Below are 72089 nucleotides of genomic sequence, written 5' to 3'. Positions count from 1 at the left end.
GGTGTTGCTCGTGCACTTGCAAAAGAAGCTTCTTGTAGTTTGCAGGATTCAGTTTGGTTAGAAAAGGTACCAAGGATTATTGCTAATGTTCTCCTTAGGGTCTTAGGGAACAATTGTGTCCCTAGATCCTCTCCTTTTGGGGGGTCAATTTTTCTTCTATTAATGAAATGACGTTTTTGTTGAAAAAAAAAAAAAAAAAAAAAAAGTTATATATCATATTTTTATTTTATAATTATTCTGTTGATGTATCAGTCCCTATTAACTTTTGAATTTTTTTAAAAACAAGAATTGATCTAAAAATTAGTTTACATTGTAAGTAAGTTGTGGAATAGAATATATTTCATAACATTAATGTGTGTGTGTGTGTATATATATATATATATATATATATATATATACACTTTTGATTTTTTTTAAAAACAAGAATTTATCTAAAAATTAGTTTGCATTGTCACATCCGCATTGTAAGTAAGCAGTGGAATAAAATATATTTCATAACATTAATGTGTATATATATATATATTTTAAAACAAGAATTAATCTAAAAATTAGTTTGCACTGCCACATTCCCATTGTAAGAGTAAGTTGTGAAATAAAATATATTTCATAACATTACTATATATATTAATTCAAGTCATTTACCCTCTCCCTCTTGATTAGGTGTAGCATAAAGTTGACCAACAATTGCAGGCGTGGCAGTAAGCAAATCATACATTTCAAACAAAGACACGTACGGCCTTTTTGATATGTAACGATATGAATTTTTTTTTTTTTTAAATTGACGTTAATTTTAAAATTATTATAGTGATTATTAAATTTTGATCCAATAATAATTTTTAAACCTTATCAACTTAAACCAAAAAAAAAAAATCTTTAAAATTGTTATTTGTACAATGTAGAAAAATTCATAACTCTCGTCAAGCTACAGTCGACATCCACTTATGCAAAGGGATAACTTTCTCGGTGCAAGTTGTTTGCAAGTGGGAGAGAGGAGATGAGTTTGAATAAATAAATAATAATAATAAAAAGTATTTGTTTTTATTTATTTTTTATTTTTTATAGATACTTGAAAAGAAATTACAAGAACGTAATTGACTAAGGCTGGACAACCCAAACACAAATAAAAGCCGAAGACCGTAAGTACGCAGGGTAATATTTCAGAAGATGCAGGCCTAATAATTCTTGGCATGGATGCCTTGAACCAAACCACCAATAAAGGGGTTTTAAAGTGGTGTATAAAATCCAGAGGATCCAAACACCAGTTGCGGTACCACACGAGTCACAGGGGATACACAGAAGATTATTAAAACAAAAAGCCCAGAAAAACAAGAAAAAACAAATAACATAATAGTGCAACAGCGGCAGGAAGGCGATTTGTTGATGGCGTGTGAACACCATGCGCCGATGAAAGGCGCTAGAAACTCCACAGGAGGTCGCTGGCAGCTGGTGGAGGCAGAAAATGCCGAAAGGCACCAGTTAGCAGCAGCCACGCGTCGGTGCGTAAAACATATGCACCCGCAAGTTAGATCTACTCGCAGGCGCATGGTGGTTGGTTTGGCATATGGCGCGCGGCATATCGAAGCGAAGAAAGCCTGGATCACGGTGGTATGGCACGTGAGAAGGTGGAGCTTCCGAAAGTGGATAGGTCTGACTTTGAAAAAAAAACAAATCTAAGAGCTGCAATTAGACCAGAGGTGGAGGAGAAGCCAGTAAACTCGTTGAACCAAGATAAGTCGCCTAGGGCGAAGGATAGGGCCTCCGAAGAAGCAATTGAGGCCTCAGAAGAGGTTAGAAAGGGCAAGGGAAGGAGAAGGAGGAGGAGGAAAAAAAGGGAGAAAGGGGGAGGGGGAGAAGGCAGTGAAAATCACTACCTCCCCCTCATCAGCCGGGCGTTTTAGGGAGGGGAATTTCAGGAGAGAGAACGGAGAGTATTCGCGAAAGGCTTTTTTTTTTAGTATTTTCCTTTATTGAATAAAGTTGTTCTAACATTAAAAAGTATTTGTTTGATTTACTTGTATTGAATCTATTGATCAGCCCCTAAGTTGTCAAGGTGGGGGGTCAGACGATTGACGGCTGTGTGGGGGTGGGGTGCATGGATTGGCTGAATAGACGTTAGACAAGAAAGGAATAATTATTAAGAGAGAGGGAAATGGGAAGGGCTTTGATTGATTTGGGTTGAAATTGAAGGCCCAATTAAACCACAACGAAACCAAACTATATGACATTTTTTTTTCCCTCTCTAAAAACTAGTTGACAGTGATACAAACCAACTATCTAAAATATATTTGTTCACACTTTTTTATATACATTTTGTACATACACTAAATAAATATTTAGTGTGAGATATATATTGATATACATGTGGGACCCATCCTATATGTATAAATTCTATACCTAATATAAATGTATGTAGAAAATATATACAAATAATACACCTCAACCAACTAACATGTATTTTATTCTAAACCTGCTTGTGTGTGCGGTTGACTTATCTGGTTGTATAAAACATTTAAAATTAACTGGTATCTACTAACCTTAAACTGTCAAATTTTTATTTTTTGTCACGAAAGCAATTACTCGAAAGTTTATCCAAATCTAGACGACAATTTTTTAAACACTAGTCCAGATTATGCTTAAGTTCCTTTAATTTTTTTTAATCACTTTAATGCCACAAAACGCTGTTTAATTAATTCTCTTTGTTATTTTTTCTCTCTCAAAGGAAAATTAAAGAAGACGACGAACATAATTTTAAGGATACGAAGACTCTTTGCATTGGAAGTTGGAACCAGGCCAAAAAAACAGGCGGTTTTCTTAAGAATACGATTCTCTCCATTTTATTTAAAATAGGGAATAATCATTTCATAATAAAGATTTTGGTCATATTTTATTTTGTGGCATCTGAAGGTCTATCAGCGTTTTTTTTTTTTTTTTTTGGGAGAAGTAAATAGTAAGAGAGAGAGAGAGAGAGAGAGAGATACCTTCAGCAGGATCTGTGACAGCGTTGGTTCCATTTTGAGCTTGAGCAAGCTCAGGCAGGCCAAAGATGCAGGCAGCATAAAGAGCAAAGACTAAAACTGGTGATGATCTTGATTCCACCATGTACCAGATTGATCGATGGAGCGCCATCCACCAGACTGACGGCTTACTACCCGACTCCATGCATTTCCTGAATATAGAAATCCTGCCTTTTCCTCATTCACTGGGTTGTCTATGATTTTATTATGGAAAATGATAGATTTACAATATCACCACAACAACTGCACAACACCCCCTCACATGGGGTGGGGCCCAGTGTGTGGGGTCCACCCCTATATGAGGGGGTGTTGTGCAGTTGTTGTGATGATGTTGTGTAAGAATCAAATCTCTTTTATTATATATTAGAGTAATGTTTCTTACACAACTTTTGTACAACTTTTAAATAACTCTAACAACTTTCTTTTAAAATCAGCCATTGAATATTTAGGACCCACATGTTGAAAAACAAATCCAATGGTTAATCATAACAAAAAGTAGTTAGAGTTGTGCAAAGTTGTGAGAGAGTTGTGTAAGAAACATTACTCTATATATTATAATATCAGTCACAACATCGAAGCCATGCCCCACCCACGTGCCTCTGTTCATAGACTTGCAAGTTGCAATCGCATTTCGGGTCAACCAATTAAAGCTCGTGGAATCTTCAAGCTCGGTTGGCCCCCGTACAGTGACATTACTGACATATGGCTTCCGCGTCACCAAATGGTAGATTAGTAGGAGAAATGGTTTTTGCATATCACTTGTATATTTTTTGTACATCACTTTTTTAAATGAGAAATTATCCCTACACTCATTTCTCACAACAACCCCACAACAAGCTGATGTGGCTGATAATATTTTATTATTTTTTTTGTTTTGTTTTGTTTTCTTTTTGTAAAAAAATAATAAAATATCACCAGCCACGTCAGCTTGTTGTGAATTGTTGTGAGAAATGAGTGTAGGGATCATTTCTCTTTTTAAATTAACCATTTGATCTGTAGGACTCACATGTGAATCCGTGTAGGTCTTACAAATTCAATGGTTGATTTAAAAAAGTGATGTACAAAAGATGTACAAGTGATGTGCATATAACATATCTTGATTACTAGATTCCATTTCTGACTTAGAGGATTACAACTGCCTTTTAACGTACGCAACAACTTGAGTTTCTATTTCTTATGGGAAATGTTAAAAAGACTACAGCTGCACTATTTGGGCACTTACCCTCTTTACAAGAGGGTGGGCCAGTGTGTGGGCTCCACCCTCATATGAGGGGGTGAGTGTACATGTCGTGTATACGTAGTTTAACAATCACCCCATTTCTTATACTATTCACTGCAATTATATTTTTTTTATTGGTTTTTATTTTTTTACAATTAAAAAATAAAATTGTTTTTTTCTTCTCTATTTAAATACATTCTAGAATAGCTTCTCTTATTTTTTCTTATATCAATTAAATATTTTTTCTTTACAAATATAAGTTTGTACATACCCTTGTATTGTTTACGAAATTTCAACACAATTCTTAATAGAAGGTAAAAAGATGAGAGATGAGAAAGGAAATAAAAATATTTTATATTAAAATATTGGATAGGAAAGCTCTTTTGGTTCCTTACACATTAGGTAGAAATGTAACATTCTCAATGTTTAAGGAACCGATGAGGTATCTGCTGTTGGTGATTTTTGTGATTTATTTTTTTTGTTAATTTTCCCTATATGTATGTGTTACGTGAATGCGTAACGGATCTAGTAACCCGACTTTCGGTAAGGATATATAGGAGCAGAATCATGCTTCTTGTTCTTACTTATTTTGCTAATTTGGGAAAACTAGGTTAAGAAATTAGAGGATCTTAGGACTCTTTGTTAAACACGAAGTTTAGGTTAATTCTTTTGATGATCTTTATTGATGACTTATTCTCTTTAAATAAATAATATGACCTTGTAGGATTGAACCACAGCTTAGAACACTCATTTCATGACTCAAAATAACGTGGATAAACATCCACTCAAACCTATCTATTAGAAAGCATTAACATAGGACTCAAACTAATCTAATAGAAAGCAATAATATAACTCTGCAGATAATAATAGCATAAGACTGCATATATCTTAATATTTTTAGAGAAAGACTCCTAACTACATATAATGAAATAGACCTAGACTCACTACACTTATCCATCACAGGTCCATATTTTCAATCACACGTCCATATTATAACAGTAGGGAAGGGAAGGGGCTTTTGGGAATGCTATTAGTCTGTTTCGTTTCTTTGAGAGCCAAACTAGATCTAAGAATATAACGGTTCTCTTAATTTTTATGATTTTATCTATCTTAATAGGTTTTTGCTCTCAAAAGTTGCATTTTAAGCGACTTTCACTCTTATGGGTTTCTTTTTAAGCTTTAGTCTATTTTGGTTGGGTTATTGAGTTGTGAACTTGTTTTTGTTTTATCCTTCTCTATATCTTGTTTAAATATTTATATATATATATATATATTGAGAGATGAATATATGATATATTACCATCCAAAGACATAACTCATGATCACATTTACGCATGTGATAATTTTTACCTGTACTTTTTTTTGTTAGAAAGAAAACCTTAAAGCTAGTCACATAGATAAAGTGAACAAAAATTGTGAGACAAAAGATCATATCTCATATATATATATATATATAGATTAATCAATACTTACATTTACATACATGCCTTCTTTGCAATTCCATGCCCGAAAAATTATTAATAGTTATGCTCTTGCTGCTATAAAAATATATGCAGAGTATTCTATAAAAGTATAATTTGTTGGATGGCATGATCTAGCTAGGTTTAATGCGACAGAAGTAAGATAATTAAACGCACTACTTGCCATTTGCCAAACCCGTTTAATGCGACAGAAAGCACATGTGATCGTAAAGTTCTCCATGTGACCTGATCTAGCAGGTTGGCGTGACGCAAAGCATCCCCTAATTTTATATATATATAGATATATATATATATATAAAATTATAATTATTTATAACAATAAAAATCAGTTGCGATTATTCGATTATTAACCGGTTTTTTGAACTGCAATAACCGATAACCGCAACCGAGTACCTAGTTATCCGGTTATCTAGTTGCGGTTATTTTCAATTTTTCAATTTTTTTGATTAACGGTTGTTGACAGTTATTAGCGATTATCGATTATTTTCAATTAATAATTGCCCTGCTTATACACTCCTACATTACTCTTATAATATATATTTTTTTTTTTGATCGACTACTCTTATAAATCTATTAAGGGCAAGTTGGAGGAAAACTTTTTAAGAATTGATGAGGTACAGCGTGCTGAAATACACGCACCAAAACCAAAACTGAGTGCGGATCGAAATGGCACTTTCAATGAATGATGGATATATACCACATTAAAACAAAGATGGACAAGTTCAATCGTCTCGACCGAAGACCTCTTCAACGGCTGATCGATCTTTTGATTTCATAATTTTCATAATCAACCTGAACGTACGTCTGTGTGCGTCTACTTTCTCTCATATCATAATCAATGGCGGTTGAGAATTAATTGAGCGTTTCTTCAAGGATCCGGCTACTATGCGGTGCGGTACTTTTTTCTACGGCTGAGATTTAAATGAAAAAATAAGGTGGCTACTCCGTTAGTTAACGTATTTTTAATTTTTTTTTTTTTTTTTTTTTATTTCTTCTTAGAATGCTCACGGCTCGTCACTTCATGAATGCCTCCTCTTTTTCTTCTCTCTCCTTTTATTTTCTCTTCCTGCTTCTTCTCTTCTCTTCCTCCTCTTCTCTTCTCTTCTGTTCCATAAACGTATGAGTTTCTCTTCTTTTTTTTTTTCTTTTTTTTTTAATTTTTTGTTCACCCCTCCTCCTTTTTCTTCTCTCTCCTTTTATTTTCTTTCCCTGCTTCTTCTCTTCTCTTCCTCTACTTTTCTCTTCTCTTCTTTTGGGTTTCACATACAGAGAGAGCGAGAGTGATACAAAAACAGAGAGAGAGAGAGCGGAAGAGCGAGAGAAAATAGAGAGAGAGAGTGACCGGTTGAGGCAAAATGGGTTTCTTCAAGGTAGATCCTTTTCCTCTCTAGCTCTTTAGTCTTGAATTTCTTGAGTTGATTGAAGATGAAATTTGGGTATTTTGGTTTTTGATCGATTAGGCTGGTTTTGTTCTTTGTTCGAACTCCACACCGAATGGGTGGGTATTGGAGTTTCAGTTTGGGTTTCATTGAGGATGCTTAGATTCTGGTTGATGAGTTTGATTTGGGTTGTTATTGTGGTGGATTTTCTGGGCTGGATGAAACATTTTAAGAAAAAGAAAAAGAAAGAAACTAAAAAGAGAAGAAAAGAAACTCGTATGTTTCTGGAACGTAAGTGAAGAAGAGAAGAGAGAAGAAGGGAAAGAAAATAAAATGAGAGAGAAGAAAAAGGAGGAAGTGTGAACATTCTAAAGAAAAAGAAAAATAAAACTAAAGTAAGATTAACTAACGGAAAAGTCACGATAGTTTTTATGTGAATCCCAGCCGTGGAAAAAAGTACCGCAGACATGCGGTACTTTTTTCTACCGCATAGTAGCCGGATCCTTTCTTCAAAACTTTTCTAAAACTCATTTTCTCACACTTATGGACGTTGAAAACGCTTCATAAATGTTCATTACTCAAACTGCTAAATATTTAATTATTCACTCTATACAAAGTGAAAGGGTGCCCATACGTACAGTCCAGCAGTAACGTTTTACCTTAATAGTATTATAATAATAAAAATGCACTAAATGGCATGTAAAGAGCATCTCTAGCAAAGCTAGATAAAATGGTTAACTAAAAAATGCAATTCTTTACCATGACTACTACTTTTTCAATATACGGCATATGGATATATTGTCTATTCTCTTTTCTACTTTCTTTAAATATTAAATTTAAATTGTTTTTATGATATTCTTATCGACACTCATATTTTCAAAAAAAATTATTTTCTAATGATCTTATTATTATTATTATTATTATTTTTTTGGATGAATAAAGATCTTATTTTTCCAACCGTTATATTTTTAACAATCATTTTATTTTTTCAATCATCATATTTTTCCAGCTGTCATATTATATATATGAGTTTGAAAAGGAATAATGTGACACAACTAGCTCACTCACTTACTAGGTGTGTGCAAGCGGTTATGGTTAGCAGTTATTGGGTAAAACCGTTAGCCGCAACTACTTAAGGCAGTTATTAAATTTTAACAACTATAACCACCTTCGCCTAGGTGGTTAGCAGTTATTTTTATAACCGCTTGTTAGCGATTATTATGTTTATAACCGGCGGTTTGGAAACTGCTTTTTAATTTAGGCTTTGGGTCGATTTTTGGGCAGGTTTTATTTTTTATTTTTAAAAAAATAATAATAATTTTTTATAATCTTTTGGTACAAAATTAACAAATCTAAATACAAATCCAAAATGTCTATTAAAAAAAAATACAAATCCAAATAACCAAATACAAACAAATCCAAAACCAAAACATTATAAATCTAAATAACCAAATACAAACAAATTTTTAATATATATATATATAGTGGTTATTTATAGCTGCTTTTGAAAGCGGTTATGCGGTTAACGGTTATATGCGGTTAACGGTTATAAGTGGTTAGCGGTTGCGGAGTAGTTATAACCGCCCCATTTGTACACCTCTACCACTTACCACATTGTAAGCTTGCTGATGTGGTCTTTTGTTTAATTATCAAAATATATCAATAATAAAAAATTACCACTCGCAATAGGACGATTTCTTGTAGGATAGAGTTATATTGAGGGTGTCGAACCTCAATGACTGCGTAGGAATTGCTATCAAGTTTTTCAAAATTAAATATAACTTAATTAAAAGAAATTTTATTTTATTTTATTTATAATTAAGTTAAATGCATAAAACTAAAGATATAAAAATAAAGATTTTAGTGATGAGAGAAAGAATAGGGAATTGATTTCACCACTCACCGCATAACAATGGCCAATCATAAATTAAAAAGGAAAATTCATACTATGCATGATATAGGGCTCGTCTCACTCGAGTAGTCAAGAAATTACCTCTAAAGAATAAGTATAATCCATCTTCGGTTAGCATAGACTGTCCACCTAACCACTAAGATGCGATACGACCCATCTTCCCTAGGTATGAATTAGCTACGTCTTTAATAGGAAACACACAATCAATGGAATAGTATAGCCCATCTTTAGTTGGTACGAATTGTTTATCTAAATTACACTAAACTAGGGTATAGTACAATCCGTCTTCCCTAAGCATGCCTTATTTAACCCTCTTGATCATATATCAATTAAAACCGTTGTATAACAATCATTCACATAATCACAGAAAATATAAAGGATTGAGTTCAATCAATATAAAAGATTTTCTAAGACAAGATAAGAAATTCATAATGATTGAATATAAATATTAAAATCAATTCTCACAGTTATACAACCATCATTCATATAGTAAATTACAAACTAAAATACAATTAAACTATTGTTACTTGGAAAAGGTTACATCAACACTCTATTAGGAATTTAGCCTCTCATCGTGGTGCTGGGATGACCTCTTGCCATGTTCTTCTCCTCAACTTCAACTTCTCAAGCCTCCAATAAGAATTTTCTGTCTAAAGCTAAATTCACATTCTCTTGAAGTTTAGAGGTCTATTTATAAATATTAGGAGAGGCCTAAAAGTCCTAGGAATCTAAAAAAAATCGAAACTTAGTCTCTTAGTCCAATTAGGAGATTAAAAATTCAATCCAAGTAGGATAAGGATTCTAAATTCGTCCAAATTTGCTGTCTTTTATTGCGGGGCAATTTTGGCACAGTAAACGTCTAAATTAGGAAAAATCTATTTTTGATATATTTGTTGAATTTGTTATTAGCTTTCTAACCCGACCAATTTCATTGCAATCCAAGATCTAAGCAGAAAGTTATGATCAAAACACTGATACATGCACATAATCCAAATTTGAATCCAATCCGATTTTGACTCTTATTGGAGAAATTCCGATTTAATCATTCCCTTGATTTAATTAAACTTAATCACATCATATAAGTCTTCTATTATGATTGGTTAAGCTTACCAATATCTTCTAGGTCTTCTCAAAGTGTGCTTTAAGCCCAAAATCAATGAAAATAATTGCATCTTTATTTACAAACTGAAAACAATAAAACAACACAAAATCAAATTAATAACAATGCTAAAAAATTAACATATGCAAGTTAAGGGGCTTGCATGTGCAACATTCGATGCTTATCACACCCCAAAACTTACATATTGCTAGCCCCTTAGCAATACAAAATAAGAAATAAAATTGAAAAACAACGATAAATCCTTCTTTCGTGGGATGTATGATTGCATTTAGCGAATGCAACAAGCCTTTTAAACCCTTAGGACTCTCAAAAAAACTTGTTGTGCAAATATCTACCTAAATAAATAGATAAATATTTATACGTTTTACTCGCAAGTGCACAATATCAAAACAATAGTATAGTAGGCAAATACGAGATCATTCCCACGAGAATTAATAAATTATGCTTAAAAAGATTTCCTAAATAATTAAGATGAGTGAAAATATTCAAAAGATCTAATAAGAGAAGAGACAAAATATTAAGGAAATATAATAGGAGATAAGATAGGGCTTTGATATCCACCGTTAATCATACTCAATTAAGATTCCTAATGCCTATGCTACAATCATAACTTGATACTTAATGTTTACCAACCACAAGGGCATGGTATCTACTTCTAAAGCCATTGATTTCCTAAGCCACGAGTTATGCATGATATCTACTCTAACTCTTTTCTTCCTTTAAGGATTTAGCATGATATCTACTAAGTTGTTCTTCAAGAAAGTATAAATCTATGGAAATCGGTAAACACACTCAGGTTGTAACATGGTATCTATTCCAGTTGTCTTCATGTTGATTAATCCAAGAACCTGTGATGTGGTTTTTTTGTTACTTTATTATGCCTAGGACTCGATCATCCAAATTGACATAAATAACAAATCCATACCACATGCATATGATGATCAAGCATAAATATGAGAGGAATTAAAGAAAATAGAAGATAATCAAGTTAAACATCAATATATGAATTGTAGCAAAGACGCCAATTGAAAACCATAAGGAGACATAATTAGAGCTTCAATCGAGTCCTAACTAAAGTATTAGTTACAACTAATATAGACTAAAATTATATACATACAGAAAATAAATAAATCAAAATCAAAATCCTTCTTGAAGTAGCCTCCAATTTTTCTCCAAAGCTTGTGTGTTTTGTGTTTTGTGTTTTCTCTTCAAAGGTTAAAGGCCTATTTATAGGGATTAGAAAAGCTCTAGAAGCACTAGGAATCCTAGAAATATTGTAAATAGGTCTCATAGTCCAAATAGAATAAGTACAAGTCTTTTCCTTTTCTGAAATTCCAATCAAAGCAGGAAAATGATTCCAAATTCGTACAGATTTACGATCCTTTATTATGGGACAATTTTGGCATAGTAAACGTCCGAATTATGAAAAATCTATTTTTGACATATTTGTTCCATTTTTTATTATCTTTCCAACGCCACCAATTTCGTCACAATCCCATACTTCAGCCGAAATTTATGATTAAATTACAGAGACTTGCTCATTTTGGATTCTTTTCAAAAATAACGAATTTTTGCCGACTTCTCTTTTCTTAAATTCAAAATTAATTTGAAGTTGAATTTTTCCAAAAGTGAGTTTGCCGACTTCATTATAATCTTGGAATTTGATGAATTTTCTTCCAAAACCTGTAAAATACAAGAAAACACAAAAATAATACAAAACATAAAACTATAAAAAAAAAAAAAAAAAAAACTAAGAGCTTAACATATGTAATTAAGGGGCATGAATGTGTAACATTCAGCGCTTATCACACCCCCAAACTTACATATTGCTAGTCTCTTAGCAATACAAAACTGAAAATAAAAGGAAAACTAAAACAATAACTGCTCTACCCCCTCTGTTGCGGGAAACATGATTACATTTAGCGTATGCAATAAGCCTTTTAAACCCCTAAGACTCCCTAGTGGACAAGTGAAGTCTCGTGAGGGTTTGCTAGGAATGATACCCACAGACATTATGCGAAAATTCATGTTTATTCAAAAGAGTTAAGTGTTACCAAAATTATGATCCTCATTCATTAGCAAATTTAGAAAAATAAACTCCATCTTCAAAATAAAATAGAATTCCAAAGTCTGACCACTTACAAACGACTAGCTAAGGCATCACATGACTTGATTCTTCTTTTCTCCTTTATATTTTGTTTTTAGTCACCTAAAACTTCTCATTTTTCTTTTAATGTGGGTCACTTACTTGAATTTTTAACTTTTCTTCTTGTTTTCTATCATACTGATTCTACCCTTTACCATATATACTTAGCATTGTCTTTTAGTTTGACTATTCTTCACTCTAGTTATTCTCTCTTTTATTGTTTAATCTTTCTTTTCTATTATTTTCTCTTTTATATTTTATTTGGACCTAAAAATATCAGGTATATTTTCTTTTCATAGCTACCATTTACAAGCCTATAGGATAAAATAAAACACTTTTATTTTATTTTATCTTACCACACTAAATAAAATTATTTTTATTTAATCCTAATAAACCCATTAAATATTTTCTTGGACAATACATCTTGCCCAACTCCAAGAAAGTCAGGCACTCTATTTGAAAAATTGAATTGACTTCTAAAAATAAAGTGTGTGCATAAGTGTCAACAAAAATTAAAGCACAGCGGAAAGTAAATGACACATAGATTTTTGTTGAGGAAGTGGAAACTCAGTTAAGAGAAAAACCACTCCGAGGCAGCCAAACCCAGGAATTCTACTATTCAGAAGACATAGCTAGATACAAGACAGTAACACTCACATGTACCGATGCAGTGGTCGTACCTTGATCTCTGACGTGTAACCCAACACGAACGCTTCCCAACCAGGTTCACCTACCTGAAGGGGTCTTCAATGGAACTCCTTACCTTAGAGCCGACCTCTAAGATAGACTTCGGTTTACAGCACAGCACACTTGTAAAACGGCTTCAGAGGAAATATCACGTCTCTGAGCAAGTGAGGAATTCACACCGAATTCTTGCAGTTCACAGTGCCCAGGGGCCTCTATTTATAGGCTGGGGGCTCAAATGAGCGTCAGGAAAAATATACCTAGGCACCGTCCGGACGGTGGACATGGGCTGTCCGGACGGACAACTGTGCAAACAGATTTTTTGAAATTCCCACGGAGAAATCTTTCCTGTTTAAGGACATCGTCCGGACGGTCGCACGTCCGCTGCAAGTAATTTCATTATAAGGCTCTCGAGCATTCGAACCATGGGCGATGAGCGTCCGGACGGCTATTCTTCAACACGCAATTTCCATATCAGTAATGCGCACGTTCGGACCATGATAGGCAGTCGTCCGGACGGTTGAAGTCAAATCGGCAATTTCCTTCTTTGATGCACCCGTGTCCGGACCACAGCTGTCAGACGTCCGGACGGGATGACACGTCGTCCGGACGGATGGATCAGTGGAAAGATAGGCGTCCGGACGGGATGGCTCGATCGTCCGGACGGCTTACAGGGAACTTGAATTTCTTCTGACTTGCAGACTCTGAAATAGTGGAATCTCTGTTTACAGCATCTTTACACTTAAGTGATTTTGTCCAAACACAGAATGAGGCCAAAATACTAACAAACTCCCCCTTTGGCCATTCTGAGACAAAAATCACTTGACCAATTTGGAAATACATTCTCGGTCGAAAAATAAAAATTACTCCCCCTTTTTGTCTCAAAGGGACAAAGGGTAAAACAGAGTAATAAAAACTAACTGTCATAAAAATTACTCCCCCTAACGGTCTCAGAAGGACCCGAGAAATAGAGTAATATATATCCAAAAAGTTTTAACAAAGCAGAAATTGTCTCAAAATAACAAAAGATAACAATAAAAGAACTATAAACATAAGAGGGCATCAAACATCCTCAGGCATGGGTAAAATCCCATCTGCAACATCCTCATCATCACTGCTGCTAGGATGATGATACTTCAGGCACTCCTGAAGGTCCAGCTGGTTCTGCTCCACGCGCCTGTCGATGGAGTGCACCGCTAACTGCATGGAACTCGTAGACTGCTGCATGGAGGACATAGACACCTGCAAGCTGCTCATCCCTCCCTGAAGTGCAGCAAGAGCCTCCATAATCTGAGCATAATTGACCTTTGGCTCAGAAGGTGGCACAGTATGTGAGGATGAAGCCATATCTGGAAAACCGACTAGCATAGCAGCAGGTGGAGGCTCCTCATCATCGGAGTCATCTCTCCGCAGCTGCGCATTAGATTTCATCAATGTCTGCTTGCTGATGGGCTGCTGAATTTTCATCTTCAGTTCACCATTGACATTGATGCCCGACTGAAGAATAGTCTGAGTAAGGAGGCAACCAAATGGAAGACCAGCAATGTCACGCCCCCGTTTTGGGATATAAGGGGAAACGCGAACTTGAGTGCTAAAAACAAACATTTTAAATGGAAGCGTGCATTTACAACATATAAATTTAAATCTCCTACTTTATTATACCTTTCTATTAATAATTCTTTACAAAACCTTGAATTCTCCAAGAGAAACATATTATACAAAATAAAGATTTGGTCGGTCCGCAATGATCTATTGCTCTTTACGAGATCTACGCCAATACCAAGAAATGACGTCATCTTATTGGGTCATCTGGAAAGGGTTGAGGGAAAAAAGGGTGAGTTCGACAACTCAGTAAGGAAAATACAACACCAGGGGAATAAAACATGTTATAAACCTTTATGCCATAATCTTTAGTCATGCATAATGACAGATTTATTCTACTCACTGATAAGAATTAATTACACATATGATGAATTGCATACTATATATTGTTGTACAACCTGAACCAAGTGTATGATTGATTTTAATTTATTTTGGATGATTTGAGTATTTTTGGATATATTGAAACTATGATGATGTCTAGAAGTATGAATAAGATATGTGATCTTTGAGTGATTATAAGTTGGAGATTATAGTTATGCAAATTGTTTAAGAAATGACATACTAGACTGTTTATGATTTATAAGAAAGCATGTGTTAAAGCATGATTCGTGATATGAAATGTATTGTTTTAAGGTAGGGGGCATAATCATATGAACAATTAACAGAATTTATGAACAAGTGAATGAGGAATATGAATAATGGCATATGAAATTATTAATGATCTAATAAATTCTTTTTATCTGTTTTCTCTTTAATCCTTTCTCTGTGGTTTATCCCTTTATAGACTCTACACCGCCAGTTCTCGTGAGCGGCGCACGTTGGCTTTGTCCAAAGAACCTATAGACTCAGCCTGTCGTCACAGAGAAGAGTCGCCGAGTTGGGGATCTTCCCTAGGTGAAGGCCAACTCCAGCCTGTAGCACACACCGTAATTTGGTATGCTTGCCATGCTACCCTATATGGTACCGATCTTAACTGTAGTAATGCCTCAGGGTTAAACAATTACTGCACATGAACATTTTCTGTAATACTGTAGGCTCTGCTATAACTGTACACTTTATTTTAAAACTGTAAGAGCCGCTTTAATAACTGTAGTCATGTGCAGATTTTTTAAGACGTTTGATTCTCTTTTCTTTCAAAACTGTATTCATGTATATATCATAAGCTTTGGAATGCTCTATATTCATAACTTTCAAATGCTCTTTTTCATCATTGTAAGTATGCATAATTCACAACTTTGAAACGCTTTTGATCATATCTGCAATTATGCATAAATCATAACTGTAAAATGCTCTTAATCATATTTGTGAGTATGCATAATTCATAATTTTGAAATGCTCTTAGTCTTAACCATAATTATGCATAAATCATAATTTTAAAAAATGCTCTTAATCATAACTGTGATTTATGCACAAAATTCTTGAACAATAACATATGAGTAATAAAGCTTGGCATTAAAAATCACATAAGCAAACGCTTTGTAAAATTCCCCAACACTTTTTCAAAAGATTTGTAATAAAATCTTGTTGGGGGTTTTTCGTTGTTGTATCCCCTTACCTAGACTTTCCATTAGCGTCAGGGTTGAGCTTTTACCTAAATAAAACACAAGGATGAATTTAGCGGAGCGTTCTGAAATTTCAGTTCTAAGACTTAAATTAAAATATCCTACATATATAATCTACATAATATGTGACTATAAATCTCCAAGTTGTATTGCACATGAATATAAAATCTCTAACCAAATTTACTGTATACCTAAATTCATAAATCAACCTCATTACTCCAATAGACCAAATCCTTAACCTTTAGAAATTTTAACATGAACTCAGCCAACACCCATAGCCAAAGAATCAACTAAAACTATTTTACCCACCAACTCACCAAATTCCTCAAACAACATCAAATCCATAATATACCCAATCCAAAACCCTCACTCCAAAATTATTCCAGAATCCTTATAAACACTAAAATCATAATAATCCTTTACAATAAAATATGTCAACAAAACCACTACTAGTAAATCATCCACAATTTTAACCCACAATTAACAATCTAAAATACCCAAAATCATCCAATTCACTGCCAAAACAGGAGATCCAACATCTCTATGCATAATCGAGTCTCAAACACAAAACACACAGCCGGACAAGAACCCCAAAACATCCAATATCAAAATACTTAACAACAATTTCATAACCACTATACACAAATTCAACTCATATTAAATGATCTCAAAACACTCAAACGTATACGGCCGAGTGAAATCCCAAAACATTTGATCACAAGAATTTACCCTTTGAGAGTTTCTGTTTAGGCCAAGGGAAAACCACCGGAAAATCACCATGGAATCGCCGGAATCGGTTTTGGAAGTCGTCGGAAAACCAGACTTTAAGCCGTTCGGGTCTCGGGTCAATGGGTCTCACGAGTTTTCTCTCTCGGTCACAGGTTGCACCAGTTTGATGGGTCTTCCGGGTTTTGCGCACACACGGGTCATGGCTCCCCGGAAACCGCTCCCTGCCTAGCCGGATTTCGGTTATGGCCACCGCCCACGGAGGATCGGGTTCCCTGGGTTCCAGGTCGACTCCATCTCTAGCTCCCTCTCCCGATCTCTGACTCTCCCTCTCTCAAACTCTCTCTCTCCGATCTCTCTTCTCTCTCTGTCTCTCGCTCACTCTCTGTTTCTCCCTCTCCGTGCGTCACAGGCCTAAGAAGAGAAAAGTGATGGAGAAGAAAATAAAGAGAAAAGAGAAGGAGAGAAGAAATAATAAAAAAAACACTTGCACGGCAAGTTATTAAAATATATATATATATATATATATATATATATATATATATATATATATATATATATATATATATATATAAACACTTGCACGGCAAGTTATTAAAATATATATATATACAACTTGATGCTTAAGTAAACTTAACTTGCAAGATAACTCTTTTATTATTATTATTATTATTATTAGGCTAATTAATAATTTTTTTTTTTAAAAAAATTGGGGTATTACAAGCAGTGCTCTCATCACGGGCCTCTATCATAACCCCCAAAATGTGCTTGCATAGGCAGAAAGACAAGCGGAGGTGGATCGCGTAGACAAACTGGGCCAGCTTCAGGATCAGATCACTGCGCCGGGCAACAGGCCAAATGTTCTGCTGAATGATCTTGGCCAACATGCAGTGGGTGGATGACAGGGCACCAATCCTGACCGTAGTAGAGCTCTCCTCACCATGGGGAACGGTACGGAAGAATTCCCTGAGATCATCCAGGGATGGAGGAAGCACCACCTCATTGTACGGGCTGGCCGAGATCTCGAGCACTAGGACTCGGATGATGTGGCTGATGACCTGAGGATCAACAGTGATGAGATGGCCTGGGACTGAGGACTGAAGCACCACTCCATGATCATCATTCTGAACCACCTCCAGATTGGCGTAGAACAGCTTGACTAATCTGGTATATACCTGACAAGCACAGCTGTGGAGATATCCCCAGTTGTACGTCTGGATGATGCCAAGTATGTTGTCCAGCGGTGGCACCATGAGATCAGCCCAAAGAACGTTCCGCTTAGCAATGACGAAGCGGTCCATAATTTTGGCCTGAATTGCAGCCCTATCTTCCACGAGCCTCTGATGGACCTTGAGGGGTGGACTGCTGGCAGACATGATTTTGCAAAAGATCCAACAAGAATTTTCCAAAAAAAATATTCCAAAAATATTCTTGTTAGGATAGAAAAAGTTTGGCAGAATAACAGCTATTTAAAGGACTATAGCAAAAATAAAAGCAGATAATAATATAAAATAGTCCAAAAAGCATCATCACAAATAATCCCTATATGACAGATCTTAAGCCCCTTACAAATATTCACAAGAAAACCAACATTCTAACAATTAAAAAATTGCAGAGAAAACGGTCAAAAACATACCTGGAATGTGAAATAATGAGCAAAAGGACAAGAAGGAGCAACAAAAAGATCAAAAAGCTCACAGACTTTACTCTAAAGCAGCGAAAAAGAGGGATTGTGTGGGGTAAGGTGGAGTGAATGCGGCGATCTGGGCAATATATAGCCGCTGTGGGGTTCCCGTCCGGACGTTCGCTACCTCGGAAAGGAGCAAACAGGTCGCGCGCGTCCGGACGATATAAAGAAGCCGTCCGGACGATGAAGCCAGCGCGTGTCCGGACGTACGACACAGATCGTCCGAACAACAAGACTCCAGCTCGGTCCGGACTCCAAACATGTACCGTCCGAAGGACAGAACCCTACCCGTCCGGACACCAAGAGAGACCGTCCGAACGCTCCACATTGAAACACCAAAAAAACTGAAAAAAATTTACAGAGATCAAATTTTCTCAAGTCAGTGTCAGAATACGCATGCATAATCAACTGATAACACAATCAGAGAGCATCTCAAAAATAAGCAGAGATAAAAAAGGAAGTTGAGATTTCAATTTGCACAAATAATTTTTCTTGATCATATAAAATTCAAATAGGCAACTCAACTCAAGCAATGCGTGTGTGTGTGGAGACTCCTTTCCCACAAGGTATGACTTTCCAAGACATGACACAGAGCAACTAGATTTTCTAGATACGAGAGAAAATCAGGGACAAATTAGCCAAAAGTCAAACCTTATAACTTGCTAGGGCCTAGACACCCTCATCTGATACACTCCCCCTAAGATACAGCATATATAATTTTTTACTTGCTCATAGAGGGCAAGGTAAGTTTAAGCATATAAGCAGTGATTAAACAAATTTAAAGTACATAACTTTTTATGAATTACTGCTCTAATCTTATGGTACTGTGAACTGTAGGGAGTGCCAGAGTTTATAGATGCTAGGTTCAACTAGCCTGTGGTCAATTTGGCTATCTTATCAAGGACTTCTTCTCTTATCCAAAATTTCCAAAAAAAAAAAAGAGTCAGAGAAGGAAAGATGTACCTTTAGGGGAGCCCGAGATAGTGCACTTTTTCATTGCATGAGGAAAGAAACTATCCTACTTTTTGCATAAACAGGAAAAACACTTGGCTAGTATAGTCAAAACTCTCAATTATATCTAAGCGTATTTAATCAATGCAAACCGAATTGAGATATCAGGCAAGAATGCATGCAATATCTAATAAGCCAAGAGAAATAAAATCCTGCAAATTTTCCCAAATTTTTTTTTTTTTTTTATTATTATTAAAAAAAAAACAAGCAATATGGAAAAGACATCATATGCTAAGGCACGATCAAACCTGTGTACGCTCAATGATGCCATTACAGAAAAACAGTCGCTCGACCTGCTTTTTCTATCTTCCCCAAAAATAATACCTGCAAAGTTCTCTCAAGAGAAACAGGGAGCACAACAACCTGGTTCCTAGATTGCATAACAAGCACATGAATACAACAACAGAAAGTGCCAGCAATCAAACCTGATGCCGTAAGATTAGGAACCAAATCCTAGGCATGAACACCCGAACCTGCTAGGTGTGTCGGTTCCCCCTCTTGGGGTAACTGTCCTTCTCAGCCCAAGTCTGCCTTCCAGTGGGTGGTTGCTGATAAGACTGCATCATCCACTCCATCATGTTTTGCATCCAAACAGGAGGCTCACCGGTGTATTGTTCTTGAGGCCTTCTCAATTTCCTGGGTTTGCTCTTGTAAGTGCCACTCTGATTGGCTGGTACAAACCGCTGTTGAAGCCGCTGACGCTGAGGAGCATGAAACCAAGGGGCTCGGAACTGATGTCTTGGTGCTTGTCCCCATGGTGCTTGATAGGATGCCTGATGCCAAGGAGTCTGATGCTGAGCTGCGGGTACAATGCCATACTGAGCTTGTCTAAGCACTTCTTTCTTGGCTTTGGCCTTTTGTGCTTTCAAGAGGGAGCACTGAGGCTGTATATGTCCACTGAGACCGCAGTGATGGCAAATAGGAGGTCTTCTGATGGAATGAGGCTGCTGAGTGCCTGGAACATCATCATTGACCTTTTCCTTCTGTTTATCTTCAATAACTGGAGGAAGCTCTGGGACTGTAGGAGGCACAAACACAGTCTTTGAGGAAGATGGAACATCAGAAGAGGAAGCTACATACCCGAGACCAGTCTTGTCATGTGGGCTCTTCTGGATCGATAGCATACGAGTCAACTTTTCATCAGTGACTCTCTTTAGTTGGAGTTGTGTCTCAAGTAGCTTTTCCTCGAGCTCCTGTATCTTGAGCAGCAATGAACTCTTCTCAGTATGCAGACTGTTCAGATCATTAACGTACTGCTTTCGGCCTTCCCTCAGCTTCTCAAACTCTTAGTAGAGTGTCTTGTAGGCCTCCTTGAGCTCTACCTCATTCTCACTATGCTCTGAGTAGTATTAGTCTTTTTCTTCAATATATGGGGCCGCAAAGACCTGAAATTTGTCAGACTCTGGAGCATCTTCTTCGGATTCATCACTGAGAGTCACATTGTAAGCCTTCCCCTTTCCCTTTTTGAGATTTCCACAATTCGCCCGGATATGCCCAAAGCCTGAGCATTCAAAACATCAGGGACCTCTGGGATCTCTCTTCTCCTCTTCCTTTGGTTCAGCTTCTCTGAGAGGTTTCTTCATTTTGTGGTTGGACCGATTCACCTATTGTTGGCTAGATTTTGAAAGCTAAGAATTATTGATGATTTTAGGTGTTTGTGTGAAATGCTGATTTGGTTTAGACATACTTGAATGGATATTAGTTTTACTAGTTGTTGGATATATATTTTATGTGGTCCATAGGGAGTGGCCGAATGGGTTGGAGGAGTTTTATGGTGCTTTTTGGACTGAATTGTTAATTGAGGATTAACATATTTAATAAATGTTTTGCTAGCTGATTGGAACTGAGTTGACTGATTAAGTTGATAAGTTATATTGGAAGCTTAGTGGTTTTTGAAGACGGGATATTAGGATGATTGTGAATTTATTGAGTTTTGGATCGTGCTCTACGTTTTGAGTATATTTCTATTATAATTGAAATAGCCAAATACATGTATTTTGGAAATTATCATATGTACCTCGATTATAACCCATGTTGCTTATTTGTGGTTTTGACAGATTATGTTTGGTTGTTAATAAATTGATATTGATGTTTTTAAAAGGAATTCTTTTAAAACAAAAAGGATTGAATATTATATAAATGAGTTTTATAATCTAAGGAAAATATATGATTATTGTTGTTGAGTTATATGGTTTGATGTGAAATTAATTATGGAAATTGAATATGTTGTTTTGCTATGATTTCTAAAATATGTTGTTCGAAATAATTGTTAGAGTTAATATGTTTTAAAACGGAATTTTTGTTAATTGATTTGGTGCTTGGATTGATGTTAAAAAAAAAAAATGATAGGGTTTTGTTATAAGTGTTAGTATTTTCGCAGAAAATGGGTTTAGGTGTTATGGTTGAAAAATAATATTGGAACTTAACCCTGTCATGTTAAGTAATAATTAATATAGATGATGTTCCAAAGATAATTGCTTCTATGTATGCATATATGAATGATTAAGGTTCATGTTTAGGCATAAGTTTTTAAAAGTAATGATATTAACCTTCTATGCATATATATATGCATTTGATGCAGATGATGAATTGCAACTGCACAAAAGGGCTGTAAGTATAAATTACTTACTGAGGGTAGAATTGGATTTCAATAGTGTTGTGTTTATGTTTTATTTTAATTTGATGTGTGTGAATGATTATTGCATACAGTTAATAATCAACCTATTAATATTGGGCGCTACGTTTCCCAAAGGTTCAGGATGGGAATAGTGCCTGAAACCGAAAACCCAATAATTCATATTGATTGCTATCGTCTTTCAAAGTGCTAGTGGAGTGACGTGGAGCGTACTCTGCTAGTGTAAAAATAAGCTAATCAAAATGTAATGTAGGAGGCACGTCGTTGATCGCTTCAAATAAGACGCTTACCGAGTAGAAGGCTTCAAACGAGAGGAGTGCAATGACTATATTGAACTGTTAAACTTTGCATAGAAAATTGTCATGTCAGCATTATGTTCCTTAAATAATGCATAAATCATGATGTTGTTGAATGACAGTTAGCTCACTTATGAAACTATGGGGTTATGGTTATAACCACGGTCTCATAGATGTTTGCGCAGGTTCTGAAGATTATGGAATGGATTAACTGCTAGCTTAAGAGATTTAAAGCTATGTAGTTAGGATTTATTGCTTTGCACTTGTAAATGTTTATACTATTTTGTATGTAAAATGTTTATGAATTTACTTGTATTTAGTAAGTTTCCATGTATGCTTTCGTGTCATGTGTGATACATATTTCTTTGTAATTAGTGTAAAGAATTTTTGATGTATTTCTAGAGGATTTCAATTAAAGCTCTGAATGTATTGTTAGGGAATTGTCCCTGATGTTTGTAAAGAAAAAAAAAAAGATATTCGTATTTTCCTCTGCCAGATTTATCGTCTTTGAAAGGTTAATGACACGTAATTATCCAGATATAATTACTTACGTTTTTTTTGTAAAAAGCGGGTCATTACAAAAGACCTAGAGGAGATGAAGATTAAAGAGCTGATCGGATCTCTTCAGACATATGAATACTCCTTACCTCTAGTCAAAAAGGCAAAGACAATTTCCCTCAAGGCATTTAAGACATCTAAGAAGAAATCCAGAGTCTCATCTGACGAAGACTCTAACATTGATGAAGATGCAGTGGCAATGTTAGCCAAGAACTTCGATCGATTCATGAAGAATAATAAATTCAAGAAGAAGTTCTCTGACAAACTAAAAAAGGCTCCCTACGCAGCTGAGTCAGAAGAAGCAGAGAAGAAAGATTCAAGGGATCCCCAATGTTTCAAATGTTCAGGCTTCGGGCACATCAGGACTGAATGTGCAAATCTGAAGAAACTAAAGTGGAAAGCCTTTAATGCTACTCTCAGCGATGAGTCTGAGAAGGAAGAAGAAACTTCTGAGGAAGAAAAATTCCTGGCCTTCGTGGCCTCATATGAAGAAAAGAAGGATTCTTAGTCCTACTACTATGAGAATAGTGAAGAAGAAGATATGCAGTCAGCCTATCAACTTCAATATGTAGAATTCTTAAAGCTGAGGGAGAAATACAAGCAGCGGGTACTAGAGCTAAACAGCCTCAAGACTGAGAAGACCACTATCCTAATAAAGATCAATGATCTAGAAGAAAGGCTTCTGGAAACAAAGTTGCAACTAGAGCGAGTCTCTGACGAGAAGCTAATTCATATGCTCTCCATTCAAAAATGCCCAACCGACAAGACCGGACTCGAGTACGTTTCTCCTTCTACTTCTGATACACCTTTTACCTCCTAGACTATTTTTGTGAAGCCAGTTATTCCCATGACTCCACCCTCAAGTGTGGATAAGGGAAAAACTGTTATGGAAGGGGAAGTTCCAGTCATCTCTTAGCCTCTGGCCAAGCTTCCTATCAGAAGAAAGACTCCCACATGCCATCACTGTGGCGAGCTAGGGCACATCAGACCTAAGTGCCCACATCGGCAAGTTCAGAGGAAGACAAATTGGCAGGCTCCTAAAACTCCCATGTGTCACCAATGTGGAGTTAACAGTCACGTCTGGCCTAGGAGTCCTCCACCAAAGCCGCCCAGGCATCATGGACCTCCGCCCAGAAATCTTGTTCCAAGGCATCAGCTGCAGCAGAAGCATACTTCAGCAAAAAAAGACTTCGGTCTCTAAGAAGCTGTATATGGAGAAACAGAAGACTGCAGAAAAGGAAATCTTCTATGAAGGAACATCTTCTGTCAGTTCTTTCATGCAAGATCTGGTCAGATATCTAGAGCTGCAGCTAAAGAAGGGAAGACATGACAAGGAAGAGGAAACTTACTCCCCAAGGGGGAGCGGACCTACCTAGTAGGTGAGGTCACACATGCCTAGGATTTTGGTTTCTAAATCCTAAAGCATGACAGGTAATAAATAGGGATGATAGAAAAAGCACGTCAAACGGCTGTTTTTCTGTTTTGGTATAGTCAAACCTCTCTCCCTAAGGTTAAGTTTGCTATTATCTTACATGCTTGGACTAAACTGTCCTCTTCTCTGTGTAAGCATGTTTTTTGTTTTTTCCACTTTTATTTTATTTATTTATTTATTTTTTTTAAAAAAAAAGAGGGGGGAGAAAGATGCAAATATTTATTCCTTATTTAGCTTTTCAGATATCCTATGTATTTTGACCTGATGTCTCAGTTCTTGGTGCATTAATCCTTTTACTTTTATATAACTGAGAATTCTTATTTGATATCTGCAAAGTTTCCCTTCTGCATCTATTTGATAGATAGTTACTTTTCTCATGCAATGAAAATGTGCACTATCCAAGGCTCCCTAAGATACATTTTTTTCTCCTCTGATTTTTTGCTTATGAAAAGTCTTTTGAGAGTTTTTTTTTTTGTGCTAGAATGGTCAAATTGACCAACTCGCTAGTTGAACCTAGAACCCATAAATTCTGGCATTCTTTCTAGGTTGCAGCACCAAGTGATAAAAAGCATTCAAAATTGAATAAATATGGACAAATTAAAAGATCAACTGTTTTTGTGCTATAAATCTGTTCTTAAACTTGTCCCCATAGAAACAGTCAGTGACCAAATCATTGCGAAAGTAGATGGTCACTAAAGGACGAAGTAAAAGAAAAGTGCTGCAGCTTAGGGGCAATGTATCAGATGAGGGTGGCTAGACCCTAGTATGATAAGGTTTGACTTTTAACTGATCCAACTATGAAACTTCTTTCTTTAGTAATTTCAGTTGCTTTAAATCATACCAGTGAAGATCATACCTTATTGAGAAAGTCTTCACACACACACGCATTGCATGAATTAAGTCGACTATTTAAAAAATTCTTTTGCAAGAAAATTTTTGCTAGATAAATTTCTTAACTCTTGGTTATATTTTAGCATTTGTATTATAATACTTTTGAACTGTGTTATCAGCTTTTTATACATGTGTGGTCTGGAAAAAAAAATTTCTGCTCTTTTTCCTCTATTTTTTCAGTTTTCTGTGTGAAGCGTTAGGACGATTTTTCTGGTTGTCTGGACGGCGCGGTTGTTCGTTCGAATAGTTATTCTCATAGTTCGGACGGGCGTGTTAGTGCGATCGCTTACGTGGCACTACGTCTGAACGGCACTTATGTTTCGTCCGGACTGTGAACCCTTGAGGGTTAAATCGCTTTCCCCTGCGCCGCACGACTCATTCTTTACACTTTCCTTCTTCTTCTTTTTCTTTTTCTTTTTGTCGTCTTGTGCGTTTTCTCTTTGTTTTTTCGTGTTTCTCACACGTGCACTTGTCCTTTTGCTATTTTCTCTCCACCCCATGTATGAATTTTTCCCTTTTTACTGATTTCTTGTAAGTTTTATGCTTATAATAGTTTTTTTTAGGGATTAATTATTTTTGGGTCTATGTGAGTTTCAACTGCCTTTATTGCTCTTGCTCATATTCTCTGTTGTTGGGTTGAGATATAGATTTTATATGAGTTGTGATTATGTATGTGGTTGTAATTTTTGGGATAGTCCATTTTACAACTGTCATAATGCCCAAATTTTTTTTGGACTAACAGAATTTGATAAGTGTCGAATGTTACACATTCAAGCCCCTTAACCTATATATGTTAATTCCTTAGCATTGTTATTTGTTTGATTTTGTGTTGTTTTATTGTTTTCAGGTTTTAAATAAAGATACAATTAATTCCGTTAATTTTGGGCTTAAAGCACACTTTGAGAAGACCTAGAAGATATGTTTAAGCTTAACCAATCATAATAGAATACCTATATGATGTGTTTAAGTTTAATCAAATCAAGTGAAGGATTAAATCGGAATTTCTCTACTAAGAGTCAAAATCGGATTGGATTCAAATTTGGATTCTGCATATGTCTCAGTGTTTAGATCATAACTTTTGCGTCAGATATCGGATTGCAATAAAATTAGTGGCGTTGGAAAGCTAATAAAATATTCAACAAATATGTCAGAAATAGCTTTTCTCTAATTCGAACGTTTACTATGCTAAAATCGCGTCTCAATAAAGGACCGCAATTCTGGCCGAATTTGGAATCCTTTTCCTACTTGGATTAAAGTTTCAATCTCCTACTTGGACAAGAAGACTCAAGAGACGATTTTTTTGGAATTCCAAGGGCTTCTAGGACTTGTGTGCTCCCTATAAATAGACCCCTAAGCTTCAAGAGAAGGTGTGCTTGGTGCTTGGTGCTTGAGCTTGTGCTTAGATTTAGACAGAAAATTCTTCTTGGAGGCCTAACAAGTTGAAGAGGAGAATACCATGGCAGGAGGCCATCCCAGCACTACGATGAGCGGCTAAATTTCTAATAGGGTGTTGATGTAGCCCTTTCCAAGTAACGATGGTTTAATTGTATTTTAATTTGGGATTTTCTCTATGCATGATGGTTGTATAACTGTGAGAATTGATCTTAATTTTATATTCAATCATTATGAATTTCTTATCTTGTCTTAGAAAGTCTTTTATATTGATTGAACTCAATCCTTCATATTTTCTGTGATTATGTGAATGATTGTTATACAACGGTTTTAATTGATATATGATCAAGAGGATTAGATAGACCATGTCTAGGGAAGACGGATTGTACTACACCCAAGTTTAGTGTAATTTAGGTAGACAGTCCGTGCCAACCAAAGATGGGTTATACTATTCCATTGATTGTGTGTATATCCTATTAAAGACGTAGCTAGTCCATGCCTAGGGAAGACGGGTCGTACCGCATCTTAGTGGTTAGGTGGACGGTCCGTGCCAACCGAAGATGGATTATACTTATTCTTTAGAGGTAATTTCTTAACTACTCGAGTGAGACGAGCCCTATATCATGCATAGTATGAATTTTCCTTATTAATTTACGATTGATCATTGTTATGCGGTGAGTGGTGAAATCAATTCCCTATTCTTTACCTCATCCCTACTATCTTTAAATTTATGTCTTTTTTACTTTTATGTATTTATTTTAAGAAAACAAAAACCAAATCAAACTTATTTTTAATTAAGTTATATTTAATCTCGATAAGCTTGATAATAATATCCCTGCAGTCCTTGAGGTTCGACACCCTCTCTATAGCCTTATCCTACAAGGATTCGTCCTATTGCGAGTGGTTATTTATTATTGATATATTTTGGTAAACAAAAGACCACATCAGAATTTAATGATTTCATTTTGTTGTGGAATATTGCTTTTGGTTTTTAGTTTAGGAAATATGTCTTCCGACAACTCTCCACCTCGTGTCAGGCAAAGATTTGAAGAATCAGTTGCTGACAGACATCTCTGCATGGAAAAGCGGCAAGTCCTTTCGGAGCGGAATCTTCTCCACGTTGATCTGAGGGATCCAGTCCTTCTCCCTATTGGCTAAATGCTTCTGGAGAATCAATGGGAATATCTGTACAACTATGCTTGCTCGGCTTTTCCAAGACTGGTGCGGGAATTCTATGGCCACATGATCATCATTTAGGATGATGACAAAGGACTAATCATGCAGACTATGGTCAGAGGACAGATGATTCAGATTGATCCAGAGCTTATTAGTGCTGTGATCGGGGTACCTGTTCTACCAGTCTCAAGTGTTCCTTTTCCTCCAGGTGTTGAGGCTCCTAGCATCGACTTTCTGCATGATTTCTTTGGTACGAAACCACAGAGAGAGGGGAAGTCATACTCTCAGATCAATATTGGTGCTTTTGCTCCTATGCACCGGTTCTTGGCAAAAGTAGTTGTAACCAACCTTTGGCCTCAAGCTCGTCGAAGTGAGCTTACTCTCAAGAAGGCCACCATTCTCTATGCCATTGTGATGAGGACTCCTTTCTGCTTGTGGAAGCACATTTTGCACACTATGCTCGAGGTTCGTGATGAGAAGAATGCCAATCTGTCTTTTGGGTGTTTGATCACTCAAATCTGTCTTCAGGTCATGACTAATATTTCAGACTCTAAACCCAGATCATGGATTCCAGATCCTCTTGGCATACAGATACTCAAGAAGTCCAATGCGCAGTTGCGGCATGAGGCTCAAGGTGATGTTCCTCAGCCTCCACCCATTACCCCCACAGCAGCTGCATCATCGTCACAGGCTATGCCTCCTTCCTTTAACATTGAAGCTGCGTTTACTCAGCTTTTGTCTTCTATGGGAGCTCTCCAGCGGAAAGTTCATTTTATCGGAGAGCATGTCGAGCAGTGTCAGATTGACATAAAGGAGTGCCTGCAGTATCATCACCCCAAGCCTGATGATGATGAGGATTAATAGTTTATTTTGTTATTTTGTTCTGAGAACAATTTACTTGTTTTTGAGACTTTATTTTTATTTTTTATTTTTTTAAAAAAATACTTATGGCTTTTCTCTTATACTCTGCTTACCCTTTGTCTTTTTGTGACAAAAAGGGGGAGTATTTTTTTTGTTTTTGGACCGGGAATGTATTCCCAAAGCTGTCAAGTGTTTTTTGTCCCAGAATGGAAAAGGGGGAGTTTGTTAGTATTTTATGTTAGCTACATTCTGGATGACAAAAACACTTTATGTAATGGTTGCAATTTAACAGGATGATCAGTTTCTATTCAGAGTTTTCATGTAATATGGATAGTGTTCATTTTGAGTCATGTGACTAATCACAAGTTTCTAGAAGATGTCCATGAGATTCCATGCAGTTTCCAAGTCAAAACAGCCGGTTCCTGTGCAACCGTCTGGATGGGCCTTTGAAGGCGTCCGGACGCTCCGCAGTGTCTAGAAGCTTCAGTTTTGAAGACGTCTGGACGTTAGAGAAACACCGTCCGGACGCTAGGTCAAGCTTCTTCAATTTCTACACGGAGTTGGATTTCAATCGACACTATTTGGAAAGTCTCTACAAGACGTCCGGACGACGTGGTAACATGTCCGAACGCTGTCCAGCATTTCAGAATATTCTGGACTTCCTTTTCGAGCATAGAAAGGAGTTAGAGTGAACACTGTTCGGACGCTCGGCCAAGTCGTCCGAACGTGGACCTGTTATGAAAAGAATTGTGCTATTCTAGAAGGCGATCGCAAAAGACCGTCCGGACGAGGCTAACTTCCGTTCGGACGCTCGATAGCTAGAGTTCGAATTTGAGCAAATTTAGGTTTTCTGTAAGCCTATAAATAGAGGAATCTAGGCTTGTAATTTATATGAATTCTGTATCGAATTCCATAGTGCTAAGAGAGGTTGTTTAGGGAGAATTAAAGATCCGCTAGCTCTCTAGCCATTGCAGGTGATGTGATTTTGATCAATACAAATAGGTTCCAAAGAGAAACCCGTCTTCCATGTCACAAAGAGACCTCTTTTATGACCAACAGGAGGAAACTGCGACCAAGAAGAGAAACCCAAAGTGAGAAGAGAATTCCAGTAACGCAAAGAAATCACCAAAGTTTCTGAGAGGAACAGGACATCAGGTCGAGTAAACCTGATAAGAGCACGTAAAATATGAATTGACGGGGCACAAGCCAAGCCCCGGCAATTCCAAGCCATAATCTTCATTGAGATGGTGGGGGCAAAGTTGATTGAGTCACCCCGCTACTTGGGAGAGTCGACCGGGGCTAGAAGACTTCATAATTAGGTGCAAAAACTAGACAAATCAGAGAACCCGAGAGAGGACGAAGCAGCGCAAGGAGACCAAAATACACATCAGAGACCAAAAAACAGACCAAATCTGAAGATGGATGCACTAACCAAATCACCTCTACGGCCCTGTGTTGAAATATCTGGCAAAATACACTCCACCACCGGAGCCTTCCCCCTTTGCCAAGGGACAGATTAGAGACAAAACCACTGGCTGAGAAGACCCAACTCACACCTTTTGTTATTATTGCAGAGAAACCTAGAGAGGACGAAGGAAAATCCAACAAAATACCCTCCACCGGCAACTCCCCCTTCACTGAAAAACAAAACGCTGAGACACCAAATGATTCGTGCTCAGAGGGAACCACACACACGGAAGCTCTGTAAACAGAGACAACAACTGATTCGCACTCAGAGAGAATCACCGAAGCTCTGTGACTCTCAACTGAAACCCGAAAATACCAGAGGAAAGCAGGGGAGTTGGGGAAAAAACCAACAGAAAAACCTCACTAGGAGGTAGATAAGCCTCACTAGGAGGTGGGTAAGCCTCACAAAGAGGCTGGAAGGCCGTACAGGTTGGAAGAGGTGAAAGAGGGAAAAACTAGGGTTTTTCTTTCCGGGAGGCTTTTTCGTTCTCTTTTGTTTGTGCTTATTCTTGTTGATGAATCAAAACGAAATCTCACACTAATTAAACAGAGGACAGAAATGGAGTCCCACTCTGTTCCATTCATTCCATTTCCATCCAAACAATTTGTTAAAGAATTTCCAGACAGCAGATGGGCTTATTAGAACACAAACTTGTACTTTCAACCCCAGTGTGAAGGCTTTCTTGAATAGCGCCTTAATGTCTGCACTCTATACTAACATGCAAGGAGGGTGCCAATACCTCAAGAGAAAAAATAAAAATGAAAAATTCATTTTACAATCCAAGTAGCTCTAATATTATTATTATGCCTGGAATTGAAGAATATACAAAGTTTGAAAAAGAAAAGAAATAAAGACCAATTCTCACCTACCCTCTTTGATAATCTCATGGAGCATGGGTTTAGAAGCATTTGCTGGTGAATTCTCTGCATCACCCACTATGCTTGTACTTGCTGATGGGTTGTAGTAGCTTGCATGGGTTCCTTTCTTTGCAACATCACTCATTAAGGTGGTTACATCATCAAATTTCCAGTCAGTCAAATATCCAGGCCTTGAAGTTACAGAGCTCACTTCAATATCTCCTGAAAGCATTGCCACCACACGCGACATTGACGGTCGTAACGTTGGGGATGCTTGTGTGCACAAAAGAGATACTCCTATCATGCGTTTTACTTCTTCCTCATTGAACTCTGACAATGTGGAGTCCATAAGATCAACTTCACTGTTGTTTTCATGCAAGTGCCAAGCCTGAGAAGGATATGCGTTATCAGGCTTCAGAATATATTAGTATCACGAATTGTTACAATGAGTCAACTTTCTAAGGAATATACTAAAGAGGTAGTGGATGTGAGCAGTCCAGTCCAATTGTTTCAACGGGTCTTAACGGTTCAGAATATAGTACAAACCTGTTGGAAGTGAGTATTCTAAATGTTTCAATGAAGCAACTATATTTGCACCATATCTAGATAAATCCAGTCCATTTTCGAAACCACAGGCTCATTTTGTGATTCTAAGAAATCACTCTGTTTTAAGCACTCTTATGTAAAATGTGTTGTGGCATATGGATAACTGACACATCAAGATTGACATTTCACTATCAATGAAAGTTAGTGTAAACTTCATAAATCAGGATCCGAGTTTTATTCTTGTTTCAATATTATGTATAGGTGTGGATGGTCATGACTATCATTAACCTGGAACCCATAGCTACAAAACGATAAATGCTACTGGAACTTTTTGAAGTGGACTGAAAAATCCATCTCATTAGAAGAGAGATAACAATGTAAACATGGAGCACAAAAATATTGTTCATACCCATTCAAGAAGATAAACTTTGTCCTCCTCCAAGCTTGAGTCAGAATTTGGCCTCCCGCTAACAATCTCTAGAGCCACGATGCCAAAGGCAAACACATCAGCCTTCTCCGTAAGGTGCCCACGCATGGCGTACTCCGGTGCAAGATACCCACTACATCAGTAACAATCATATGCAAAATTTAGTACAAGATAACAAATAAAAAAAGACAAAATAAAGGATTATATAGTTCAGAAAGACAAGGTGCCTAACTAAGCCTTCATGATCTTACATAGTTCCTGCAACGCGGGTGCTTATGTGGGTCTTTTTATCATCATAAAGCTTGGCCAAGCCAAAGTCTGATATTTTGGGGATGAGATCAGAGTCAAGCAGGATATTACTAGCCTTAACATCTCTGTGTACTATTCGAAGTCGTGACTCCTCATGAAGATATGCTAAACCTCTTGCTACACCCAAGCATATATCAAAACGTGTTGACCAGTCGAGATTCAAACTTCTTGTTCCTATAAAACTTAATCTGCTTAATAAATAACACTTACATACACAGGCATATATATATATATATATATAGAGAGAGAGAGAGAGAGAGCAAAGACGCATTCACATACCAAATAATGCTTGATCAAGACTTCTATTCTCTAGAAACTCATAAACAAGTAGTCGTTGATCTCCCTCAATGCAACATCCGTACAATTTCACAAGGTTGCGGTGTTGCACAGCAGATATAGTAGCAATCTCAGTTATGAACTGGTTCTTTCCTTGGTGTGATGCTACAGATAGTTGCTTCACAGCAATTACTCTCCCATCATTAAGTGTTCCCTATTTAGTACAAAGTTTCAGAAAAATAAAAAATAAAAAATAAAAAAATGTAACGGAAAATATTTTTAAAAACCATTAGTAGGATGATTTTGATCTATCAATGTAAATAGAAAATGATAGTCTGGCTGAGTAGGGTCGATGGCTTAAATACATTTAATTTACACCAGTTATCTGATTGATGGCCCAAGTACAATCAATCTATAGATCCCATTGCATAGATCAGGTAAAAAGCCATACAAAATGTCCAAAAAAGAAGAAAACAAGAATGAACCCAATATCTGATGCTCCTAGCAAAACTTAACGCAAAAATCGTCCTATGTGTTAATGGTACTCAATTATTCAGTCAGAACCTCCTAATACCAGAACTTTTTGAAGATATTATATTCTCACCAGATGTGATGATTCCTCAAAGTTCTATGCCCTCCAAATGTAATTACTCATCTAATGATTCCCACTGCTATCAAATCTAACAGACATCGGCCAGATATGATTTTTCTTAAACATTCCATTTCAACAATCGAGAAAGAAGTTCCCAAACTTTACACCATGCATGAAAAAATTAAATTGAAGAAATCATCAGTTTAAAATTTCACTTTATATATATATATTTGCAATCCTTCACTCTCTATAAACATTTTCTGTTAATCACTTATTTTTAATACAAAATTCTAGCCAATTGAATTATAATGGCATTTAATGGAACTCGTTTGAGCATAGAATGCAACTTGTTGAAATGCATATAATGGCATAAAATCAAGAACAAGTTGCATTGAAGGGTCCTAATTCCAAGGTAGCCCTAAAAAAGGAATAAAAACCGTAATTTTGAGTATGTGAAACCAGAACAAATAAAGCTAAAAGAAAAAAGTGTAAAGATTTTATAATATGGCAACTTATACAAGTTTGAATTTGGGAAAATGGCGTGAATCAGAAAAATAACTACAAAATATGTTTCTTCATTTGATTAATAACTTTGAATATCTTTCAACTTCAAAAAGATAACCATAATAGAAAATCCATGTGTAGTAGAACTAGTAGAAGAAATAGAAAAGGGCTTATGGATATCATAGGACAGGGAACCCCTGCAATTGGGGATCCCTCCTCTTATCCTCTTTGGGCAAGGGAGCTCCTCTCACAATCTCCCTGTTATTGCAGGAATAACAGGGAATCCCAATCCGGATATCGTATTATGAATCTTTAAATAATTTTGTATCACTTTACTTCTACAACAATTGCAATTTCCAGCATCTTGCCAATCACAAGCACAAGATACCATGGTAAGGAGTGCATGGAATTTCACAAAAAAGAAAGACAGGAAATATAAGGAACAATAAATAAAAGAAAAGAAAAGGTGAAAAGGTGATGTCGCAAGCTGTGCTTCATTACTTCTTGGAAATTGCAATAGATATATAACAGATCCAGAGTTATATCAGAAATCCAACTAAATTTTTGTCCACTGACATAGCTTCAACCACTTACCTTAAAGACAGGTCCAAATCCTCCCTCTCCAAGCTTATTAGCAGGACTAAATTCTTCTGTAGATGTCTTTAGTTCAGCGAAGCTGAAAGTGAATGTTCTAACATCTATTCCCAAGAGCTCTGCAATTTCAACATAAACACAGGTTGATCTACTTATCAATTTGCGTCAGTGGTTTGTGAGTGAAAATGCAACATAGTTTTTACATGTCAAATCGAGGATGTCTCCTCTTGGTAAGCAATAATCATCAATGTGTTTTAGTCCAAAATGTTGTTGGACTGAAGATGGGAGATTCAGTTACAAGAACATATATAGAAAGTTGTCTATGGAATGGGGCTTTATCGGCGAAGTGTTACGTGCCTACGTAACGTGGGATGAAGAACCAATAAAAAAGGATAGATTTTGATAGATTTTAGGGTGATTTGAGGTACCCTGGACCTCTCAAGAACAAACGTGAGTTTGCTAATATAATTCTTTTCATACTTTCATCAATCAAGCAACAAGTTATATAGACTTACAAGACCAAATAGAAACATAATTGCAAGACAACTCTTAGAGATAAGTATGGCATCTCCTAATCTCCTACATACTTCTAATACTATTCCAACACTTGGGATAAACCATATCCCTTATTCGCTTCTTAACCATAGACTCTAAATAACAAAGATAGAAAATAACTAAATAATAAGTGAGACTCTTGTTCTGATCCTTTGCTCGTATATCTGGTATGTAACACGAAGTAACTTACATTTTTCCCTACTCTTTGCTGATATGTATGTGTGTGTCTGTATTATTTAGCAGACATATAGAAGAGGTTTTGGTAAAAATTTCCTTGACGTAGCTGTTGTCCTAAACATGATATGATACACTGCATTTCGTACTTAACACAATATGCAGCACACAGAGGCCACCTCACTAACAAATAAATAATATAAACTCACACAGGCAAAAGTTCCATATTTATGTAGACTAAAAATGAATGAAGTTCGACAACTAGCATAGACATACAATATGATTTTTGACTTACCCGCATCATTATTGGTTGGAAGCTGTTTTCTTCTTCGAACAATATAGAAAACCAAAAAAGTAGATAGAAAGCTTAAAACTCCAGCACCAACAACGACACCTACGATCAGACCAGTCCTATTCTTCTTGTTGCTTGGAAGTTTGTTATTAACCGTGGGTGTAAAATCTATACAAAAGCAAGGCCATCAATAACAATGGTACTAGTGGAAAGCAGTTCTTAATCCTCTGAATTGCATCTACAATTTTTGCACTATATTACCTGGGGTAGCACTGATGGCTGAAATAGAAGGTCCATAAGTACCTTGAAGAGGTATGCAGCAAGTTCCTTTCCCAGCCCAAAAGAGATGGACTTCAAGGTAGTTTTCTGATACCTGGACCTGAAATACCTTTGGAACGGGTTGCATAGAGACTCCACCAGCCTCCCTTCGTATGTCAAAATCCTTTGAAACAAGATTCCCCTGGAATAAACAAAGTCAAACCTTTAAATAAAACACAAATGATGTCAATATCCATCATAATTGAGGTGGTCACTAAATTTGTTAAGACACTTTCTTTTTCTTTTTTTTTCTTTTTTTCTTTTTTTTTCTGTTTTGGTTGAGAAATATCCATCATGATCTCCTATAATTGGCATTCTACTAATAGATTTTCTGAACTATTGATGACAATTTATTACTTATCATAAAAAATAAAAAATTAATGCTTATCGAAAGAAAAATAATATATATTGGGTTGAAAGAACTTAGAAGGTAATGAAAAATGATTTCAAAAGACAACAGTTTTGATTCTAAAACAATTCAATAATATGATCTAGACCTGAATATAAATATCGAAGACACGCCTCCCAAGACTTTGCCAAGTCGAAGTATCTAGAAAAGCTGTTTCTACAAACTGGAGCCTTACAGTGTAGTTTCCGTTCTCAAGCCCCAAGCCATAGTACCTTAACGATGAAGCAGAGAGTCGAGCTGTCTGGAACAGCTCTGAGTCTAAACTTGTGAATTGAGATAACAAGGTACTTGTGTACTGAGGATTATTGCTCCCAGTGAAATATCCAACATTGCTAACAGCCCACCTGTTTGTGTTGGTAACATAATACGTGGCTGGACCAAGTGTCTCGTTATCCCTCTCATAGACAATCCCATTAGAAGACGTAATCTGAGGACCACCACACTTAATGCTAAAGTTATAATCTGAAATCCAATACCAAAGAAGCACTTAATCAATGTGTAAGCTTAGAACAGGTGATTGAATGTACAAGGTTGGATCGTGTATATCCTGATGTGTTCATAAGCATGTAATGCATTTCAACACTGGATATGGTTGAACTGAGAAGCCTAATTCAAGTCTACTAGTCCTTTACTATGAAACTAAAATGGTAGGTGTAAAATTATTCAGTTCATCTTTTAAGTTCAATTTTTTTTTTGTTAGTAAATTAATTGTGATGCATAATTGCCAATGTTAGCCCTTTGAAAAGATGTCCAGTCCAATTTTCGTACTATTTAAAGATTAGGAACGCTTCCTGATTGTACTGTATCCATATCAATGTTTTGTGAAAATTTGAAGATGGGTCACTTGTATTCTCCTTAGAAACACCATCCTACAGTATGCTTTTAATTGTTCTTACATATTCTAAGGCCTTGATTGCAAGGAAAGCTCCGTTGTAGGCAGTTCAATCCTGAAGGCAAACCACTAAAGCAGAAGGAAATGAACTTAGACAAAGAATATTGCATTTAATGTTGCACATGAAATGCAAATTATAAGCAGCTATATCTGATTCATACAAAATATTCTTATTGGGATTAAGTTTAACTCCTGAATTTCTTTTTTTTTTTTTTTTAGTTAGAAATGATGTCACAGAGTAAAGTTTCCTATATTTCCCATGTACTCAATTGGGATTTGATAGTCCCCCTTGCTAGGTAACAAATTGCCTAAATGCTCTAGATTAGTTCCCATCCCAATGTCTGGCATTAGAAGAACATACATTAGATACTCAGGCAGGACAGACATTTGACCGTACAAATCTCATTAAGATGACATAACCTGGCTTGACCCCTTCTAATTCATAAAATGAATTCTTCAATTTGCATATGTTGGTTCCTGATGACTGGTTAGCTGTTGGAGTTTGTGACGGAATCTCCCTCAACAGATCTAATTAAGTTTGAAACAATGTGTAGATATAGGTACAAATATTTAGGTATCACATATTTTTTTTCTCCTGCCCTTTCAGTTATCCAATATTTAATAGCATTGGTTTGGCTATCACATGATAATATTACACCATGACACAAGAATACCACAAAGGTAAAGGGAAAAAAAAAAAACGAATAACAATCTTAAGCATGAGATTGTTCTAACATATAGAGAAGTAGTGGCATGGGGAAGATTAGGGATGAAATGATTTATTTATTTGTAAGCTTAACTATGCTTAATAGACCAGTTTGGCTTCTTCTCCATCGGTTACTTCCTTACCTTGCCATGTGACGCTCCCACTCCAATAACGACCCCCAGTGGTCCACTCCTTTTAATGGGCATGTTAAGTAATTTACATGCTAGACAACAGCTAATTAGTTTCTATTTATAATTTAATGCTAGTAAAACATCATAATAATCAGAAGAAAAGAGTTAATGATGATATGTGCCCCGCAGAAAAAATTAAAATATGAAAAATTTGTTCCAAAATGCACACGAGGACAAATTAGCATGTTGAGAGGCTCATGATTTATCAGTTTCGAACACCCTCATGGCCATAATTGACAACTTAAGTAGTTTACAAGAGCCATATTACAATGAGAGCAATAACATTTATACCTGGATTGGAAACAACAATTATGTTTTGTTCCAGATTCATCTTGGCAAAAAATTCAACCACTAAAAGTAGAAAATATAATATGGAAAGATTTACCCCCTGTTTGAACTTTCTATTGTGAAGTTGTTGGAAACTACATTGCTGCATATATGATCTAAATGTCAGTTTCATCATTAGTGAAAGCAGAGTATGCAAGCCCATATGAAAAATTCAAGATTTTGTACGATTGTTAATAAAAAAAATGTTATTTGAGAGTAGCAGGTTATAAATATTGGAAAAAAAAAATAGATAATATTCAAATATAATAGACACACTATCAAGCAAACAAACACATACAATTGTAAATTTTGTTCGCTGATCCAAGAAGGAAAGCTTCCCACTAAATTATTGTACGACAAATCACTGCAAGCATAACATTACAAGGATGTTAGGTACATGCTCCATCTAATCAGTAAACAATGCCATGAACAGTAGTAATTAGGCTTTAGCCAAGTGACATTAAATTCAAAACCTCTATTTTCGACTTTTCCTCATAATGCCACACTTGTTTATGCTATTAGCTAAATCCATATATCTAGATAAAGTTGTGATAGTGCAAATAGGTAAATACAAGAGTTCCAAATAGGGAAAATCCTATTGAGAGTTTAAAGTTTTTAGTTGAAATGACTCTGCATTCTCTCATATAATAAAATTTTGAAATAATATAAAATTAAGCCACTACAAATCAATGTAGTTGTGATCAGAATTTACTCTATAATTTCTTTCAGAAAAACTGAAAATCCAAAAGAGAGAAAGGAAACACTTAATCATTTAGAGTAAACAGTAATTTATTGCATGGAGATCAAAACTTGTATAAACTTGAGTACAGCACCTAGATTTATGATCTCCTAATGTAAAAGAACCTTCTCCAATATGATTGGTAAATCTCACTATAATCTTATGAATGCACATAATGTCTTATGCACTTACATGTTGAGAAGATTCGCACTTTTGTTTGCAGGCAGTGTGCCATTTAACTTATTATTTCCAAGAAACCTGGTAATGAAGGAAACAATACATGCTTCAATACAAAAAGGAGAATGTTGGGATGTATACTGTGCAGCTAAACAAATGAGGGATATTACAAGTAAGAGAGCGAGCTCAAATTGAAAAGGGAGTCCGGAATCTGCCCTGTTATATTGTTGAAGCTCAAATCCCTGGAAAGATATATAATACTGTCACATGGACTGATACAACAGTAACTATCACATGGTTGTGAGAATCGAGCTATATAAAACCAGTTATCTACAAGAAGTAATTAACACTTACGATCTTCATGCAACTGGAACGGATAAAATTTAAGCTTTATGCATCATCTAAACAATATAGAAGGAACAAGAAAAGGTCGGAGAAAAGATAAATGAAGTTGAAAAGAAATCGGATGAGCTTGATATACTATGCAGTGGTACTAAGTCGATTACAAACAGGGTAAGTTCAGATTTTTTAAGCTGGGAGAAATAACCTGATAATTATGTCAAAACTTGAACAATCTTTAGATTTTAGTGCAGCAATCATTACAAATTTCTTTTTTAGGGTTGAGTTGGTCCAATCTAACAAATAAAAGAGAGGTTCCTGCTTTCATAGCTTTGGATACAATTAAAATTCAATCGAACATGGTACAAGCCCTGCATGAATCTAAAGGGTTACCAACCAATGGCTATTACTTACAGCTGTGTCAATTTTTGGTATTCTCCTATATTGGATGGAATTGAATCAGAAACGTTATTGTTCCTCAGCACTCTGCAATGCATGTAAGTAAAGTGTTATACCATATTCAGGAAGAGCAACAAAGAAGGGAAGAAAACATATATAAATTGATCTTTAGCAATTTCTGAATCTTAGCCTCTATGATGTTGCCTTACAAGATACTTAGAGACTTCATATCCTTTATGAATGCCAGTGAAGAGCTCCCATTAGACAAATCACTTATTCTCCTACAGTAATATCAGACATGAGATTGTTCAGATCTACAAAATGGAAAAAATAAAAATTATATACAAAATAAAAAATAAAAAGTTTACTAAAAGATGCAGACACTCACAACTCTGTCAGAGAAGTCAAATTGGAAAGTGTTGAGGGTATTGGACCTTGGAAAGAATTTCCTTGAAGCCTCCTAAAATAGAATTTGGGAGTGGGGAGTACTTAATCATAAATTGTGAATAATGCATCTTTTATGTAGAATAAACAAGTAAAGATCAAAATTTGCTCAATCATAAGTCTTATAACAGTAATGTTTCTTATTGAGATTGTGGTGTAATGAATGCTTGAGCTTTGTCAAGGATGATTAAACAAAGACAAAAAAGGATAAGGCTAGCAATATTGTCTTACATGACAGTAAGCTTTGACCAATTCCCTATGAAGTCAGGTATCCTGCCTGTGAGTTCAGTGTCTGATGCCCACCTGATACCAAAACAGTATTTCATCAGACAATTCAATTGCAGCTTTTGTTTTTATATTTAACCATATGTAAATTTTAGAAAGTTTTCAATTGGGAAAAAAAGACATGAAGTTCTTACAGCGTTTGGAGGTTTCGTAAGTTAGCAAATCTGGAAGGAATCTCACCACCAACTCCAGAACTATCAAAGTAGCTGTCAACGGAAACAACATACATGAGTCTACTGATAACAGCCTATCCTCAGCTCATATGAAAATTTAAGTAATATTAGGTAATTGATTTAACAATAAGATTCTCATTCAGCTTGCTAACTTTTCAAGAGAATAATTTTCAAAATTTCTCATGGTATGTACAAATTAAATATCAAAGTAAAATGTGATTGCTGGCATCAACTATCTGAAATAGCTGTATCATATCAACCAAATCATTTCTGCCGCTACTAATTTACTCTAGCACGTGAAAAAGAAAAAAGATAAAATCTTGCATTCGCAAAACCGTTTAATATGGCATATTATAAGATTGGCTGTCACAAAGTTCTTATAATGTTGAGCCTCAGAGTAGTAGCTTTATTAGAACCATTTACAAAGTCTTCATTGCCTGCAACAAATTGCAATCTAATGTTTTTGCGGACTTACAGTGAAAAAAGAAGTTCAGCATTGTACTAGAACTTACATTTGTTCTAGATTCACTAAATTCCCAAGCTCAGATGGCAGAGAGCCCGAGAAGTTGTTTGATGCAAATGACCTGCAAATTTAACAAGTGAAACAATAAATGAATTATAAGCGAAGGAGTTTATTCTCTTTAGGGTCAGATAATCAAGATCAGGTATATGAAATGCAAAAAGCAACAGAACAGACATGCTATTTTGTGAAAACACCTCTTTAAATTATTTTTTGAAAACACCTCTTTAAACGTGCTACCATATAAAGATAAATGCAACAGGTAGAAATGAGTCTCATTTTATGATAACAAATATCTGTAGAAAAGCAACAACACCAAGACGCCACATAGATGAATTAGGAAATTGACAATGAGTATGACTTACAATGATTTTAAATTGGTAAGCTCTCCAAGTTCCTTTGGAAGCTCCCCTGATAATGCATTAATGCCAAGATCCCTAATGCATTAAACAGCAGAAAAACAGGAAAGGATAAATAATATTAATGTACTATATCCTAGTAGTTTCAAATCAAAGTAAGATGAGCTTACAAGTATTGCATGCGAGTTAGATTGCGGATGGATGCGGACAGGTTACCTGTCAAGTAATTTTGGCCCAATTTCCTGTAAGAAATGGAGGAAACTTAGCATATTTAACAGTGCCTAATGCAAATGGACCATTGTGGAAAACTAGCACAACGCATCTAGCATAAATTTCAATTCGTTGATATTGTGCACCACAAATTCAAGGTGTAAGTTCAATCCTAGCTTACATGAGAAAGAAGGAAAACAAAACTCATACAAAACCCAAGTAAACAAACATATAAAGAAGAAACCATACAGATTGGTGAGGAATGTAAGAGTCCATAGCTCTTCTAGGATTACACCGACAACATTCAAGGCATAAACCTTCCTGCAAAGAAAATAAAATTAAAAAAACAAGCAATCAAAAAAATGGAAGGTTCATACGTGCAAGATGTTCAAGATACTTTGAAGTGTAAGTTATCTGCCATTACATAAACTATCTGTCGATCGCTTAACATAATTTTACTGAACTTTTCAAGGCTATTTAAAACCAAAAAGTGGATTATCATACGGAAGGATTGCACTTCAATTTTGTATTGAAATTGCTCACATTTGATGTGAATTTAATTTGTTGAAGTTCAAAATTGTAAGTTTAATCTAAGGTGGTAGATGAATGCCGGCTCAATAATATTAGTAACTATTGTGACAGCAAAAAGTTTTGATACTAGTTTATTATAACAAAATAAAATTTTGGATGACAACCTAGTAGAGAAGAGGGAAAAGAAATAAATTAATCACACTCAAAATAAATTATTTACGTAGTTCAGCATAAAAATCTACTTCCACAAGCAAAAACAAATTTGGGAAAAATTACACTAATAAAGGATGCACTATAAGAGATGGTGAGAAATGCTTAAACCTAAGTCCCAATATACCAAAGCCCAACTCATGCGGGCACTTTCAACCCCAAAAGTTACCAAGCCACTTCCCACATAAGCGGAGCACTTTAGGCTAAAGCCCCTCTTAGACTTGTGCGGACCAGCACAGCTATGTACAAATGGTGGTTACGATCATAGGACATTGTTACCAACGTGGACTACCCGGGGTCAAACCCGATTGCTAGTTTGTGCATATCGGGGCACTTGTGTTGCACCAGAGGTTCTTTCGAGAACACGCAAACCCTATCAGGAAGGGGTAAGCATTGAGACAAGAGTTACAAGAACTAAGATGTATAAGATGGTATGTGTAAATTAAATTTATTGTTGTTAACGTATAAGTTGAAATAATGTGTAACGTTTTTACCCTTTTCTTTATAAATAGAATCTTGTATACAATCAAATCATCAAGAAAACATGTAGTTAAGGAAAAGCTTTATTTCTCTTTCCTACTTTTAATTGAAGTAAAAGTAAAAAAATATATTATCTCTCTCCTACTTTATTTTCATTTTCCTACTTTTAATTAAAGTAAAAGTAAAAAAAAATAATATTTTAATGATATAAAGAAAAATGAAAGGAAGCTGTTGTGGGGTGTTTTTTGATAAGGAAGTAAAAAGTAATTTTGTTTCCTACATGTAAAAAAAAATGGTTGAAAAGCTGGCGGGAATGTACTAATCGTTTATGACATTTGTGTACGGCCCTTTTATATGTTTCCAACAAAACCATACACACCACCCCTAGTGCACCGAGTTTTTCCAACTTACAATCCACCGAGGACCAAACCCTTTTCAGCGTCTAGCTGCATCTCGTCCCAAAAGACAAGCACACAACTCCAACTAGCTGATCAATATATAGAGATGGAGAGAAAGGTCATCCCCACCCACGTGGCCGTCTTCTACTCCCTTTCAACCATGAAAGCTTGGCCACATTATGATCACTCGCCCAACACGCTCAGGCTCTCTCTCTCTCTCTCTCTCTCTCTCTCTCTCTCTCTCTCTCTCTCTCTCTCTCTTAGATTTCTCGGATAATTTAAGTGGGTCGGTTTTTTAGCTTTAGATACAATTTTAGATTTATGGGTTTTCTCTGTATTCAAGAAAAAGCATAGTTCAGATGGCAGTGTTGTGCTTCGACATGCTCGTCGTCGCTCACTACAACAACAAAGATGCTCCTCCCCCGGCCTTCGATGAGGGTCACCAATAATTCTAAAATAAAACCCCAACTCCTTGTGTTGGTTATTAGGATTGCTATCTTCTTATCAAGAGAAGTCCCCTCTATTCACTGATTAAATTTGTTGCAATTATGTTTCAGCGGAGACATTGGAAATGAGTGAGTGACTAAGGGTGGGCAACTAAGGAAACTCTACTTGATCAGTTTTAGGCAGGTCAGAAGGGGCAAACCCCTGTTGGCTCCGCCCCTAGGAGGAGATGATTAGATGAGCTATCAGGAGGAAACAGTTTGTAAGTTCGTAGAATATTGGTCATATTCGGTGCAGAAAACCTTGTGGATATTTTCAAAGTGTTTTGGGTTCTTTTTGAGTTATTATTGGAGTTTTTATGATCCCACGTTAGAAGCACATGAGAAGGCCGTTCAAATGGCAGCTGCTTGGTGGAAGAAGAGTCCTCTTTGCCTTCCCCTGTTAGAAGGACGTTGGAAATCCATTCTAACGGAACGCCTATGACAAGAAGAAGATTTCTTACTGCCTTCCTCCGTTCAAACGGAATCAGAGCTGCATGTTCTAATGGCACACCACTGGAAGACGATTCAACTTCTCTACCATCCTCCGTCAGAAAGGCATCAGAAGCACGTTCGAACATCAAGCTGCAGTTGACTCTCCATGAGCTTTTGTAAGATCTTGTCAGAAGCTCATTCTAGCGGGAGACTAAGAAACTGACAAGTGTCAGAAAGCAACCGATGAACCCCAAGTGTTTTCTGTTCTAAAAGCATTCACAATGGATGATCTTGGAGGGTGTTTGGCAAACCACTCTCACTCCTCTATTTTTTTTTCCTTCTTTCAAAATGTCAAATAAAAAACATTTTTTTTTTCACTTTTTATATCACATTAATAACTTTTTATTATTATTCAGATAAAAAAATTCACTACAAAACAAAAAAAATTTTACTTTTTTATAAAACAATTCTAAACTTTTTTATACTTTATATCACATCAATCCCTTTTTACTACTATTCAAATAAATATTCCACAATTACAACTATTTGCCAAACAAGCTCCTAAATTTCAATCTATTCTAGATAACCAAAACCCACTTTTTGCTAATTTAGCTAACTACTTTTAAAACTACACTCCAACCGATTATCTAAATTTCTATCTATTTTATTAAAATAATCATTTTTAATATTATTTTTGTTAAAACCTCATATCCACTCCTCTCCACAAACCCGTAATCATCTCTCACAGGCATTAAATCAAACAAATGACCTGGACTTTCATGTTTTCAACCACTTTCAACCCAGTCGACCTTCACCAGCTCAAGCTTCAAAACTCGAAAACATCAAACACAGAGAAAATGCAGAATTATCACATAGACACCAGAATACACCACACCATAATCAACCAACCGGTGAATCAAAATCAAAATCAACCCACCGAAAAATCAAAATCAAAATCAACCCACGCTGAATCAAAATCAACTACACGACCGCCCCATGACCGATCTAGGGTGTCGATCTCTCCGCACCAATCTCTCAAAATCCCCATTTTCACACTACCCACCGTTTGACCAATCCGGCAGAAGATGCTTCAACCGTTCAATGAAGATGATGGAGAGGTAAGGGCCGGCGTCGGTAGGTAAAGGAAAAGGAATAAAAAGGAGGAAGAGAAAGAAGAAAATGAGAGAGAGATGGGCAGACTTCTAATCATAAAATATGCATACATGTGTGAACAATGCAACGCCTCATGTAGTATTGCACTGTTCCCAGATCTCCATCAAATGTAATTTGGATATGAAGTACAGAATCAAATGGATCTATTGTAGATTTACAGTGGGTTTTACATAACCCACTGTGAATGCTCTAACGGCAACATGTGAAACAGTTGATAAAAATTAGAGTTTTAGCTCATTCAAAAAAAGCTTGAAGAGACATTTTTCCTGGAGATTTTCACAAGCTCTAAAGGGGTTCTTGGGTATTTGGTAAGAGTGCGTAGGATGATCCTAGGGAGTTTCTAGATTCATTTTCCATCACCAAAAGAGTGTGACCAAGTGTGGATATTCTGAAAGCTTTGAGCTTTGCTCACACTTGAAGTGCTCTTGAGTTTTAACCAACAAACCATACACAAAATATTGTCTGAAGAAGAGTCTACTGAAAGATTGATAAGGAGATGCACTGTAAGAAGATTGGAGGGCTTAGAGGCTAACAGGTGGCTACTTGTATTACAAGAAATAGGATATCACAAAGGGTTGTAAGTTTTCTCTTATCTTGTAATCTGGATCTTCTCTATAGTGATTTCCCGATTTTGATTTCTTAAGAGTGGTTTTTAAACATTTGATGTGTTCAAAGGGCCTTTTCACTTCGTAACCAAAAAATCTGTGTTGTGATTGTATGATTTAGTTTTCAAAGTAACTTTATTACAATGATAATTATTGCTTGATTGCCTTTTATTGGGGTTAGAATCATTCCTTGAGTTCTTTCACAGTTTATGGATATGGTACCCAATACGAATGAGTGGGAGATATTGGAAATTAATTTGACCCATAGAGTCCACATGGATTAGTGGAATTTTATTTCTATTTGACATAATAGTGGGTGAAGTGGTTATTTGATAACTACCAACTACCATAGATTATAATAAGCTACTATTTTGAGTTGCTAAAATTTTTCTCTACAAGAACTTCTCCCTTCTTAGGACTCCAATAAAGAAACTCTATGTTTGTTTTAACTGAATATACGTTTTAGAATAGCAATCAGAATATTGTTCATCTCTCTACATCCATAATCTCTAGAGTAACCATCACTATCCCTAGAATTTGAAATTTGAAAATTATAAGGAGACTCTAGAATAGCCTCCTAGGTGACGAAGAAGAGCTCTAGTTTATAATATAGTGCATTGAATGACGTGTGCTCTAAGGTAAGCAACAAATCCAACCATTGGAAGATCTGTTTGGAGTAAGTTATATAGAATAGCCATCGTTTCAACGGCCATGATGGGACATATTTTTGCTAAAAATTTCATAAAAAGTAAAATAAAAAGATATGTGACAACAAATGGCTATATGGCAAAAGAAGTGCCATATTAGCAATTTTAGAAATATAAATGATATATCTATACCCAATTACCAAGTTTCAAATCTCACATTAAATTTGTGGGGGCTCAATGTGGGTTCCATAAATTCAAAGGTAGCTTTTAAAAATGAGATGTACAAAAAATGTATACTAGATGTAAAAATATCATTTCAATTATATATATATATATATATAAAATCAAAATTAAAAAAAAAAATTAAAAATTTTAAAAAAATTGTTGATATGTTACTTCTGTGCCACATGGCCTTTTGTTTCCAAACTTTTTTTTTTTTTTTTCTCATTGAAAATTGGGTAAAATATTCATTGTTTTGTGACCTAAATTTGAAAGATAAAAATCTATTTTGTTTTTTTATTGTTTTCAAAGTCTTTGTTGTCAACTAGTTTTTATTTATTTATTTTTATTTATTTATTCTGTTACTACTATAATAGAATGGAGTAGCAAGAAATATGAAGGTAGGAAGTGCTCCAGAAAAGATGGCCGAGGTAATCTTCCATCAAATGTGTTATAGGGGCTTACCTTGGACCTTTGCAGTACCAGCCAGACATAATATCGAACAAATGTCATGCAAATCTTTTTTCCTTTTTTTTTTTTTTTTTTTTTTTAACGTATTTTAACCATGGCCAATAAAATTGATGCGACCCAATTGAATGGGTGAAACGATCAATAGACCCCATATATATAGAGAAGAGGAACAGTTATCCAGGCACGAACACGAAGCACTTCAGGTTTTCGTTTTTATGTATAAAATTGTAATTTTAAGCAAAAATGGAATGGAATAGAAACAAAGAGAGACAGAGCGAAAACATGAAAGAGAAAAGTACATACAGTGCTATAATGTGACAAGTGGCGTTATTGTTGTATGAACAGTCGCATTTGATAAAGGGGTTGTGATCTCCATCATCGATGGTGGGGAGAGAGCCGATGGCCGCTCTGCTGCATGGTTCCCCACTTATATTCCATTTGTCTGATGGTGCTGAGATTCCCCATTTTTGAAATATTGAATTCAAAACCCTTGCTGCAATCAAATTCACAATTATACATCATTCGGATTAGCGTGGAAAACAAATACCGACTGTCATGATTGCACTCAAAAGAAATCCCACCTAGTTAGGATATAATTCAGGGGTGTACAAACATATTTATCAAGCCGTTAATAATTTTTCACACAAAAAAAAAAAAAAAGTTGTTAATAACAGCTAACTGCATAAACCACTTAAAGTGAAAAAAAAAACACAGTTAATCGCTTAAAGAGAAACGGTAAGCAAGTTTTGGGGTACGCAAAGACTGTACTTAATAACCGTTAATTATCTACTCTTATAGATATCTATAAAATAATAATATTAATAATAATAATATACAAAAAGGCGTTGTTTTGATGCGTTTGATATGTGGTTTCTGTTTGAATTTAATAAAATTTATCTTTATTCGTAAAAATAATTATTGAGCTTTGTTATATTTTGAAGCATTCTACTTATCTAAAAAATGTCTAAAATCATTGAAAATATGCCCTAAAAAGAGGCTCAATAAATGCCTAAAATATCAAAATAGACAAATTTCTAAAAAGCGGTTTTGCAATGTTGATGTATCAATTTTAATTAATTTTTAAATTTTTTTAACAAGAATTAATTTAAAAATTAGTATGTACTACCACATCTGCATTATAAGTTGTGAAATAAAATATATTTTATAACATTACTATATATATATATATATATATATATATATATATATATATATATATATATATTCATTCAAGTCATTTACCCTCTCCCTCTTGATTAGGTGTAGCATAAAGTTGACCAACAATTACAGGCGTGGCAGTAAGCAACTCACACGTTTCAAACAAAGACACGTACGGCCTTTTTGATGTGTAAGGATAGGAATTATCTTTTTATTTTTTTAAGTTAATGTGGCAAATCACACGCTTCAAACAAAGACATGGCCATTTTTTTTTTTTTTTTAACAGGAATTCCATCCTCATTAGAAAACCCCAATGACCAAATTATAGTGATCAAAAAGACCTTTTAAACACAAAGTCAGAAATTAACTTAGAAGCAGTTATCAAAACAAATACAAAGAATACAAGGACAAACATTAAAGAACATCTCTTTACAATGAAGCTCACTAAAAAACTAAAAGAGGGTAGATTTAAGCTAAAAAAATCATAAAAACTAGCAATTCTTGAACATGCAACAGACAAACTACAAAAACTTCCTTAAAAAAGCAAAAAAAAAAAGACAATAATAAAACCCAATAACAATATAAATTATTATTATTATTTTTTTAAATTGATGTTACTTTTAAAATTATTATTGTGATTCGGGATAAAGTATTATTAAATTTTGATCCAATTTAAACCACATCAACTTTAAAAAATAAATAAATAAATAAAAAGAGGATATTTAAAATTGCTATTTGTACATTGTAGAAAATTTCATAACTCTCACCAAGCTACAGCTGACATCCACTCATACAAAGGCCAAAGGGATAACTTTCTCAGTGCAAGTTGTTTGCAAGTGGGAGAGAGATGAGTTTGAATAATGGATCCGGCTTCTGTGCTAAACTACAGCAGCACATTTGCTGTAGAAAATAAAGGGCCCAGATTTATTTTCTCAAAACACTCCGTTTCACTTATGCAAACACAAGAAAATGTCTACTTGACACTGTTTGAGGAGGTGGGGAGGCAGAGAAATCATCAGTCTTGGCCAGCTTTGAGCTCCTCCAATCATCTTCAAAGGTACCAGCAGATCAGGATCCGGCTTTAGTACTGGATTCGGCTTCAGTGCTGTAGAAAATAAAGGGCCCAAATTTATTTTCTCAAAACACTCCATTTCACTTATGGTTTTTTTATTTGTTTTGTTGTTATATGTTGGTGCAAATAGAAAATTTTCTGGTCCAGGTTCGTGATGAATGGCGGGTGTTGGTGGTTCCGGCAGAGATGTTGTCAAAGCTAGATCTACAAGATTCGACTGGAATTTCTTCGACAAGGACCTTTCTATTGCGGTCGCCGGCCTTCTCCGATCATGGTGGTCATTCAATGAGTCTGTGGGGTTCGCTCCTGTTCCGCCCATGACCAGCACACGCCGGGGATTTCTTTCCCTGGTCTTGCGCCTGTGGGTCACCGTTTGCTTCTCCGGTCTCGGACGGTGACGATCTGGACTCTTGAAGGTCGTCCGGCGCAAGGGAGGTTCCCGGAGAAGGCGCGTGTTCTACACGCGCAGTCTCCGGGGCGGTTCTTACGGATCTTGCTTACGGGGGTTTTCTGTTTGTATTGGATGTATATTCTTGTCTTTGATTCACAGTCCACTGTAATGGTAGATGCTTTAAGCTAGGTTTTCTAGCTTTGTGGGTTGAGAATCTTTTTCTCTACTCACTCCTACGGCCTTCGAGCTTTGCTGTTTTTCGCCTTTGGGCGCTTGTAGCTTTGTATGTGGTGCCGTGTTTCTTTGTATGTGTTTCCTGATTGTATTACCCATTTAGGTGGTTGTTCAACAATGAAGATGGAACTTTGTTCAAAAAAAAAAAAAAAGAAAGAAAGAAAAGAAAACGTCTACTTGAAGCCGTTTGAGGAGGTGGGGAGGCAGAGAAATCATCAGTCTTGGCCAGCTTTGAGCTCCTCCAGTCATCTTCAAGGGTGCCAGCAGATCTCTCCTGCTTGAGGAACCCAGCTCTGTACCATTTCTGCTTTGTCTCAGGATCTGAAGTAAGAGAAGAAAAACCAGCGTCTAACCCATTAACCCATCCAAACTTAACACCCCAAAATCCATCTAGAAAAGCCCACCAAAGCTCACAAAACTCCTAAGCTGAGTAAATGGAACATTGGGTCGTTGGCAAAAAAGACAGAGACTTGATGGGTCGGGTTGGGTGATAAGCTTAAACTGAAGCTGAAAACCACACTGGTTTCATTCAGGAGTTGAATGTTTTGAGAAAAAATAAAATAATTGGAGAGAGAGAGAGTGGATGTACATCAAATTGCCATCAAACCCAGAGACCCTTTCGGTACGGTACCGAGGCTTAATCTGTCTTTGCCTTTCTCTCTCTCTCTCTCTCTCTCTCTCTCTCTTCCCCACCTGGGACTAGCGAATTGGATAGCTCCTGCTCATTTTGCGGGTCCGAGACTGAGATGTGGAGGTAATCGAAGCTCTGAGTGTTGGAGTTGGAGGAAAGTCGGGGCTTTTCATCATGGCCAGTGGATGAGAAATCGAAGGAGGTGAAGATCACTTCGGCGTAGGACGATGGGTCCAGGAAGCCGTTAAAGGAAGATTTAGGGCTCTGACGGTCTATGAAGGAAGACGATGCAGACGATAGCAGCAAATCATCGGAGGAAGATCGGCCGTTGGATGGCTCGTCAAGGACCAAGATTCCATTTCTTCTCGGGATTTATGCACGTCAGCTTCTTCATGGCCCATCATTTTAATTAGGAAAAATTGTACCATTGGTCTCTATGGTTGGCTCTAATTGCAAATCATTCCCTGTGATAACAAAATTAAATGGGGGATCCCTCTGATAAACCATAATAACAAATAGGTCCATGAACGTGTTTTTCGTCGGCCATTTTAACAGTCGTCATTACCCCGCCACGTCAAAACCAATCAGATGCCGACACGTGTAATTTTTTTTAAAAAAAAAATTAACACAAATTTTTGATTTAACACTTTCTAGGGTAGTGGCCAACTCAGTGTACTAAAAAGAGAAGAAAGAAAGATTGGCTTCACATTCAAAATCTAGAAAACCCCTAAAACCAACGCGCTCTATTTCCCTCTCGTACCACTAGTCTCCCACCTCCACCGTTATACGGAAAAGCCATGGCGGAGATGAAACTCTTAGAGAGCTGAGACCTAACGCGGATAGAGCGCAAGATCGTTGGTCGAGCGGTCCTCTTGGCGGGTTTGCCCGGAACCGGCAAGACCGCCATCGCCATGGGCCTGGCCAAGTCGCTTGGCCAGGAGACCCCGTTCGCCATGCTCACCGGCAGCGAGCTCTTCTTGCTAGAGATGTCGAAGACCGAAGCCCTAACCCAGGCCTTCCGCAAGGCCATCGACGTGAGCATCAAGGAGGAGACCGAGTTAATCTAGGGAGACGTCGTGGAGATCCAAATCGACCACCCCACCGTCGCCGAAGCAGCCTCTAAGACCGATAAGCTAACCCTGCAGTCCACGGAGATGGAGACAATGTACGACCTGGGCGCAAAGATGATCGAGGCGCTAGGCAGGGACCAATGGTGCAGAGCAGAGACATGGTGGCCATCAACACATGAGGATGGGAGGAGGAAGAAAGGGGGGTTAAGTTTGGGGGAAAAAAAAAAAAAAGAAAACCGTAAAAAGTTACTATAGCTGAGGTGGAAGAAATGACATGTGTGATTGTGGAAAAAATGACGTGAAATAAAAAATTTGTGTTAATATTTTTTTAAAAAAAATTACACGTGTCAACCTCTGATTGGTTCTGACGTGACGGGGTAACGACAACTGTTAAAATGGCTGACCAAAAACATGTTCAGGAACCTATTTGTTATTATGGGTTACCAGAGGGATCCTCTATTTAATTTTGTTACCACATGAAGTGATTTGTAATTAGAGTCAATCACAAAGACCAATGGTGTAATTATCTCTTTTTATTATCAACAAATTTTCGAAACAAAAATTGACAAAAAAGAAAAAGAAGAAGACAGAGGTGGGATGGTGGTTGCGGGGATTGTAAGGTAAGCGAGTGGGGAACTTGGTCGAGTCAAAATAAACGTTCCTCGTTCCTCCTTCCTCAAATGGACGTTTTCTGCCTGTTTTATTTTTCAGTTTTGTTTGCATAAATGAAACAGAGTGTTTTGGAAAAATAAATCTGGGCCCTTTATTTTCTACAACAGATGTGCTATAGTTTTAAACTACAGCACTGAAGCCGAATCCTTGAATAATAATAATACTAATAATAATAATAAAAATAAAGTATTTGTTTGATTTGCTTGTATTGAATCTATTGATCAGCCCCTAAGTTGTCAAGGTGGGGGGTCAGACGATTGACGACTGTGTAGGGGTGGGGTTCATGGATTGGTTGTGTGGACGTCAGACAAGAAAGGAATAATTACTAAGAGAGACGGAACTGGGAAGGGCTTTGATTGATTTGGGTTGAAATTGAAGACCGGATTAATGCTCTGATTGTTCCGAAATAAAATGATTTGTATCATAAAATATTTTCGACGAAATTATTTTTCAGTAAAAGATTTTTTCGAAAATATCTTTTGGCGTTTGGCTTGCACGAAAAAATTTTCAATGGCGAAAAATAAATCCGGCAACGTCCAGTCGCCGTCATCGGATTCCAGGGAGCAAGATTCAGGCCAAATTCGTCGAAATCTGGCCTAATACGGCCGGATTCCGGTTGTACAGATTGACCAAATTCCAGTCGGAATCTAGCCTAATACAGTCGAACTACAGCTGTATGGCCTGAATCTGGCTAGATTCCGACTAGATCTAGTCGGATCTCGGCCAGATCCGGCCGGAATCTGGCCTAATACAGCTTGACTCCAGTTGTACTGGCTGGAATCCGGCCCGTTAATTTGGCCAGACTCCGGCCGGACTCCAACTATATTGGCCGAAATTTGGCGACAACAGCCGGACGTTGCCGGATTCTAGTAGAAATTTTCAGATTCCAACACCAACCGATGCCGGAATCTGGTGATAGTCGACTGTTTAAGCGTGAAGGTCGACTGCATCAACTGTCTAGGGAAAATGATTTACGCTTTTGAAAAGCGTAAATCATTTTTCAAAATTAACTAAGCATTTTTTTTCAAACGGAAATTATTTTTGGGTTGACTATTATTTTCGCCACCACCAAACACAGGAAAATGCCGAAATCATTTTTCAGAAACTATTTTACGCCGAAACAAACGGAGCATAAACCACAATGAAACCAGTTGACAATGTTAATAACCAACTAGGCAAATCATATATGTACACTTTTTTTTTTGGGAAACTTCACAAAAGGGTATCGAACTATATACCGTTTTGACGGAATGACACTAAACTTCAAAAACTGTCGAACTCGAGTATTCAATTATCCGAAACCATCACTTTAGGGTATTCCGTCTGGTTTTGGCGTTAAAACCAAACATAATCCCAATCACGTGACCTCCACTTGACTTTTTCATCCCTTTCTACCCGTTTTGCCCCTTTAAAAATAAAAACAAAAACGACGTCATCTTTGCTATCCTAAGATCACCGACACGTATTCGCATTCACTGTTCCAAAAAACCATTTTCCTTGACCAACAAAACGGCCGCCAAGCTACTATCCATCCCCTCCGATTGACTGCTGGCCGACTGCGTCATTGTCGACAACGAGAACAGCGTGGCAAAGCTGTTGGCCAGGTTGGGAACTTCTCCCTCCAAAATCGACGTACTCGTCATCAACGTCTCCATGCTCTCCTCAGTTCCTTCTTGTGAGAAAGAGATACAAACAAAGAGAAGAGATAGTGACTTAGCTCCAGTAGGCCCAACTCGCAGCATTACGCAGAACCGACTTGGCCCCCTTTGAGCCCTTAATATCGCACCTGATGTCCTCGTCCAACGAGCTTCGCTCCCAGGCCGAGTCCATCATCAACCTCTGGAAGTAGACCAAACTCAACTCATTGTCCCTGAAGCTCACCCACCTTCTCCAGTCCTCTCCTCATGTGTCCCTTACATCAGCCAAAACACAGTGAAGATGAACATCAAAAAAGAAGGAAAGGAAAAAAGCCATTCACCAACCATGTTCATGAACTAAGTGGGTTATACTTTGTTATACTCTGTTTTTGGAAGTTAAAACAGAGGAATTAAAAGTATCAGAAGATGAAGGCACATGCCATGTTCATTGCAGAGGAAATTGGTAGACCATTTAGTTATAATGAGGTTCCATTAGATACCGCATCCCAGGGAGATCTTAACTTGATAGATCTTGCAATTGATGATGAAGAACATGATGAATGTGGAGAAGACTGGACCTCAAAACTGGCTATCAATCTACAGTACTGTGTCAAGGTCAGAAAGAACTCTTCATCTATGCAAGTTCAGCATGCACTGACATTGGGTGGACTGTTCTCTAATAAAAGTCCTGGTTTGGAATTCTTGACCATCAAATGGCCGTCCAGAAGATCGTGCTCAAAAAAGTTAAATCGTTCAACCCATAGTAAAACATGTGACAACACTTAATTAAAGAAAGATGAAATGTTAAAGGGAAGGTCAGATGGCATCATTGTCAAAAAAGAAGAAAAACTTCTTCAATATTCAAGAAGGAAGCTCAAGTCAAAACTGGGTGGTTCATGGATGTCATGGAAAAAATTTGTTAGAAGATGTTTTAGCTGCTACTTATGAAAATCTTGATAAGCCAAGTGGAAAGGCTTCTGACAATGACCTTTTTGACAAAGGAAATTCCCAAAATGAATCTGCGGGTTTGGTTTTGTGTACTGCTTCTGGAATGTTTGGAATGCAAAATGAAACCACATTGTTTGCAACTAGCGTGGGTATAAGTTTGATCTCTGCTCCTTCCACGATTTTGTAGCTCCAGAAAGAATCGTACACCGCACATAATCAACTAGCAGCACATAATAGCACCCGAATCACCGAAGGATTCCATAGAACCACCTGACCACTGTTCATGTCTGAGAGCATGTCAGAGACAACGGGGTGGAAGCTTCGTGAACAATGAGAGAACGGCATCGTTTTTATTTTTTAGAGGGGCAAAACGGGTAGAAAGGGATGAAAAAGTCACGTGGAGGTCACGTGATTGGGATTCTGTTTGGTTTTAACACCGAAATCAGACGGAATACCCTAAAGTGATGGTTTCGAATAATTGAATACCCGGGGTCGACAGTTTTTTAAGTATAGTGTCATTCCGTCAAAACGGCCTATAGTTCGATACCTTTTTGTTAAGTTTTCTCTTTCTTTTTTTTTCTACACATTTTGTACATACATTTAATACATATTTAATGTGGAATATATGCATGTAGGACCCATATATCCTGTGTATGAGTTTTACACCAAATATAAATATACGTACAAAGTGTATACAAATAATTCACCTCAACCAATTAACTAACCTGTATTTAATTCTAAAGCTGCTTGTTTGTACGGTTGACTTAAATGGTCGTATAAAACATTTAAAATTAACTGGTATCTACTAACCTTAACCTGTCACTTTTTTTTGTTTTTTGTCACGAAAGCAATTTCTCGAAAGTTTATCCAAATCTAGACGACAATTTTTTAAACACTTACCCAGATTATGCTTAAGTTCCTTCAATTTTCTTGTCACTTAAGGCCACAAAACGCTGTTTAATTAATTCTCTGTTCTTTTTTCTCTCTCAAAGGAAATTAAATTAAAGACGACGAAGAACATAATTTTAAGGATACAAAGACTCTTTGCATTGGAAGTTGGAACCAGAGTAATTAAGGCAAAAAAACAGGCGGTTTTCTTAGGAATAGGATTCTTTCCCTTTTTTTTTTTATTTAAAATAAAGAATAATCATTTCATAATTAAGATTTTGGTCATATTTTATTTTGTGGCATCTGAAGGTCTATCAGGGTTTTCTTCCTTCTTTTTTTCTTTCTTTCTGGATAAGTAAATAGTAATAGAGAGAGAGAGAGAGATACCTTCAGCAGGATCTGTGACAGCGTTGGTTCCATTTTGAGCTTGAGCAAGCTCAGGCAGGCCAAAGATGCAGGCAGCATAAAGAGCAAAGACTAAAACTGGTGATGATCTTGATCCCACCATGTATGATCTTGATCGATGGAGCGCTATCCACCAGAGACTGACGGCTTGTCATCTGACTCCATGCATTTCCTGAATATATAAATACTGCCTTCTCCTCATTCACCGGGTTGTCCACGATTTTATTATATATATATATATTATAATATCAGTCTCAACATCGAAGCCATGCCCCACCCACGCGCCTCTGTTGATAGAGGCTTGCAGTCGCCTTTCGGGTCAACCAATTCAGCTCGTGTAATTTTCAAGCTTTGGTTGGCCCCCGTACAGTGACATTACCGACATATTTACTATTTAGAGCTGCCGCGTCGCCAAAGTGTAGCTTCCATTTCTGACTTTCAGGATTACAACCGCCTTTAACGTATGCAACAACTTGAGTTTCTATTTCTTATAGTATTCACTGCCACTTTTTTTTTTTTATTTTTTTTTTTTATTTTTTTTTTTAACTTTTTTATTCAAATACATTATATAATAATTTCTCTTATTTTTTTTATATCAATTAAATATTTTTTCATTACAAATATAAGTTTTTACATACCTTTATATTTTTTGCAAAATTTCATCACAATTCTCAATAGAAAGTAAAAAGATGAAAGATGAGAAAGGAAATAAAAATATTTTGTATTAAAATAATAGATAGGAAAGCTCTTTTATTTCCTTACACATTAACAAGAAAACAGAGAATAATGGAGAAAAACTAATTCTCGTCGTATTGAAGCTCTAAGGCTGTGTGTGTATAAATAGGATTACAGAGGAATCAAAAATACAAACGGAAAGGAATATCTAAGCGAATATACAAGGGCCAGCGCATTCTAACAAGAAAAGAGAATATCTACAGCTCAGCTAAACGGTTGTGAGCTTCTAGAAGGGTCTAGAGAGAAAAAAGAAAATGCCTTGCTCAAGCTCCACGTAGGCTGCTTGTATGATTCTTTTTTATCGTAGGCTTGTGATCGTAATACTCCCCCTCAAGAGGAATATATATATCCAATATATTCATCTTGGAAAGAAGAGACTCAAAAAGAACACGTCCGAGGGGTTTGGTGAAAACATCAGCGAGTTGGTGCTGAGAAGAAATATGCATAGTGCGAAGAAAGCCTTGCTGAATGTTGTCACGAACTAGATGGCAGTCTATGTCGATGTGTTTAGTTCGTTCGTGAAACACAGGATTGGCTGCGATGTGAAGAGCAGCTTTGCTATCGCAAAAAAGGAGAGCAGGCAACGGATGAGAAATATTAAAATCTTGAAGTAAGGCACGCAACCAAGTGAGCTCACAAGAACAAGAAGCCATGGAGCGATACTCAGCCTCTACAGATGACCGAGAGATAGTAGGTTGCTTCTTGGATTTCCAGGAAATGAGTGAAGCACCAAGAAAAATGCAAAAACCAGTAGTAGAGCGTCTAGTATCCAGACACCCTGCCCAATCACTATCACAAAAGGCCTTCAGTTTGAAGTCTGAATGTGATGGATAAAAAATACCCTGACTGGGAGCTTTTTTGAGGTATCGGAGAATCCGAAAGGCGGCATCCAAATGTGGTTGACGAGGACTTGCCATATATTGACTGAGAACTTGGACTGGATAGGTAATATCAGGACGAGTGATGGTTAAGTAAATTAAGTGACCAATCAGCCGTCGATACTGAGTAGGATCAGTAAGAGGAATTCCAGTATCCTTGGAAAGTTTTAAATTAGCTTCCATAGGAAAAGCAACAGGTTTTGCAGCAAGAAGGCCACTATCCTCAAGAATCTCAAGAGTATACTTGCGCTGACTCACAGAAATTCCTGTAGAATTTCGAGCAATTTCCAAGCCTAGGAAAAATTTGGCTGCACCCAAATCTTTAAGTCGAAACTGAGAGTTTAGAAACTGAGTAAGCCGAGAGATAGCTGCAGAATCATTGCTAGCAATGATTATATCGTCCATATACACCAATAAGGCAATGAAGGAATCTCCTTGTGAACGAGTGAAGAGAGAATAATCGGACTTTGATTGTAGAAAGCCATGCTGTAAAAGAGTCATGGAAAATCTTGAGAACCATTGGCGTGAAGCTTGTTTTAAACCATATAAGGATTTTGTAAGCTTGCAAACTTTGGACTCCCCCTTGTTGGCAAAACCGGGTGGAAGTGTCATGTAGACCTCCTCATCCAAGGTACCATGTAAAAAAGCATTGTTTACATCAAGTTGATGTAAAAACCAATGCTTGGCAGCGGCAAGGGCGAGCAATAAACGAACAGATGTGAGTTTAGCCACGGGAGAAAAAGTCTCGTGATAATCTAAACCTTCACATTGCGTGTAACCTTTGGCGACTAAACGGGCTTTATACCGTTCAACTTGGCCATCGGATTTAAGTTTGACTTTGTAGACCCAGCGGCAGCCAATTGGTTTCTTATTGGGAGGAAGATCAACAAGAATCCAAGTGTTGTTTTCCTCAAGAGCAGCAATCTCATCTTGCATAGGCTGTCTCCAATGATGGGATTTAACAGCTTGATGATAAAACTGTGGTTCAAAAACAGAAGCAACAGACAAACTAAACCGCAAGTGAGCATTAGAAAGTTTGTGATATGAAAGAACAGAGGAGAGAGGATATTTTGTACCTGCAGTATCAACCATTGGAAGGGATTGAAGTGGACGAGGAGAGGAGGCGACTTGGCAATGGAAATCTTTGAGATAAGCAGGAGGGTGACTAACCCTTGTAGAACGACGGGTAGGAGGGATGGAGGAAGACGTTGCAGGCTGAGAAGTTTGAGGAAGAGGAGTGACAGTGGGAACCGAACTTGAGGACTGCATATGAGAAAAATCAGGAGAAGGCAGTGGAAAAACAATGTTATCATCTGAAATAGGACGGAAAGAATTGTGAGTATAAGGGAAGATAGTTTCATGAAAAATAACATCCCGTGAAATGAAAAGAGATTTGGTATTAAGGTCAAATAAGGTATAACCCTTTACACCAGAAGGATAGCCTAAAAACAGACATGGCTTTGCTCTAGGATCAAATTTATGTCGAGAACGAGTTAATGTAGAGGCATAACATAAACAGCCAAAAACTCGTAAATGAGAATAAGTGGGAAACTTGTGAAATAAAAGTTCAAAAGGTGATTTGTTGGAGAGTAATGGTGTGGGAAGTCTGTTGATAATATGTGCGGCTGTGAGGACACACTCACCCCAAAAAGATAAAGGGAGATGAGCTTGAAAACGTAAAGAGCGGGTGACGTTGAGTAAGTGTTGGTGTTTACGCTCTACGATCGCGTTTTGCTGTGGTGTTTCAACACAGCTACGCTGATGAATAATGCCTTTGGAGGCAAAAAAATCAGTCATAAAAAATTCTGGACCATTATCTGTGCGTACAGTTTTTACTTTGAGATGGAATTGTGTTTCAATAAGATTAATAAAAGACTGAAGAAGAGAACAAGATTCAGATTTGTGCTTCATTAGAAAAACCCAAGTAAATCGACTATGATCATCAACCACAGTTAGAAAATAAGAAGAACCATTAAGAGACTTAACAGAAAAGGGGCCCCATATGTCGCAATGGATTAAATCAAATGGAAATGCAGTAACAGAATCACTAATATTAAAAGGAAGACGTATCTGTTTAGCAAGAGGACAAATGGTGCAAACAAGCTGAGGATTAAGAGAAATGGTTGGTACAAAAGCATGTAATAAACGTTGTCTAGAAGAAGATAAATGTCCTAAACGACAATGCCAAATATCTGCTGATACATGTTTAGTGGAAAAAGCTGAAAAAACAGATGAAACAAAGGCAGGTCGGACCAAATAGAACAAGCCATTTCTCTCTTCAGCCACTCCAATCGTCTCCCAACTGGTCAGATTCTGCACAAAACAAAACTTGTGAATAAAAATGAGACAACAATGGATGGTTTTAAGAAGCTTGCTGGCAGAAATAAGATTGAAGGTAAAAGAAGGCACGCAAAGAACATTAGTTAGAATCAAGGAATCAGAAAGTTTGACAGTGCCAATATGTGTTACCAAAGCAGTTTGTCCATTGGGTAAATTGACATAGGAAGAGACTACTGCGGTGATAGTGGTGAAAAATGTAAGAGAGCTGACCATATGGTCAGTGGTACCCGTGTCGATGAGCCAAGGCCGTTTTTGAACACAAGTGGATGCAGCAGTAAACGTTTGAGAAGAATAAAAAACAGAATGTTTCTTATTCAAAACAGAGGAGAGGATGTTACCTGTCACCTTTGAGAAAAGGTGATCCTGGTGAGGGGAACTACCTACTTGATGAGCAGCAGGTGAGGAATCAGAGGAGACTGCTACTGGTTTGATGAGAGCCAGAAGCTGCTGGCACTGTTCTTGTGTGATGGAGAGATGAGGAAATTTCGGATGTTCAGAGTCCTGAACATTGTTGGCTGAGTGAGAGCTTCCCTTGTTCTTGGTGAATTTAAAACCAGGTGGATACCCATGGAGGCGATAACACTTGTCGGCTGTGTGTCCAATGACTCCACAATGGCTGCACGTTGGCTTATCCTTGCGCTGAGCTTGTGGTTTTCCAGAATGTGATGATGGTGAAGCAGCTTTACTAAGCATGGCAGCAGAATTGTTGGTGAAATAGCCCACTGAAGCAGAAGCTTCACGTTGACGTTCTTCTTGAAGAACCAAGGCAAAAACCTTATTGATTGGAGGCAGAGGATCAATCAACAAAATCTGTCCGCGAATATGGGAGAAGGAATCATGTAAACCCATGAGAAATTGAAAGACATACTCATGGTGAAAATACTCATGAATGGTTTTCATGGATCCACAAGAACAGTAAGGAATGGGTCTGTAATTACTGAGTTCGTCCCATAGAGCTTTGATTTTTGTAAAATAAGCTCCAACGGAAAGATCATTCTGTGAAAGAGAGGAAATGGACTTTTGAATTTGATAGATACGGGGGCCATTCTTCTGAGAGAAGCGCTCCTTCAAGTCAGTCCAAACATCTGCAGCATTATCAATATAAATGACGCTTGCAGCTATATCCTTAGAAACAGAATTCAAAATCCAGGAGGAGACCATGGTGTTGCAGCGAAGCCAAGCCTGATATTCAGCACCGGATTCATCAACTGGTTTAGCAAGAGAGCCATTCAAAAAACCAAGCTTGTTCTTAGCAGTGAGTGCCATCACCATGGAACGACTCCATGTGTGATAGTTATCCCCATCGAGTGGCTGAGAAACAAGAACCGTCCCTGGACTATCGCCATGGTGGAGGTGATAAGGAGAAGAGTCTTCGATGGAGAAAGATGAAGACATGAAGAAAATTTTCTGAAGAATTTCAGAAAGTGCTCTGATACCATAACAAGAAAACAGAGAATAATGGAGAAAAACTAATTCTCATCGTATTGAAGCTCTAAGGCTGTGTGTGTATAAATAGGATTACAGAGGAATCAAAAATACAAACGGAAAGGAATATCTAAGTGAATATACAAGGGCCAGCGCATTCTAACAAGAAAAGAGAATATCTACAGCTCAGCTAAACGGTTGTGAGCTTCTAGAAGGGTCTAGAGAGAAAAAAGAAAATGTCTTGCTCAAGCTCTACGTAGGCTGCTTGTATGATTCTTTTTTATCGTAGGCTTGTGATCGTAATACACATCGAGTAAAACTGTAGCATTTTCAATGTTTAGGAAATCGATGAAGTATCTGCTGTTGGTGGTTTTTGTGATTTTTTTTTTTTTTTTTTGAAATTTTCCCTATATGTAAGGAAGGAAATTGGTTGTTTAGAATGCTTTTAGTCTATTCTATTTCTTTGAAAGCTGAACTAGATCTAAGATTATAAGGGTTCTCTTAATTTTTATGGTTTTATTTATCTTAATAGGTTGTTGCTTTCAAAAGTTGCAATTTTAAGTGACTTTCACTTTTTTGGCTTTCTTTTTAAACTTTAGTCTATTTTGATTGGGTTATTAAATTGTTAACTTGTTTTTGTTTTATTCTTTTCTGTATCTTGTTTTTGGAAATTGTTTATGAAATATTAAAAAATATTATATATATATCAACAAAATTTCATTAAAAAACGTAGGGCTATTGCACTCCTCCCTTCCTCTTTCTTGCGTAGAAAAAAAGAATAAATTAAAAAAAAAATACATCAAATAAATGATTCGGTGCTATTGCTTTTTGGCATGAACACTCAAAAACATGACCACCAATAAAACAATAAAATGAGGCACGAATAGAAATATCATCGTCACGAAATGCTTCAAACCTTCTAATTTGAGACCAATGATTCAGATAAATGGGGTAACCTAGTAAGCTGAGCTGATATTAATGAACTTTATTGGACAACTATTTATGGATTTTTTTTTTTAGATGAATATTTATGGGAACATTACTCTTATAAATCTATTAAGGGCAAGACGGAGGAAAGCTTTCAATGAATTGATGACGTACAGCGTGCTGAAATACACGCACCAAAACTGAGTGAGGATCGAAATGGCACTTTCAATGAATGATGGATACCAAACTAAAACAAAGATGGACAAGTTTAGTCTTCTCGACCAAAGACCTCTTCAATGGCTGATCTTTTGATTTCATAATCAACCTCAACGTACGTACGTGTGCGTCTCTTATTCTATCATATCATAATCAAATAATGGCGGTTGAGAATTGAGCGTTTGTTCAGACTTACTTTTCTAAAAGTCATTTCTAACAGTTGGGAAAGTTGAAAACGCTTCATAAATGTTCATTATTCAAACTGCTAAATATTTAACCATTTAAACTATACAAAGTGAAGGGTGCCCAAAATGGGCAGCATGGGTTCGACCCTTAAGCGACTTAGATGGTTGTTTAAGACCTCTAATTGAATAAGACCCGTACTAATATATATATATATATATATATATATATATATATATATATATATATATATATATATATATATATATATATATATATATATATAAATATCAAAGAATTAAGATTTAAGAAAACATTTTAATTAAGGATCTAATATAGTAAAAAATTAATAAAATACTCTTTAATTAAGGCCACCACTTAATAATTGTAAAATAAAGGTTATTTCCTAAACAAATTTTAACTATAATATGGTAAAAATTTAATAAATAATTTCTAATTAAGGCACTCAATCATGGTAAAAGTAATTACAAATTAAAAGTCTCATTATTTACATTCAGAAAAAAAAAAATAAAAAAATAAAAAAATAAAAATATTAAAATGTCCCACTTATTTACTAGAAAGAACTTCATTTATAATTCTTGATTTTTTATCCATTTTGAAAGAAAGTACCTAAACTTTAAAATGTCTCAATTTAATGTATCAATTTTTCAGAAAGTTTCAATCTCAGTCATCCGTTAGAATTTTCTTTTAAATCCTGTCAAAATTCTAAAAATACTCTTTTTTGTTTTTTTTAGGGAAAAAAAGAAAAAAAGAAATTGTTAGGATTTAAATGTTTGTTAGAATTTAACAGAATTTGCAAAAATACCCATGCCTAAATCATTGAAAATTTTTATAATTTTTTTTTTAAAAATAAAATAAATAAAGCACGGATATTTTGATAAACGGAAAATTTTAATAGATGAGTGAGATTGAAACTTTATGAAGAATAGATACCCTAAATTGAGACGTTTTAAAGTTTAGGTACCTTCTTTCAAAATGGATAAAAGTTCAAGGGTTATAAGTGAAGTTCTCCCTATTTACTATTTTTAAAAGCCTCATTTTTACATTTAGGGTACTTTACACCTAGTGCTCTAAAGCCATCTGGGTTGGGAGTTACTGGCCTAACACTTGATACATGGGTTAATTAGAAAGCTTAAGGGAACTAAGCATTGCAAAGCCTATGTTTCAAAAAGAAAAAAAAGAAAAGAAAGAAAGGAAGTCATCATGCCTACTGTGATATTGCTTTGGTCATTTATTTGATGGAGATTCAACTGAATTTTGAGTAGTGGTATCTGCATATTAGGATTGAGTTGAAACCACATAATTATGTGATCATTCATTTTACACTACTTGATCTTGCAAAGTCTCTGCTAGCCAATTGTGAGTGATTGAACTTCGAATTCTTTTGTATGTCGTGAAAATGTAGTTTTGTCAATTTAAGCTTGTTAATTGTTGAGACAGTTTCCGGTAGGTGACGTGTCAATCAGGAATTTGTCCGGAACGGTCCTACTTCTCCTGCAAAAAAAAGGGTTGCGTCGGGGGATTCCGACAATCCCGCTCCGATGCTTAAATGAGAGTGCTGTTTTTGAAAATAAACGTGTAGAGTAATAGCAATGATTAATCAGCCTACCTCAGTATCTGATGGGTCTCTGATATTTATAGAGTTGTTAGGGGCAGTTAATTGATTCCCTGCATGTGAGGGAACAGGCAGTTGATGAAGACGTGGCATCGGGCGCACGAACATTTCGGGTTCATGGCCTCTTATCCCGGGTGCACGATCCTTGATGGATGACATGCTATCGATGAGGCTCCGGATGCACGATCTAGTCTAGTGTCGTGCATCGTGTACCTTAGGTTCCGGATACATCCGAGATATACGGGGATGTGGGCTTCAACTTGTATCCGGGTCGGCAATTCAGACTAGTTGATCTGACTTGGGCCCAAGTGATATTAAAGGGCTCGGTTGGACCCAATGGGCCTTGCAATCCTAAGAAGGTCGGTATTTTCCCCAACAGCTACCCCCCAATTCTCGTTATGCGAAATTTGTACTTAAGAGAATTTAGGAACAATCAACCGATTTTTATGGATCGGAAGCATACTTCCGAGAACAATAGGTAGATCATTTTGTCGACTTCTACGCTGATACGGTGGCCTGGCTGGATGTTAATATTGTTCTGGTTGCTTTAATTTGCCCGAGACCCACCTCGCATAAAAATCCCGCTCTTTTTTTTTTTTTTTCTTTTTCTTTTTTTGAAATTTAAATTTCAAATTCTCTTTTATCGATAGCCGTGAGCCTCGAAGTTCGTCGGCATGCGCGTGCAGCGCATTAAATGCGATTGGACGCTGGTTCGTCTTTTGAGGCGTGCTGCGGCTGTCAGGCGTGCAACCGGGATTCTTCGACTGCTGGTTTCGAGGGAGGTAATTTAAGCGAGACGCTTCGACTACCAGTGACTTAAAACCGGCTAACCCAGGTTACCTACTACTATAAATATCCTTTCCATATTCCGCCCATTTTCACCTTAAATTTTCTTCAGCCTTCCAATCTTCTCTCGACCTCATCCTAAATTATACCACTCTTCATTCACTCAGTTTCTTTTACCAAATGTCTAACTTGGAAGACTTTGAAGCAGTCGACGTCCCGGAGCTTGAAGAGGAAGATGCTCTGTCCGACGATGAGGTGATGCCCGAACTAGGTGATAATCCGGTTCAGGGAGGGATCATCAACCGGCCTCTTGTGCCCCTCTATCGTCGAGGGCTTCGAGGATTCGTATTGGAGACGAGTTCCGTCTCCGGAATAACTATGACATTCTTCCGCCAGTTCTTCTCCACTTCCAGAATCCAGTCACCCTGGAGATCCAAAGGGGTGACATAGTCATTTACGAGCGGATGCTCACAGCCGGGCTTCGTCTTCCCTTTCCCGACATAGCTCTGGAGCTGGTGTTGTACCTCAGGGTTTCCCCGAGTCAAATCGCGCCGAATGCGTGGAGATACCTCTTTGCGTCTTTCATCTTATGGCGTACAGTGTTGGAAGCTCGGATGACGATTCCGGAGTTTTTCAATATATATAGAGTCAACTATAAGAGGGAAGGTGTTGTTGAGTTCACCGTCCGGGAGAACCCAATTTTCATTTTTCTCTCCCAGAGTTACTCAAACAACCGGGGGTGGAGATCTGAATTCTTTAGGGTCTCGGGCGAATGGGAGTCGGCTACACCCCTGGCGGAGGACCAAAGGATGTCCAGGGAGTGGAGACCAATCCAAATTGACCTAAGGGAACCTCCGGCCTTGAATGCAATTGGGAGGAGGAGGGTTGCCACGATGTTGACCTTCTCCCAAACGCCGGTCAACATCTTAAAGATTGACTATGACAACATTGTTACCGATGAGAACATGCGAAAAGTTCTCAAATATCAAATTCCCACCGGCAAGGTTTGGTACGATCAGAAGGGAAAAACAATGGTGAGGAAATCTGGGAGCGAGGCTGCTCCTACCCCCCGAGTTAATGTCCCGGTGTCTTGTTCCGAGCCAAAGAGGAGTGCTAAGCCAAAAACAGACGCCCCCAAATTGAAGGTCGGGAAGCAGACCATTATTCCGGGAGCTAGTGATCGCACCCCTATCGTCTCTGCCCATGAAACCGGAGGTTCAGGGAAGGAGCTTCCTACTACTTCTGCCCCGGCTACCCCACCGGAATCTGCCACGCTTGTAAAGGATATGGCGGAAACATCCGAGAAAGAAGTCCACACTACTTCATCCGAGGAACGCCCGGCCGGAGCCGACAGTGCCCTAGACTCCAACGTGATTGAAATCGAAGACGAACCTGAAGAGCCGGAGGGGGAGGTTCCTTTGATTCAAAAAGCTGCCAAACGTAAAGGAAATGAGAAAGTGCAAGGGTCCACAAAGAGGACTCGCTTTGCCTCGGATCCTCGGGAGTATGCACTGACTCGGGCCAATGAAGCCGAGCTTCTTTTTGGTCGCCCGCGCTTTGTTTTGCCAACAGCGCCGGTTACAAAGGAGATCCCGGCAATGTCTTCCCTTCCGGACTATGATACTTTAGCTGTGCCGCCTACCGGGGAGCCTGTGGATCGATCACCCATTGCCGAGGCCGAAGCTTGCTCGGAATCTGGTGCAGGCTTGATACTTGGGGATCAAATGCTGGTGGAACCCGAAACCTTGCTGAGTCCCGGAAATGCCATGGGAACCCAGGATCATATGGAAACCGAGACCGTGAATTTTCTGAAGCTGGTTCAAGGGGAATCAAATCCGACCGAAGCGTTGATTTCGCCGGGGACCAACAGAGTTGGGAATACCAGTGCCTCTCGACCAGAAGCGTTAATAGACTCCTTAAGGGAGGACTTATTGTCCTGTCCCTTGGAGGCTTTGAGGGAGATACTCCCCGAAGGGTCTTCGTCTGGGCTAGGAGTTCGGTCCCAGGAAGAACTCGCAGAGGCTATACTTCATGTCCAACTTCAAGTAAGTTGCTTGCCTAACTTCTCATACCCACGATTTCCATTTCTTACCTCTCCTTTTTTTTTTTTTTTAGGGTATAATAAGGACGGTTGCTCTGTGGCGAACCCACTGGGAAGCTTCTGCAAGTCAACCTTCTTTGGCGGCCAAAGTTACCGAGATGCAGTCTCGAATTCAGGAGTTGGAATTCAACGTGTCTAGGACCGAAGATTTAGAGTCTCAGATTGAGACTTTAAAAAATGACATTCAACTCCGAGACCGAACAATTGAGGCTCGGGATAAGGATTTGGTACTAGCTCAGAAGCAGGCAGAGGAGGCTTGTGTCCAGGCCACTGAAAGCGAGAAGACCCTCGACCGGGTGCTGAATAACCTTACGGAGGCCAACGAATGCAAGGCCGCTCTGACTGCCCGGGTGGCCGAAATGGAGACGGAGAAGGACTCGTTGGTATCCGAGAAGCTAGCCCTTGTCGAGAAACAAAAGGAAGCTCATGCCCGATGCAAGAAGCTTCGGAAAAAGAGTCACCATTACAAGTCCAAGTCCAAGCGCTTGAAGAAACAGCTCGATTTGGTTCCCTGGCTCCGAGGCCTTAGCTAGGGTCGGGGGTCAAACTGGGGTTTCGAGAGCTTGAGAACAATGCTCCTTCATCCGGAAATTTTTGAAGTGGATCCAGAGACAGTAACTCCCGACCTCATTGAGATGCCCGAGAGTGCTACTAACGAGCTTCAAACCTTGGGCGTGGAGTTCTTTCCGGACGTGACAGATTGGACCAAGGACGCTCCCAATCCATACCGTGATGACTTGACATCCTGGCCATCTGTTTCGGACTGTACTCCCGGGAATGAAGATACTGTAGAAGTTGTGGCTGGTGACGAAGTTGTCTCTCCAGGCAGTTCGAACTTGTAATTTTTTTTTTTTTTTTTTTTAAATCTTAAATTTTGCTGCCGGGCTGGCATGTATATAGAATTGTCATTTTGTATTTAAAAGAATTATTTTGATTTGAATGTGTTTTGCTTGTGTTTCGAGGCGGTTGTGTTTCAAACCGAGGAACGCAACATTTGATTTGATTTGAGCTGGTCCGAGTCACCCCCCAATGACTTGGACAAATTTTGGATTTGTCCGAGTTACTTCCGTGAAGTATGACCGGTGAGGGGGTTCCGAGACAGTTGTATTTCAAACCGAGAAACACAACATTTGATTTGATTTGAGCTGGTTTGATTTTTTATTTGAGCTGGTCCGAGTCACCCCCCAATGACTTGGACAAATTTTGGATTTGTCCGAGTTACTACCGAGGAGTATGACCGGTGAGTGGGTTCCGAGACGGTTGTATTTCAAAACCGAGGAACACAACATTTGATTTGATTTGAGCTGGCCTGAGTCACCCCCCAATGACTTGGACAAATTTTGGATTTGTCCGAGTTACTACCGAGGAGTATGACCGGTGAGTGGGTTCCGAGACGGTTGTATTTCAAACCGAGGAACACAACATTTGATTTGATTTGAGCTGGTTTGACTTTTGATTTGATCTGAGAAATAAGTTGGATAAAATTTGAGCTGTACAAACTCTAAATTTGAACTTTCTGAAATCATGTGGTTACATGTGATTCACATAAAGTACTTCTTCAAATGCTCGGCATTCCATGCTCTCGGTAGTACCCTGCCGGCTGTATCAATCAAATGATATGCTCCCTTGCCGTGACATTGTATCACTTTGTATGGGCCTTCCCATTGGGGTCCGAGTTTTCCTTCAGTTGGATCTTTGGTTATCGGGCTTACTTTCCTCAAGACCCAATCCCCGAGTTTGAACTTTCGAGGATTTACAGTCTTATTGAAATAACGGGCGGCTCGGTCTTGGTACGCGGCCCATGTGACCTGTGCTTCATCTATTCTTTCTTGTAGCAAATCCAGATTGAGCTTGATTCCCTCATCATTTAATCATGGATTGTAGTGTGACACTCGGAAGCTTGGTGATCCAACTTCAGCGGGGATGACTGCTTCGGAACCGTATGCTAAAGAAAAAGGAGTAGCACCTGTAGGAGTTCGTGTTGTGGTACGATAGGCCCAGAGCACCTCGGGAACATACTCGGCCCAAGCTCCCTTCTTCTTGCCGAGTTTCTTCTTTAGTGTTTTAAGGAGTGTTTTGTTGGTGGCTTCTACTTGTCCATTCGCTGGTGCATGAATCGGAGTGGAATAGTAATTTCGAACTCAAAGTTCCGCACACCACTTGCGAAACGGTCCGCAGTCAAACTACTTTCTGTTATCGGTGACAAAGGCATGGGGAATGCCGAAACGACATACGACCGAGCTCCAAAGAAATTTTATCACGTTGGCAGTGGTGATGGTAGCGAACGCCTCGGCTTCGGCCCACTTCGTGAAATAGTCTACTGCGACAAGAAGGAATTTTCGTCCTCCTTTTCCTGGTGGCATTGGTCCGACTATGTCAACCCCCCATTTCGCGAATGGCCAGGGCGAGCTGATCGGATTGAGTTTTTCAGGGGGGTTTTTCATCACCTGAGCAAACCTTTGACACTTGTCGCATTGTTGAACTAGCTTGACCGAGTCCTTGTTCATTGTTGGCCAGTAATATCCGGCTCTCATTGCTTTGTGTGCTAGCATCCGAGAGCCTGAATGGTTCCCGCAAACTCCTTCATGTATTTCCTTCAGCACATACTCTGCCTCTGAGTTAGTGAGACACTTGAGAAGCAGCTCGGTGTACCCTCTTCGGTAAAGTACTCCTCCAATAAGCACGTACCGAGCTGAGTGCATTTTTACCTTACGAGACAACAGTTTGTCCCTGGGTAAAGATCCGTCTCGGAGGTACTGAATTACATCAGTTGCCCATTCTGGGTCGATCGATCCTTCTTCGGTTTCCATCACGTCTATCTTAGGAGTAATTGATGGTTCGGATTGTATCACCACCCCGTAGGCTAATGTTTTGACATCAGGTCCGGTACCCGAGCCCATCTTGGAGAAGACGTCTGCCTGGACATTTTCCTCCTGAGGAATTTTTGTCATGGCGGTCCTTTCAAAGTTAGACTGATGTTTGCGTACTTGGTTGAGGTACTGGATCATTTTTTCTCCTTGGGCCTCGGCAACTCCCTGTACATGGCTTACTACTACCTGTGAATCGCTTCGGACTTCTACGTTCTTTGCTCCCATTTCCCGAGCTATAGAGAGCCCAGCCAATACAGCCTCGTATTCTGCTTCATTGTTAGTAGTAACGAAATCTAATTTGATCGCATACTGAAATTTCTCTCCATCCGGGCTTACTAGAGCAACACCGACTCCACTTTTCCGGTTGGCTGAGGAACCGTCGACACATACCACCCATGTCTCTTTCTTGGGCAGCTCTTCGCTTTCGGGTGTATTGTTGAATTCTAGAAGGAAGTCAGCTAGTACCTGACCCTTGACGAATGTTCGAGGATGGAATTCTATGTCGAATTGCCCGAGCTCTACCGACCAGTTCACCAGCCTGCCCAAGAGGTCCGGTTTTTGCAATATTTTTTTCAATGGATACTCGGTCAGCACCCGTATGGCATGTGCTTGAAAGTATGGCCTGAGTCTTCGTGCCGAGACAATCAAAGAGAATGCTAGCTTTTCTATCCTGGGGTACCTCTCCTCCGCTCCATGAAGTGCTTTGCTGGTGAAATACACCGGTTTTTGGACCCTGGAATCCTCGCGAACCAAAGCAGAGCTTACAGCCGAGGGTGATACTACCAGGTAGAGATAAAGTATTTCTCCTTCATCCGGGCGGCTCAGGAGCGGGGGATTGATCAGGTATTCTTTCAATTTCCCAAAGGCCTCCTCGCACTCAGTACTCCATTCAAACGCTTTCCTCAATATCTTGAAGAATGGGAGACATTTATCTGTAGATTTGGAGATGAATCTATTCAAGGCTGCTATTCTTCCGGTCAATTGTTGCAGTTGCTTGGTCGTCTGAGACGATTGCATACCGAGGACTGCGTTAACCTCTTCGGGATTTGCCTCGATTCCTCTTTGCTAGACCATAAACCCCAAGAACTTCCCGGAAGAGACGCCGAAAGCACACTTCGCCGGATTGAGCTTCATCTTGTGACTCCTCAACGTCCCGAAGGTCTCCTTCAGGTCTCCTATATGGCTGGCGGTTCGAATGCTCTTGACAAGCATGTCATCGACATACACTTCTACGTTCCGCCCGATCTGATCTCGGAACATCTTGTTTACTAGCCTCTGGTATGTGGCCCCTGCATTTTTTAGACTGAACGGCATCATCTTGTAGCAATATAAGCCTCGGTCGGTAATGAAAGATGTTTTTTCTTGGTCG

The 72089-nt window shown here is 37.6% G+C and overlaps 2 protein-coding genes across 2 annotated transcripts in view; both read right to left on the bottom strand.

Moving 5' to 3' along the window:
• The window catches only part of LOC133876132 (probable LRR receptor-like serine/threonine-protein kinase At1g56130), a 13838-nt gene extending 10660 nt beyond the window's left edge, over positions 1-3178 (bottom strand). Inside the window, exon 1 of the mRNA XM_062314420.1 lies at positions 2979-3178. Coding sequence (XP_062170404.1) covers positions 2979-3159 — 181 coding nt within the window. The 5' untranslated portion in view covers positions 3160-3178. The remainder of the gene's footprint in view (positions 1-2978) is intronic.
• Positions 3179-30793: 27615 nt separating this feature from the next.
• On the bottom strand, positions 30794-56800 carry LOC133876531 (probable LRR receptor-like serine/threonine-protein kinase At1g56140). Its single transcript, XM_062314823.1, has 24 exons — positions 56606-56800; positions 47821-48010; positions 42116-42187; positions 41827-41898; positions 41663-41734; positions 41290-41361; positions 40739-40810; positions 40551-40622; positions 40264-40335; positions 40085-40156; positions 39891-39962; positions 39308-39379; positions 39153-39218; positions 38520-38585; positions 38280-38324; positions 37002-37066; positions 36194-36567; positions 35640-35838; positions 35382-35546; positions 34358-34476; positions 32671-32881; positions 32334-32565; positions 32065-32215; positions 30794-31497 (listed from the first exon to the last, which is right to left on the bottom strand). Exons 1-24 carry the CDS (start codon positions 56724-56726, stop codon positions 31114-31116), a joined length of 3108 nt encoding a protein of 1035 aa, XP_062170807.1. The 5' UTR covers positions 56727-56800; the 3' UTR covers positions 30794-31113.
• Positions 56801-72089: the final 15289 nt, after the last annotated feature.

Source organism: Alnus glutinosa, chromosome 8 (genome assembly GCF_958979055.1).
Source record: "Alnus glutinosa chromosome 8, dhAlnGlut1.1, whole genome shotgun sequence".
In the NCBI taxonomy this organism is placed as follows: domain Eukaryota; kingdom Viridiplantae; phylum Streptophyta; class Magnoliopsida; order Fagales; family Betulaceae; genus Alnus; species Alnus glutinosa.
Note: the sequence above shows the minus strand (reverse complement) of the source record. Positions and strands in the feature narration are given on the sequence as shown.

What these genes read in the sequence shown, in the direction of transcription:
- LOC133876531 (XM_062314823.1), bottom strand. Translation starts at nt 56,726, where the DNA reads ATGGTGGGATCAAGATCATCACCAGTTTTAGTCTTTGCTCTTTATGCT. An exon ending in TTGACTTCTCTGACAGAGTT is followed by an intron (nt 40,157 to 40,263) that starts GTGAGTGTCTGC and finishes ATATTACTGTAG; the next exon opens with GAGAATAAGTGATTTGTCTA. An exon ending in GATTTGGACCTGTCTTTAAG is followed by an intron (nt 32,882 to 34,357) that starts GTAAGTGGTTGA and finishes TGTACTAAATAG; the next exon opens with GGAACACTTAATGATGGGAG.